Genomic DNA, 72,089 nt, shown 5'->3' with positions numbered 1-72,089 from the left:
CAACTGAACTCCTGCAATACAAATTTTCTTCCTCTTCATCCCCATGGGTCAGACTTATTTCAGATTGTGAGTCCACAGCATAGTGGTTTTCCAGCCATCAATATCTCCAGACACATAGTAACAGGTGTCTGGGCAGCTCTTCAGTGCTCTTCAGTTGCCAACTTTGTGATATTTAAAAACCGGACACTCCAGCAGGAGTGCTGGAACCTCCCTTGTCCCACCTCTTCCCCCCACTCAAGGCTCCACCCCTGCCCTGACCCTTCGCCCCGATGCCCCACCTGGGCAGCCCCACCTCTTCCCCCAAGGCCCTGCCCCCATTCACTCCTCTTCCCTCTCACCCCCCCCCATCGCTTGCTGCTTTCCCCTCTTCCCCACCCCACTCCCCTCTGCCCGGGTCAGGAGGGACTCGCCTGTGGAGCCGGGACTGGGACTTGCAGGTGCCCAACTCATTCAAAGACAGCATTCAAATCCACTCATTCAAAGACAGCAACAGCTCAAAGTTTGTCAAGTATTCACAGGTTCTAGATTCATCAGCATGACCAGTACATTTCTTCTTAGGCAAAAGTGCTTTTGCCATCTTAAAGCTGCTGCCACCAGATATAATATTTGCTTATAGAATCACAGAAATTTATTATGACACTGCAAGTAGCAACCCAGCACACACAGGCAGGATCAGGATTGAACTTCCTGCTAACCCCTTAGGTCAGATCAACAACATAATAACATACCAGACAACAGCTTAGCACCAGTGGAGGTGCTGTTTACACTAATGATTGCACTATTTATGGTACGGTGAATATTTAGAGGAGTAGAATGGTCTAGGGGATAGCATATGGGACTGGTGGCCAGGGAATCTGGGATCTTTTACAGGCTCTGTGACTGATGTGTTTCATGACCTAGGGCAAGTTACTTAACCTCTCTATACCTCTGGGGTCCTGCTGGTCAACCCGGCCTGGCCAGGGCTGGGGTCTCTCCCGCCGGGCTGGGGTCCTTCCGGCTGGGGTGGGGCCACTGGGGTTAACGGTTAAGGTTAGTTAACCATTAAGCCTAATGCTTACCGGTTAATTGGTTAACCTTTTACATCTTGGTTTAGGTTTAGGTTTCTATGCAGGGCCGGCTCCAGGGTTTTGGCCGCCCCAAGCAGCCAAAAAAAAAAAAAAAAAAAAAAAAAAAAAAGCCGCGATCGCGATCTGCGGTGGTAATTCAGCGGGAGGTCCTTCGCGCCGAGGCGGAGTGAGGGACTGTCCGCCGAATTGCCGCTGAATACCTGGACGTGCCGCCTCTCTCCGGAGCGGCCGCCCCAAGCACCTGCTTGACAAGCTGGTGCCTGGAGCCGGCCCTGTTTCTATGTGCTACTATTATATATGTAATCCTTCTGCCAACAGCGTCGGCAGCAACAAGGGTCTTAGGGCTAGTTTACACTGGCAACCGTAGGCGCCGACTCTGTGCATCTTCAGTTGCGACTTCCGAGCATCCACAGGGAAAAATTAGTGGGTGCTTAGCACCCACTGGCAGCCAAGCTCCCCCTGACCCCTCCTTGTCTGAGCGTGCTGCGTCCCCGCTCCTCCCCATCCCTCCCAGCACTTCCTACTGCCTAACAGCTGTTTGGTGGCACTTTGGACTTTCTGGGAGGGAGAGGGAGGAGGGGGATGCGGCATGCTCAGGGGAGGAGGCGGAGAAGAGGCAGGGGAAGGTGGTGGAATGGGGGCGGGGACTTTGGGGAAGGGGTGGAATGGGGGCAGGGTGAGTGTGGGGAAGGGGCAGGGGCAGGGGTGGTGGTGGTGGGTCGAACACCCACCAGGCAAAGGGGAAGTCGGCGCCTATGCTGGCAACACTAAAGCGCTGCCGCGGTAGAACTTTAACATGGCTTCTGTAGTCACAATCACCTCCACAAGAGGCGTAGCTACCAGCACTGGGAATGGTGGCATTGTTTACACTGGCGCTTTACAGCGCTGAAACTTGCTGCGCTCAGGGGGGGTGTTTTTTCACACCCCTGAGCGAGAAAGTTGCAGCGCCGTAAATTGCCAGTGTAGACAAGCCCTATATTCAGTTTACCTTAATATACTTTGGCTATGGCCTGGTCTACACTAGGAATTTACATCAGTATAGTTATGTGCCACTTTAGTGTTTTAAAGTGTACTAAACCCTGTGTGTACCCTTAAAATGCTAAAGCTGTGCCGCTGTAGTGCTTCAGTGTAGACTCTCACTGTAGTTAATTCACCTCCCTGAGAGATGGAGCTAGGTTGATGAATAATTCTTCCATCGACCTAGCGCTGTCTACACTGGCAATTAGGTCGTCTTAATTACATCGCTCAAGGGTGTGGATTTTTCACACCCCTGAGAAACATAGCTATGCCGATGTAAATTTCCAGTGTAGACCAACCCTTCAGAAATGGCCAAATTAAAACCACTTTAATTCTGAATGAGAAAGCCCACACACAGATTTATGCAGTTTAACTAATTCACTTTAAATTCAGACCATTGATTAATTCAGATTAACTTTACTGAGTGTCCATGTGAAGACAAGCCCAGAGATCTACTCATGGATGTCTGTGAGTAGAAAACGAGGTTCCAGATTTGTGACGTTTATTGAGATTGACAAGTGGCAAATGCTGTTCATATATGTTAAGTATATTTTGTGGAAGGATGAATACTCTGAGGGCCCAATCTATTGAAGACAGTGGAAGGACTGCCATTGCATGGAAGGGTTTTAGATTAGGACTTGAGTGTATTGTGAAGATCTAGTCCTTGGAGGTTTATCAAAGCATGTTAAGCAAGTACTTAACTTTAAGCACATTCTTAAATTCCATTGAAGTTAATGGGACTTAAGCACATACTTTACTGCTTTGCTGAATCAGGGCCTTAAATATGATGGGCAAATTCTGCTCTAAGTTACAGTAGTGTAAAGTGGAGTGAATCCACTTAAGACAATGGAGTTACTCTGGATTTACAGTACCATAATCAGAGCAGGATTTCCCCTATATTTCTTGGAAAAGGGAAATTTTATTTTCATTGGAAATATATTTATTTCCAATGCAACATCTTTCATAATAAAGGTTCATGCCTATCTGTAGGCAGAGAATATTTTTCTACTTCAGTTTGTTTAACAAGATTCTTGGTATTCTATTCATTAGAAGCGGGCGTTTACTTTATCTGCATTCCTGAATTAATGCATTTGATCAATCTACTACAGGTTTATTTTTACATGACCTTCCTTTCTTTTCAGTTGATAGTTTATGGATTTATTTTCTCTGTATGTTAAATGATGTCTCCAGATATGTTTTTTGCCTTAAACTTTGATAGAAGTTTTTGTTTTTTAAACAAATACACTCTGTACTCCAATATACATTTTTTTAGTCAAAAGAGATCTCAAATGTTGATCTCATTGCATGTGCCAGTGAAATCTATTTGAACAAGCAGCTGGCATATCTGATTTAGCCAACAGTACAGAAAGCACATTAAAAAAACCCAAAGAGAATGCAAGAGTAAATTGAGAGGAGCCAAGAACTGCATTTTCCTGCTGCCTTGTGAAGGCAGAATAAGCTCTGAGTGAACACAAACTCATCTTTATCATTGGGACTATGGGCCTTTTCCCCCCATTTGATCATTCAGAGGTAAATTTGCTTTTCACTAGCTCAGATAGACCATGTTCCCCTCAATGGTATACTTATTTATTAGTAACATTATTTGTAAAATGTTAACTTCATTGCTCGCTCTTATGATATTATCTCTATGTGCTCCTGTGAAAATGTAAAGAATGTCAGGAAGAAAAATGATGTAAAAATGATGTGGGCACATAAAATGGGATTGACAAAATATAATAAATCACTCCTGGGCTGAAGAGCAGAGCTGCATATGTAATGAAATACTTTAGCATTACATCACCATTTATGTAACATCTGGCAGTGCCTTGTACTTTAGCACTGCTTTGAATCAAGATACTTCTTTCTGTCTGAAAAAGAGAAAAACAAACCATTACATTGTGCATGCAGAAAATGCAGAAAAAAATAGATTAATGCCTTGAGATACCTGTGAACTGTTCCAAAAAGAGTTCTCCCCTCCCCATCTCTCTGAAAACAATATGAGATCAGAGAGGCCCGCAAAAGAATGTCAATCCAAACATTATTCCTGCAGTTATGTACAGAAAAATCTTACTTCGCCAAAACAACACACCTCCAGGGTGAACATGATGCTGTGGGGATTACACAGGCAGTGTTCCAAAAGAAGAGCTTTGTGACCCTTCTTATTTTCTCCATTACATGGCAAACCAAGATGTGAGTCATGGTGTTCCTGAATATGTTCCACAAAGATCTCTTCCACTGCAAAGTCTACCCAACCGTGTTTCACCTCCTCCACAATCCACCCAACTTTGTTGGACTTCCTCCAAAGTCTTCATCATATCTTCAGTGCTCTCCTGGGTGAATATATCTATGAATGGGTCCTAAACTCATGCTGAGAGGCCAGCATCAGGTAGATAGTGAGAACAAGTTCCTATGAAGAACCAGAGAGTAGTAGTTAATTATTGCTCCACATTATAATCGATGCCTCATTCATAGCCTTTTTCCACCTCCAACAAGTAAATAGAAAGACTCACGGGGTATGTCTACACTGTAATTAAAAACCCATGTCTGGTCATGCCAGCTGACTTGCTCTCATGGGGCTCAGGCTAAGGGTTTTTTTAATTACAGTGTAGATGTTCAGGCTCGGTCTGGAGCCTGGGCTCTAAGACCCTGCAAGATGGCAGCATCCCAGATCTCAGGCTGTAGCCCAAGCCTGAACACCTAAACCACAATTAAACAGCCCCTTAGCCCAACCCCCTTAGCCTGAGTCAGCTGGCGTCTAGTGTAGACATACCCTTATTGACGTCAGTGGGCTTTAGATCATGGTCTCAGTGCATGGGTTGGATGCGGCGCCGATTATAGCTTTGGGACCCACCTACTGAACAGTGAGGATTAAAAGAAATATTGAACAGGTACCTTTTCCACCACACACTGTCCATCCTGTGTACTGCATGAGGCTCAGGTGCTGAGGAAATAATAGTGCGTGATCATGGAATGAAAGGCAGTATCACAATGCATACGTGCAAGGAGTCAGAGATCAGACTGCATACATGAGCAGGTGCACAGCACTTTCTAAAAATCAGACCTGTTTAAAGGGTCTCAAGCTAGGCACCCAGAATTGCTAGACTCTTGTGAAAATCTTCTTCGAACTTTTTTGTAAATCTAGCCTTTTGCACAAGCTGGATGGCGAGCAACAAGAAAGAGGAAGAGCTCCCATGCTGAATTGCTTGTATAGAGTAGCTATATCTTTGTGGAAGGAACTATAGGACACCAGATTACTGGCGGTATGGGCAGTTTCTTACATGATGTGCTAATTAAAGTATGCTTTATTTGCTGCTGTGGTGAATCTAGTCAAAAATGGAAGGCACCTGCTAATAAAGTTTCTGGATGAAATGCTGGCCTCAATGGAAGATTTGCTATTGACTTCAGTGATTTCACTCTCTTGCCTTAAAAGCAGTATTTAACTTGCTAACATTCTCCATTGTACAGTCCTAACAGAATTGGACTTTGAGGCCTTTAATGGAGGTCCCTGGATACCTGGCACCAAGTGTGTTAGGGTGCCTGAGCTCCCTAGGAGGGATGGCAGCAATCGCACAGACAGCTCTTTCATTCTGCAAGGTTTCAGCAGGTGGCAGTTGTTAGCAATACATGAACAGGTAGCTGGAAAACAGTTGTGGTATCTAAAAATAGGGTTTTTGCTTTCTTTTACTGATGCCCTATCTTGCAATGAGGCAACAGCCCAGGTTGCCAAAGAGAAATCGCGGTTTTGTTTAGCTTCATTTTTGTTAATCAAATGTCATGTAGATAAGCCAGTCTTAGCATAATCGCTCTTCTCCCAGGGATTTTCGTTTGGTGTATTTATCCAGTAATATGGTCTGTCTGGTACATAAACAGTTAGTTGTTACAGCTATTATACTCCCCTTCCCATTTTTCACTGGCTGGTACAGAATGTTAGGGTACGTCTATACTTACCTCCGGGTCCGGCAGTAAGCAATCGATCTTCTGGGATCGATTTATCGCGTCTTGTCTAGACGCGTTAAATTGATCCTGGATTGATCCCGGAAGTGCTCGCCGTTGACACCGGTACTCCTGCTCCGCGAGAGGAGTACGCGGAGTCGACGGGGGAGCCTGCCTGCCGCGTGTGGACCCGCGGTAAGTTCGAACTAAGATACTTCGACTTCAGCTACGTTATTCATGTAGCTGAAGTTGCGTATCTTAGTTCGAAGTGGGGGGTTAGTGTGGACCAGCCCTTAGACCTTGATATGCTCTCAAGAAAAGCGTGATTTAAGAGTTCAGTCTGTAAGAAGGGAAATGATAATGGAAAGTAGTGTGGGACTGATAAAACAGTTAGTGTTCTAGACACCTACCTCAGTTTGTATAAGTGTCTTGAACGCTATTGACCTTTCTAAGTGAATGTTACAGTTAGTGGAAGGTTTGTGTGCTTTGTACTTTTAATCTGTGCTAGTTTTTTTTATTGATTTTCATTTCTGAAGAGAACAGTGCTATGCAATGTGAATGTTGCCGTGGGCAGGCTGGAATAAAGTTGGCAAATTCAGAGGAAGGAGACAACGATCTTGTGATTAAAGAACAGGATTGGGAGTCAGGAGATCTGGGTTCTTATTCCTAGTTCTGGCGCGCCCTTCCTGTGTGCCCTGGAAAAAAATCACCGGTAGGGCCACGTTCCAATCTCACACAGCACTGCAGTGACTGTCAGCAGCTCCAGGCGGCAGCAATGGGAGCATGCTAGCTGTGCACCGCTCTGCCTCCAGCCCCTGTGGAACTAACCTTTTTGGGGGTACAAAGCCACTGTATCCTCCCTCCCCCCACGAGCACCATGTTAGCTGAAGCTCCTCCATGGAATTCCCCAGTGGGAGAGGGGAGGATACTCAATGATATTTTTAGTTCTGGACACTGTGAGGTGCTGTGTAGGGCTGGAAGACAGACTGTTGCATGGGGGAGGCCTGGGTGTGGGAGGAGAACTGAGAGGGTTAGGTAATGGAGAAAGAGTAAGCATAGCTAAGGGTTACATTAGGAGAGTGATGGAGCTATCCCTAGGGGCTGGTCTACACTGGGGGGGCCGGAATAGATCTAAGAGACACAACTTCAGCTATGTGAATAGCGTAGCTGAAGTCGAAGTATCTTAGATCTATTTACCTCAGGTTAGGGTGACCAGATCACCCAAGACAAATATCGGGACGCGGGGGGAGGGGGAGCGGGGTGACGCGGGGGGGCGGGGCCAAAAAAAAAAAAAAAAAAAACCTTCCTCCGCAAGCGCTGGAGGGAGGCCCGGGAGACTCAGGGGAAGCGCGGGGCCGGGGTGAGTAACAGTCCGGCCTGGTGCCTTGCAGGCAGGACTCAGTTGGGTGGTAGGGCGAGGAGGGGGGCGGCCCGCGGGGCCAGGCGGCGGCTGTTTTCACCCCCGGCCAGCAGGACTCGGGAGCAGCCGCTGCTGCAGCTCCCACTGCCGCGGGGGCAGGAAGCGGCCATGGCGCTCCGCGGCTGCAGCTCTGGCGCCCCCGAACCCCCCGAGCCGGGGCCTGCTGCGGGGACCCAGCAGCGTGCACGCTGCGCCCAGCCCCTGGCCAGTCGCGTCTGGGCTGCTGCCCAGCTGGTGCTATCCCGCGGCGGCCCCGGAGTGGGGGCAGCAGGCCCCAGCCCCCCTGTCCCGCAGGGGAACGAACGGGGCTGGGCTGCCGATGCCTCCGCCCCGGGGCCGCCGCGGGATAGCACCAGCTGGGCAGCAGCCCAGACGCGACTGGCCAGGGGCTGGGCCCAGTGTACGCGCTGCTGGGTCCCTGCAGCAGGCCCCGGCTCGGGGGGTTCGGAGGCGCCGCAGCCGCGGAGCGCCATGGCCGCTTCCTCCCCCGCGGCAGTGGGAGCTGCAGCAGCGGCTGCTCCCGAGTCCCACTGGCCGGGGGGACAACAACAGCCGCCGCCTGGCCCTGCTGGCCGCCCCCCTCCTCTCCCAACCACCCAACTGAGTCCTGCCTGCTCGGGGCCAGGCCGGACTGTTACTCACCCCGGCCCCGCGCTTCCCCTGAGTCTCCCGGGCCTCCCTCCAGCGCTTGTGGAGGGAGGGGGAATGGTGAGCCTGGGGAAGAGGCGGGGATTCGGGGAGGGAGCCAATCGGGGGAGGAGGGGGTGGAGTCGGGGCGGGGGGGGGGGGCGAGCACTTCCGGGCTCTAGGCTCCGGGGCATTTCCTTGTTTGTCCAGTGTCCCGACCGCATGTCGGTCGGGACGCGGGACAAACAAGGAAATATCGGGACAGTCCCGATAAAATCGGGACGTCTGGTCACCCTACCTCAGGTCCTCACGGCACGGGATCGATGGCTGCGGCTCCCCCGTCTACTCCGCTACTGCCTCTCACTCTGGTGGAGTTCCGGAGTCAACGGGGAACACGTTCGGGGATCGATTTATCGCGTCTTATCTAGACGCGATAAATCGATCCCTGATAGAGCGATTACTGCCTGCCGATCCGGTGGGTAGTGAAGACATACCCTAGGAGTCCAGAGACTAAGCCTGTGTTTGTGGAGCAGTCAGCAGGCAGCATCTGTTATGGGAGTATTATGTATAGGGTGACCAGACAGCAAATGCGAAAAATCAGGACGGGGATGGGGGGGAGGGGGAGGAGGTAATAGGAGCCTATATAAGAAAAAGACCCCAAAATTGGGACTGTCCCTATAAAACTGGGACATCTGGTCACCCTAGTTATATAAGGGTCATAGCTGTGTATCTGTAGATAGATGGTTACTATAAAGGGGGCTATTTACCGGCACAGAAGAATATACAGCACTGTTCATAAGTTAAAAGGGTCAATAAAGTTGTTGTGCAATGCAAATCGCTTCCTGAGTCCAGCTCCAGGAAGAGTACAAGAGGAGCACAACACACCTGCTGAAACAGCAACATGGGCCTATACTTTCATGGTGTAATCTGGCCCAAGAAAGGTTCCCTTCAGCCAGGGCCGTCCTTAGGATTTATGGGGCCCTATGCAGTATTATTACACTGGTGACCTTATGCCCGATGGCAGCCTGGGCTCACATGTGTATTTTAGATAAGGGTGGTCTTTTGAAGGATTTATTTAAAAAATGATATGTCTGAAGATCCAAGCATTTAAGATGAGTAGTCAGATTGTGCATCTAAAAATCTATGCAAGGATTTTTTAGAGATGTGATTTTATAATCTTCAGCAACACACTAATTAAATATTTTTAAAGAAAATTTTAAACTAAGGTCCTGTAGACTAACATGTTCTGAGTAAATATTACAGTAATGCACAACTGTATTTGTCAGTAAATTCAAAAACTGACTGTATATACCTGGGGGTTGGCAAATGCTTGTCAAATGGCTTCATTACCACTTGAATGGCTCTTTAATAGTTTCAGTGTTGTACTAATAGGTCTGGCAGGCTGGAAGTACTTTTTCACTTTTAAGTACTAGATCCCCTCTGGAGGAAGACTCACCAGGCTGCAGCAGCCAGCTGTGATGGGAGCCTGCAGGAAGGATCAGAACAGGGATAGGAAGAGGCGGAAGGGTGGACACTAAGACCCCGGGGTGCCCCAAATTTTTGGGTGCCCTATGCAGCCACATATGCTGCGTATGCCTAAGGATGGCCCTGCCTCCAGCTATCTTGTCATAGTTCCTTTTTCCTGCTGCTCCCTTTTCTGCCCCCTCGACAAGTAAGATACACTTGTTTTGCACGCTCATTGAATGCCACCTTGATGCATATTACACTACATCACCACCTACATCTATTTTCTGATGTCTGTCTTCTTGGACAACACACCAGGGATAGAAGCAGGGACATCCAGAGCTGCTACAGGGTTGAGTTTACAAGCCTATTCTTTTGGTTTGGGGCTATAATAGACTCAGACTCTTGGGAGATCAGACATTGATGGGTATTTGCAACACCCCTTCATCAGTGGGTTACACCAGTGTGTAACTCATACCCCGTTTATATCACTGTGGAATTTTAGCCAAGACATTGTGAGGCTCTTTTAGTTCCTTGGGTACAATCAAACACATATTATTAGCTGATATTGTAAATGTGGGTGGGGAATGGATTGGTGAGCATTGATTGGGCAGAGGAGAGGGAGAGGAAGGAAAGAGCTATCTTTGTTTTCTCATTATTTCACTTGCCAGAGTACTGGCTCCCCTACGGAGAACATGTGAATGGACTAGAACCACTGGGCTGACCTAGGCTCAGGTTTGAGGATGTTTTCAAGAGGGACTTGAAAACTTCCAACTTTGTCATTGCAAGTTGGGAAGATGCAGCTAGCCAACAGGCTACACTGGAGGGCGGTGCTGTGCCAGGGAGTCAGAGGCTGAAGAGAGGGAGTCGAGGCAGGGGAGAGCAAACAGGAAAGCACAGCAGGCCTCAAGCGCTAGGATTATGCTGGTTTCATCTTCTGGCCCTGCACTTTATGCCTGCATAATCTATGCAGGGACTGTTGCTCAAGAATTGGGTTGTTTTGCCCCTGGCAATGCTGCAGCTGGACACACAGTAACTGAACTGCTTTGAAGTTTCCACCATCATCTTTTGAAATCAGATGGTTGCCATCCTACTCTGTTTGACAGTAATCTATAGGAAGCTGGCTATTGAACAGTCAGTGAGTGAAGCTTTAAATAACACTAACTAACTAAAAATGCTTTTCTGTGCTAGTGGAGTGGATTTCACTGGCTTCACCAAAAGTATATGACAATGTCAATTCAGATTTCACTTCTTGACAGCTGTTTAGCATTATATGGCCAGCTGTATTGATAATTTTTGCTAATCATTTTTGTTGCAAGAAGCTATAATTATTTCACAGATCTATTCAGTTTAGCTGAATAGCATTTAGTTGCATGTTTAAAAAGAAGTTTGGTGACAAATATTAAAATGAATAGCTATTAATGTCATTTACAGACTAAAGATTGTGACTGGAGCACATATTCATTGAACATGCTCTTGCCTTAACTTGGGGAACTGTGTGTGATCTCGCTCTAATGCCAGATCTATGCTAAATACTCTAACGGTTTTTAAGAATTTTTGGTAGCTAGCATTCCCATATTCTTTTTCTCTCTATTGGTTATTGATTGTGATCCATACTAAAGTTATTGGGCCCGATTCTGATTCCTCTGACACTAATTTTACACTGGTGTAGCTCAGCTCACACTAACTGAGTTAGTCCTGATTTACACCAGAATCAGATCCATTATTTTAAAAAGATAATGCTAGGAAAATATGGTGTTAGTGTTTATGGTCCTTTGCTATCTTGTACTGGAGGGTTCTCTTCCAGTGTTCCTTCCTGGTGAATTCCAATAAAGGTTTCTAGCCTTACAAAAACCCAAGGATAAATTTCTGATATGGACATTTTCTTCCTTGAAAAAAGCTCCCCTTTTGGGAAAACTGATAGTTTATGTGTATGTATTTCTTATTTGCATTTGCTTGGAGGAGTTTGGAACCCAGAGACAAGATTTACACCAAACAATTCCTCTCCCTCTTATCCAATTTAGTTATTTTAAGCTAATACAATCATTTTCTAAATCAAGCTGATGGAGCAGTTCCTAAAGGCATTACACAGACTGTAGATCTGGAATCATATTCGCCTTCTTTTATTGCATTAGCACCATACTTGAACTTTTCAATTTGCATTGTGTGTTGCAGAAGTTCCCAGGATATTTGAAACCATTTACAGCTGGACTCTGGTAAGTTGGATGAATTATATGACAAAGTTTGCATGGAGATGAGTTCTTAGTAACATAGAAGAACTAGAAGCCAAAATAATGAAGGAAGAAGAGATAGTATGATCTTTCTTTCACCGTCCAAGTGCTTATGGTGAGATCAATTGGATGCCTTCTTATAGGACAGATTTTGTTGCCTTTATGTAATACCTCACTCTCTGAAAAGTTTCACTGACTCAGTGGGACTTCTCTTGGAGTAAAGTACTGCTCGATGTAATTAAGGGTATCAGAATGCAGTGTATAGTAATTGCTGCTTATGGAAAACTAGCCTGGGGTGCATGAGAGCAACCTCTGTGATAGGATGTGGCAAGAAATTCTGCAAAGGCTTTTTGCAAACATTTCTCAGGTTGCTTGAACATTATATTTCTTTTTTTATACACACAGTTGGGCTCTAGCAATCATGCATTCTTCATAGGCCAGAGGATAGATATGGGTAAAACATTAATGGGGGAAATTTTCCAAGGCAACATTGGGAAGCTAATTCTCATCTGTTCCTACAAAAATCTTCCCCCATTGTTCTTAGAAGTCTTTATGATATTTTAATGATAAAAAATAAAAAACTCATAGGCTGCTGGCAGCTAAATGGCTCATGAAACTGTCAATAGTGGATGAAACCTTTCACTTATAGGTCCCTGATGCCTGTCTCATCTAGTTTGGTAGTTATTACCACCTGTCTACAGCACAGCCTGACTGTCGCAATTGGAACAAATAAGCACCCCTACTGTTGGGCTCAGGCCTGGTCTCCATCTAACCCATAGGTCCACCTAGCAATGTCACTCAGGGATGTGAAAAATTGAAAGGAGAATTGGCGTTCTTGTTTGCCATCAGTGCTCTACTGCACAAAACTGCTGGGGTGAAATCCTGGCCCTACTAAAGTCAAGGGGGAATTTTGCCTGCTCGGTTGAGGGTCCTGTGGTTTGATAGGCAGGGATCATTAAGGACCTGGCTGCTGGAAATACTGCTAATGATCCTGCTGGTACACTTTGGATAAAATGACCTGGTAATACGCCAGCTTCTGTTGTAGGAGCAGATTTTTGATAGCCTGAAGTCTAGTAACATGCTTAAACCACTGCCAGGAGCTGGAATACCAATTGTTATGTTTATTGCCGAAAGCAGCTAAAAGGAGGCCTTTCTGAATCCTTAGCACAACTAACAGACCAGGAGAGGAGGGGGAAGAGATGAGTAAACATGACCCTATGCCCTCTTGACTTGAGCGTTTTGCAAGATGGAAAGTCTGGCAATAGTTAGCTATTACAATGGGAAATACTGCTGGTTAACTAATGGAAAACGACAGACTGGAAAATTCCACACTTAACTTAGCTTCTGCTCAGCAGTTTTTTTTGATGAACAAACTGTAATACTAACAAATTGGGCATAAAAAGAGGAAGAAATCTGAGCTCTGTGGACACTTGAACATGTCTCAAGTTCCCCTGCAGATGGAAGGCTGGCCACTGGACATCTACAATTACCCACTCAACACCTCCTCAAGATCCTGGGTAAATATGAATCTGGGGGTAATTTGGGGTGCTCTACTAACCTGTTGCAGATGTGTATAACTGGTGGAGACTAAATAAAGTAGAAGCTTTGAGTGAAAGTACTTTTGTTTCCCTGCTTGCATCACTATCTATGGCCAGACGACCATGTCCTCTTTGATTTTTTTCCTTGCCACTGCCTCACAAAGAGTAAAGTTACCAAGAGATTTGGGTTCAGCAAACCCCCAGGTAACACTCTTGAAAAGCAGGAGGTAATTTGGCCCATTACCACAATTATTTCTTTGCACTAGATCGGTGTGGTCTGCACTTTTTCCCAGTTGTGGAGACAGTTGTAGGCTAGCTGGTGATGACTGAGAAGTTGCCAGAGGAAAGTAACCATTTGGTCACCTTTTGTGGTGACTCTCCATAATGCCCCCTTTCTGTATAATTGTCTGCCTTGTTTTGATGAGGAGCATGCTGCTGTGTGCCATTTCCCTGGACATTTCTAATTTGGACCCCCAGGAGATTTTGGAGGTCTATGAGCAGTCATTCAGAATGCGTGAAGAGAGGAAATGATTGTCAGGCCAAGGCAAAGCTGGCCTTACTCTCGCAATGGGATAGGGTGGTCAGGTGTCTGGGTTTTCAACCAGGAAGTCCGATTGAAAGGGAACCTGTACAGTGTCCGGTCAGATGTACTGACCGGACACCAAAAGTCCAGTTACCTGGCGTGGGGAGTGGGAGAGAGGAATGCTCCAGATCATCAATCCTGCAAGGTGCTGACAACTTTTTGTGAGGCATTAAGTGCTCTCAAGACCCATTGCTTTCAGTGGGAGTCAGAGGTGCTCAGCGCTCAGAGAGGGGTTGCTCAGCACATTGGCCAATGACCAGGAGATTGATGTAGTCTAACTAATATGCAAACTTCCTGCATTCTATGCAGAGGCGAATTATGGTTTTGTGGGGCCCTGGGGCAGGCCAGCGCAAGTGGGAGCCCCGCCCCACCCCTTCCGCCTGCAGTCCCCCCATCTCTCTTCAGTGCTCCTGCCAGTGAAATGGGGTCGGGTGCGGGGACTTTCCCCACTCCCTGGCAGGAGCGCTGGGTGGGCAGAGTGGGTTGGGGCACAGGGGTGCCTATTTTTCTGGGGCCTCCCAGTTGGCTGGGGCCCTTGGGCACAGGCCCTGTTGACCCAGTGGCTAATCTGCCACGGATTCTATGCACACAAAAAATTAATGGAGAGATAGGGACTTACAACAAATGCTATTAAATATATACTCAATACAATATGCTTTGCAAAAATGAGAAGTTTGCTGCATTTTGAAGGTGCATGATATGAAGGAGCAGATTCCAGTTGACAGTGCACTAAATCTGGCTAAACTGAATGCTGAAACATGCCAGTTAAAGATGTTAATTGTTATTAAGAGTCTTTAAAACAGCCTTTTAGTGGGTGCCATTGACTGCTCACATGAACAATTTTACTTACAGTCCAATCTTTCTTTACTATCGATTATAGCAGGAAAGAGATGAAAAATATGAAACCGGTGTTGCGGAGAATAGATCAGTTTATTAATGCTCCCTCTTCAAATTGGCTATTGTAAAATGCAATAGAAGAACATAAAAAGCTGGTCTAAGGAAAAAGCTTTGATACAGTAAGTTCCAAAGGTAGGTTCCCTCTGCTTTTTATTACAATGCTTTCCATGGAGCCCATGAAGCTGGCGCATGCTTGACCTCTTGCCAGGTGATTATGAATATAATTTTACCTTAGAGAATCACATTTTTGCTGATATTTTGTATTGAAACAAGTTGCAATTTACTTTCTACATACATTCCACTTGCCATGTAGCTTATCATAACTAGCATTTATCTATATGCTAATAAGCAGCTTTTAGATCAATACCGTAATGCACTAAGCTCTGTATTAATGTAACTTACAAGTTTAACAAAAACAACGAGGCGTCCTTGTGGAACCTTAGAGACTAACAGATTTATTTGGGCATAAGCTTTCGTGGGCTGTCAGATGCATGGAGTGGAAAAGACAGTAGCAGGTATATATACATGGTAAGGCAACTTCTATCTTTTCATGTACTAAGTGGGGGGTCAGTCTAACGAGACAATTCAATTAACAGTAGAATACCAAGGGAGGAAAAATCACTTTTGTAGTAGTAATGAGGGTGGCCCATTTCAAACAGTTGACAAGAAGGTGTGAGTAACAGTGGGGGGAAATTAGTATGGGGGAAATTAGTTTTTGTAATGACCTAACCACTCCCAGTCTTTATTCAGGCCTAATTTGATGGTGTCCAGTTTGCAAATTAATTCCTGTTCTGCAGTTTCATGTTGGATTCTGTTTTTGAAGTTTTTTTGTTGAAAAATTGCCACTTTTAACTCTGTTATTGAATGACCAGGGAGGATGAAGTGTTCTCCTACTAGTTTTTGAATGTTATAATTCCTGATGTCAGATTTGTGTCCATTTATCCTTTTATGTAGAGACTGTCTGGTTTGGCCAATGTACATGGCAGAGGGGCATTGCTGGCACATGATGGCATATATCACATTGGTAGATGTGCAGGTGAACGAGTCCCTGATGGTCTGGCTGATGAGGTTAGGTCCTATGATGGTGTCCCTTGAATAGATATGTGGACAGAGTTGGCACCGGGGTTTGTTGCAGGGTTTGGTTCCTCGGTTAGTGTTTCTGTGGTGTGGTGTGTAGTTGCTGGTGAGTATTTGCTTCAGGTTGGGGGGCTGTCTGTAAGTGAGGAATGGCCTGCCTCCCATCTTTTCATATACTATGTATATATACCTGCTACTGTATTTTCCACTCCATGCATCTGATGAAGTGGGTTCTAGCACACGGAAGCTTATGTCCAAATAAATTTGTTAGTCTCTAAGGTGCTACAAGGACTCCTTGTTGTTTTTGCTGATACAGACTAACACGGCTACCACTCTGAAACCTGTCCCTTTACAAGTTTAAGTACTGTAATTGCTGGCCTAGCCACGGACTTGAGGAATCCCTTCCTTTTTAGCAAGAGCCTAAAATGTACACTGCATTGCTCAGTTCTATGTGGCAAAAATAGCAAGGAGCATGAGACTCCAAAACCATTAATGCTGATCATGCTGTCAACAATGGCTTTGTATGTATCACAGAATCATAGCAGGTAGGGGAAAAGACTTATTATGTCATCTAGGAGGCACCACTCTGCCAATATGAGATTATTGTCTGTTTACTTCTCCTTATCCACTCCACTTGTAAATGTCTCAAATGAATGGGCTTCCATCACTTCTCTTGGGAAAAGGCTTAATTTTGTATGGTGCTTAGAAACCAAGATGGTAGGCGCCTTAGACATACCTAAAGCAAACAGTTCTGCAGCTTAATATATCTCATTCGCTGTAAGTTTTTTCCTGATATTTGACCTATTTCCCCCCTTTCTTTATTGAATCTCATTTGACTACCTTAAATAATTCCTCTCCCTGTTTGATGTTTGTACCCTTGAAATATGTGTAGTCTTTATTCTGCCCCCAGCCCTCTCCTCAGGCATCATTTAGCTCAGATAAACAATTATTATAATTGTTATGGTAATGCCTAGGAACCCATTCAAGGATCAAAGCCCCATTGTGCTAAGCACTGTATGACGAAGACTAAAGTCTCTGCCCCAGAGAGCTCGAAATCTACATGACAGACAGGTGGGCAAAACAGACCAAGAGGCTGATGAGGTAATAATGCATTTTTCCCTAGGAATTTTTTCCCCATAGAAAGTCAGTCCCTTCCGCTCCCTAATAATGTTCTCTGAACTCCCCCGATTGGTTAGTATGTTTTTGGTAATAAAGGTATCCAGAACTGAATACAGTATGCCATGCGCAGTTGCAACACAGCTGTAAAGAAAAGGGATTGCTATCTTATTGCTCTGACATGATTCCTCTCCATATACAGCCCACAACTGTACTGACCATTTTTAATGCCATACAACATTGCAAAATTGTGTCTAATTTGCTGTCTGCTATTCCTTATGTTTTTTTGGCTAGGTGTTAGATTATTTCCCTCCAAGATATGCTGATTTGCATGTATAAAGGTTTTGCTATGATAATATTGTACTAAAGGAACCCATATATCAGCAACTCCACCCTAATGTTGTTAGAATTTTGAAATGCAGAGATTAGTAATATAAAATGCATATACAATGCTTGTAAACGAGTTGATATAGCACAGATACTGGGTCAAATTAATGCCTTGTTATTCCATCCTACTGTTTAGAGAGTGTACTTGATGGCATTAATTAAATACGAAATGGTCCAGGACGTGATTTTTAAAAAAATATTCCTTTTCTCTGTGTTCTCCAAGTTGTAGCGCATATAAGGATTTTACCTGCAGTTCCTCCATTTCAGGAGCTTCATTTCACACAATAGGCCATATCCTGTGCTGATTTATGTCACGTGCATTCCCACTGACTTCAGCTCACGGCAGTGGGATTGCCTGGGGTGTCAATCCGCACAGAATCGGGCCCAGTATAGCAGTAGTTGAACTGCCTTCACTTGATTTCCCTCACCTGGGTCACTTACCACCAGCTTCCTGGCACAGCAGCACTTAACCTTTTGGAAATCCTTGTTGCTTTAATGCCGTTATGAAACAAAGCCATGTTGTATAATCTTCCAGATTTGTTGACAGTGTAGAGAAGAAACCCAAACACAAGCTGAAGTTTGTCATTTCTTTCCTAATCAGATATTAGTTCACCAGCAGGGGTCACTCTTTTTTTCTTCACAAGGTTATTAAAAGGTTTAAAGAAATTATCTATATGAATGATTTTGTCCACATTTCCCAGTGTTTAGTGAATAGGTGGGATTTGGGGCTGAATAAACAGGGCTCTGCTCTGGCATCATATGGCTGGCAAGGGGACAGGGCAGGAAACCCTGCATGCATTCCAATTTATCAGCCATGCCCAGTTCTGAGATGCACAATGTGTGGTGAATGACAATCAATAATGACTGTTTTTTTCCTAACAGTCTATGTAGTTAATTCATTGTGTCAAGACAATAATGCTTGGAGACTAGATAGCTCATGTTATTCGAATAGAGGTGTAGCATGGGATTTTCAAAAGCACCCAAGGACTCTCTAAAGACCTGGATTCAAACAGTGGCCTAAAGTCTATGGGTGGGTTTTCAAAAGTGCCTAGTTAGAAGCCCAAGTCCCATTGGAAGGCAACTGCGTATGACTGAAAACTCCTACCATCTGACAGCTACTCAGCTGCTTAAGTGAAATGCAAGAGACAAAGTGGATGAGGTAGTATCTTTTATTGGACCAGCTTCTATCGGTGAGAGAGGTGCTCGAAAGCTGGTGTCCCCCACCAACAGAAGTTAGTCCAATAAAAGAAATTACCTCGCCCACCTTCTCTCCTAGGACCGACATGGCTACAACACCACTGCATATGAGTGAAGTGAATCTGGCCTGACTGACTGGACTCTGTCCAATTTCTAGTAGACAAATGTCCATGTCACAAAAACTATCACCACAATTGAGTCTAATGAGCAACTTTGTGGACAGCACCAGCACAGAGATCAAGGACAGAATGGGTATTGAGTATATCAGCCCAGCAGCCATTCTCTCACTCTCTTTCGGGATGGACCATCCAAGCCAAAGGGGAAGGGTGTGAAGAGCAATGTAAGGAAGTTTATGCTGCTGAACCTGTTCCGGGGATAATCAGAGAGATGCTGGAACTCCTCACCCGGTGTAAATTGGTGTGGTTCCATATTGGCTGCTACATACCTATATGTACATTATCAGAGGGGTAGCCGTGTTAGTCTGGATCTGTAAAAAGCAACAGAGAGTCCTGTGGCACCTTTAAGACTAACAGATGTATTGGAGCATAAGCTTTCGTGGGTGAATGCATCCGATGAAGTGGGCATTCACCCACAAAAGCTAATGCTCCAATACATCTGTTAGTCTTAAAGGTGCCACAGGACTCTCTGTTGCTTTCTATATGTACATTGTGGCGCTAGACCAATTTACACTAGCTGAGTATCTGGCCCAGTATCTCTGACTGTCCTTGTAAAGAATGATTGACCTCAATGGAACTCTTCTGATTTACACCAGCTGAAGATCTGATCTTCATGGCCCAGGAACTGATCCTCAGCTTCCTTCAGCTTTCAACAGCACTCAGTTCATCCCAAATTTATCCTCCCTATGTAAGACAAGTAGGAGAATTCCATGACCACCTGGACTCTGTGAGCTCATGAATACCAGCACCTTGTATGCTGGGTAGCCCACTGGACTTTGCAACTATCTGTTGTCCTTAGTGGGCCATTATTATAATTGTTCACTGTGGGTGAGATTCACCCTTGTGCAGTGGGCCAGCACAATGCCTAAGCACCATTTCAGCCCCACATAAACTCTGTTCTGAGGGGTTAAATGAATTTTAGGTGCTGCATAGACCTGGTCCTGGCCCTCTGAATTTCATCCCGGGTGACCAGGGTCTTATACTTTACTCCTTTGTATGGAATTCTGTAAACAATGCCACTGTACTCTGTTAGTCACTATTAACAAATTGTAATAAACAGGGGTTAAGCTATTATAAACTTTTATTTTTGATTGAGTTATATATTTATCTTTGCTGTTTCTCTGCTGGCTATGCGGCATGCTTTTTTCTTGCCTTCTCCCCTTTCTGATCATTATTCATTTTCTGAGTTATATTTTTACCACATCTTGTCTGCATAAAGTATGGTAAATTATTATGCTGTAATGCAACTATCTGTAAAAATCCAATGATGTAGTGGCCACTGGGAGTCATATTGTGACCAATAGTTGCTTTAAGGGTTTTGATTTTCTAATAAACTTTATGATGATAATAAATAAATGGACATGATTCTGAGTCACTAGTGGGGTGTGTTTGAAAATAATCCCTATGAGCTTCCTATATAAACAGGAAATCTGTTTTATGTCTCATGAAATACAGTAATTTTCTTCAGTGGCATAAGGTGGGCGGTTACCGAAATTACTTGTTTAAAAAGACAAAGTAGAAATAAAATTAAGAGGAAAAGTAAATTTTCAGAGGCTTTGTGTGTGTCGCGCAGTTATTTCATTATTTTCACACTTATATTATGGAGAATCTTACCCTTTTATTTCTTTTTTAATTCCCTTTGTGCATGTAGAAACACATTTTGAGTGGAACAGAATTATAAGAATTTAGAGTACCCCTTAAACTAGTTGTTTTAGAGGAAAGAGTGCTCTTTACGTTTATTTAAAAATGGGAAAAATAATAAAATCTGGGCCGTTAGTTTTAAAGTTTAACTTGCTAAATGTACGGCAGAGTTTTGTTTTACAATCTTGACTCTACAACTGCATGTAAAAGCTCCTCTCACTAAGTAACTAGGCCTAGTGTTCTAGACTTTCAGGTGTAGTTGTCACTCACTGGCATAATGATAACAAACACAACAGCCCACCACTGTAGTATCTGAGCACCTCATAATCATTTTACCCTTTCAATATACCTGAGAGATAGGGCGGTATTAGCTCTATTTTTATCTATAGAGAATTGAGTCAGAGGATAGATAAAGTGACTTGCCTAAGGTCAAATAGTAGCTTTTTGTCTGAGCTAGGAATTGACCATAGAACTTCTGAATGACCAAACAGTGCCCTGTCTAGTAGACCATTCTTCCTGCTATCAAATAGCACTTATTGAAAATATTAAACCCCAATAACCTATATCATAACCCCTACTTCACATTGCTGTTTGTGGCACTGCATTGCAATGAGCCTTATGACCTAATTAGAGTCCTGTCACCTTAAAATTCCTCCATCCTTAAATGGCATTTCCTGTCCGAGAGGGTGAATTCTGTAGAATAAACACTGAGTTCCTGTGATAAAGGCACTTCCTTCCTGCAAGGCATGAGGAATTTTAAGGTGATAGTGCTGTGCAAACACATTCCTGCCACCTTAGAACAGACACAACCGATTCCTATTTGTCAGGGGAAAAGTGTCTTATTTTGAGTCAAGTTGTTTTTCTTTGATGCCCTCCTCTGTTACCTAAAGAAGCTGAATAATATTTGCATTGGGCTTCTGCAAAAGGGTGAACTACACTCTTTGTGAGCAGTTACCCAAAGCAAACATTATACAAGTGAGCAGCTGACTCAGCCAGATAGCCAATCTTATCCTGTTGCTGTGTGGAAACCCACTAACAATGAGATCATCAGGTTTACTGAAAAGTAAGCAAGGTTAAATTAAAAGCACTTTGGCCAAATTCATCCTTAGTGGACCTCCACTGAAACCAGCACAGTTCCACCACGGTTGCATTTAGCATGTTCCATTGAATGGTTTACAATGCACTTGAGTTTTTAAAGACACACTATAATTCATATTATTAAAATCACTGGAGACCCAGTAGGCACATTTAGCTTATGTCTCTGAATGCTTTCATTACATGAAAAATTCCTCATCTTATCAGATCCTCAGTTACATTTAATGCCCTGTTTCAATTGGGTAACTGACAAATGTACAGTAAAACTATCCTTGGTACTTCGTTGCCTGTTCCATTTCAAGATATTTCCCTGTCTCTGCTATCTCTTTAAAACTAGAAGGAGATTTTGAAGGGAGAACACAGAGCTGATTATCTAACCTGTGGAGCATAATTAAATGTAGACAAATCTAGGTGATGCATGGAGAGAAAAATGCATAATATGTTAAAATATAATCAATTTAATTTTCTCTAGTTTCTTTTTTAGCAAATCTCACTTCTATTCTCCAGACTCCCTTTTTAATGGCCCTGAACCAAAATGTTGGTTCTGAATGTTACCTACCCACTATCTTGGTTACATGAATACCCCCACGTTTTTGAAGGACTTTGGATAAAGATCTGATATTTGTGACTGGCCTCTCTCCACATAATGAGCCTGTGACAGAGTGTATGGATCCCACCCATAGGCTGGCAGAGAATGTGTTAACCCTTACCTTTATAGGATTAGTGGCCTGCCTTGAGCTCAGGGAGTTGTAAGTCTGGACATTTTCTGGGGAACTGTTTTCCGCCAGGCCCTGTCAAAGCGACATGTGGTAGGGAGTTGGGAGCTGAGTCTGTATGTGAGAGTTAAGGGGAAAGACCCATGGAAGGTAGGGCAAGAATGAGAAAAGAACCAGGGCTTTCTCTCTTCCTGTCCGCTTTGCCAGAGGCAAACCACAATTTTTTATGCTGATTCTGTGACTTTGGCAGAGGAAAGCCTGGTTCTACTGATGTTTAACTCTTAAAGGAGCAGATATTATCAATCAGTGTCTTAACTTAGGCAAAATACTGGATCTCAGGAGTGCAGGGTAAAAGTCATCAAGCGGAGGAGAACGAATAGGTGTGTGTTAGGAGATATGGACCCCCATGCTACCAAGAGCTTCTTCTTTGGTTTTATACATGCACTGCTCTATAGCCTCACTGGAAAATTGTGTCTGTTCTCACTGGTTCCTATTGTGATGTTGCACTCCATATGTTTATGGAAATATGCTTATAAGTGTGAATATAATGTACTGGAATATGCTTTATGCAAAAGGTCTCTTGTAAGGTATCATTACAAAGCTTATAATCTACTGAGAGTGTTCAACCTATTTGTATGAATGTATCATTCTTGTATCTGAAGCTAGAAATATGAAGTATTACTCTGAAGTCCTATTGTAATTATGCAAAGTGTGGGCCATTAATGGTGGCTTGGAATCTTGATGGCTCCCATTGACTAGGACAATTGGTTGTGAATGGCTCTGTTTACTTGCAAATCTTCCTGGGGACGTGCAGGCCAGCCCTGGAAGAATGAAGGCTGGGGTCTCACAGGACATGTGACCATGTAACATGATACTTGAATTCATCTTAAACCTGGTGCTTTTCCATTTAGAAAGAGGGGTAGGAACCCAGAGAGACAAAAAATTCCTGCCTTGTGCCAAAGATATAAAAGGGGGTGGAACAGAACAAAGGGGGCTAGCAATCATGAGAACACCTCTGCTTTCCACCTAAGATACCTGCTGGAACTAACAAGGACTGTGCCAGGGGAAAGGATTGGGCCTAGGCTAGGAAGGAGTCTAGTCTGTGAAAGAAGCTTATTGGAACATCTCTGAGGGTGAGATTTACCTGTATTCAGTTTCTTAATGTATTAGGCTTAGACTTGCATGTTTTGTTTTATTTTGCTTGGTAACTTACTTTGTTCTGTCTGTTATTACTTGAAACCACTTAAATCCTACTTTTTATACTTAAAAATCACTTTTGTTTATTAATGAACCCAGAGTAAGTGATTAATACCTGGGGGGGCAAACAGCTGTGCATCTCTCTCTATGAGTGTTATAGAGGGTGGAAAATTCATGAGTTTACCCTGTATAAGCTTTATACAGAGTAAAATGGATTTATTTGGGGTTTGGATCCCATTGGGAACTGGGTTTCTGGATGCTGGAGATAGGTGACCTGCTGAGCAGTTTTTGGTTGAAGTCTGCAGCTCTGGGGGCGTGGACCAGGCCTAGGTCTATGTTGCATCATGATAGTGTGTCTGACTCAACAAGGCAGGGTTCTGGAGTCCTAAACTACCAGGGAAAACAGGCTCAGAGGTAGTTTCAGCACATCAGGTGATAGTCCCAAAGGGGTCTCTGTGACCGAACCTATCTTCAGTGATCATTTGTACAAAACTCTTGGAGCATGAAAACAGTTGAAGTACAAGAACAGTATGAAATACACAGCTATATTTAAAAAAAAAATCCTTTTCTTAACAACCCTTCCTTCAGAAATCATACTGCAGGTTACACTTGGCCCCACGCCATTTTAAATCTCAGTTGCACCATCAGTTTATACACTTACATAGAAAGAACAGGAGTATTTGTGGCACCTTAGAGACTAACAAATTTATTTCAGGATAAGCTTACATGGGCTACAGCTCACTTCTTCAGATGCATAGAGTGGAACACACAGACAGAAGATATTTATACATACAGAGAACATGAAAAGATGGAAGTACGCATACCAATTGTAAGAGGCCAATCAATTGAGATGAGCTATCTGCTGCTACTGAGGAGGCCTGGAATTACTTCAAGTCAAAGTTGCAGAAACTATCAGAAGCCTGCATCCCAAAAAAGGAGGAAAAATTCATAGGCAGGAATTGTAGACCAAGCTGGATGAGCAAGCATCTCAGAGAGGTGATTAAGAAAAAGCAGAAAGCCTACAAGGAGTGGAAGATGGGTGGGATCAGCAAGAAAAGCTACCTTATTGAGGTCAGAACATGTAGGGATAAAGTGAGACAGGCCAAAAGCCATGTAGAGTTGGACCTTGCAAAGGGAATTAAAACCAATAGTAAAAGGTTCTATAGCCATATAAATAAGAAGAAAACAAAGAAAGAAGAAGTGGGACTGCTAAACACTGCAGTGGAGGTTAAGGATAATCTAGACATGTCCCAATATCTAAACAAATACTTTGCCTCAGTCTTTAATGAGGCTAATGAGGAGCTTAGGGATAATGGTGGGATGACAAATGGGAATGAGGATATGGAGGTAGATATTACCACATCCGAGGTAGAAGCCAAACTCGAACAGCTTAATGGGACTAAATCTGGTGGCCCAGATAATCTTCATCCAAGAATATTAAAGGAACTGACACATGACATTGCAAGCCCATTAGCAAGAATTTTTAATGAATCAGTGAACTCTGGGGTTGTACTGTATGACTGGAGAATTGCTAACATAGTTCCTATTTTTAAGAAAGGAAAAAAAAGTGATCCGGGTAACTACAGGCCTGTTAGTTTGACATCTGTAGTATGCAAGGTCTTGGAAAATTTTTTGAAGGAGAAAGTAGTTAAAGACATTGAGGTCAATGGTAATTGGGACAAAGTACAACATGGTTTTACAAAAGGTAGATCGTGCCAAACAAACTTGATCTCCTTCTTTGAGAAGGTAACAGATTTCTTAGACAAAGGAAACACAGCGGATCTAATTTACCTCGATTTCAGTAAGGCATTTGATACCGTTCCACATGGGGAATTATTAGCTAAATTGGAAAAGATGGGGATCAATATGAAAATTGAAAGATGGATTAGGAACTGGTTAAAGGGGAGACTACAATGGGTCATACTGAAAGGTGAACTGTCAGGCTGGAGGGAGGTTACTAGTGAAGTTCCTCAGGGATCGGTTTTGGGACCAATCTTATTTAATCTTTTTGTTACTGACCTTGGCACAAAAAGGTGGGAATGTGCTAATAAAGTTTGCAGATGACACAAAGCTGGGAGGTATTGCCAATACAAAGAAGGACCGGGATATCATACAGGAAGATCTGGACGACCTTGTAAACTGGAGTAATAGGATGAAATTTAATAGTAAAAAGTGCAAGGCCATGCATTTAGGGATTAATAACAAGAATTTTTGTTGTAAGCTGGGGATGCATCAGTTGGAAGTAACAGAGGAGGAGAAGGACCTCGGAGTATTGGTTGATCACAGGATGACTATGAGCCGCTAATGTGATATGGCCGTGAAAAAAGCTAATGCAGTCTTGGGATGCATCAGGGGAGGTATTTCCAGTAGAGATAAGGAGGTGTTAGTACCGTTTTACGAGGCACTGGTTAGACCTCATCTGGAATACTGTGTGCAGTTCTGGTCTCCCGTGTTTAAGAAGGATGAATTCAAACTGGAACAGATACAGAGAAGGGCTACTAGGATGATCCGAGGAATGGAAAACCTGTCTTATGAAAGGAGACTCAAAGTGCTTGGCTTGTTTAGCCTAACCAAAAGAAGGCTAACGGCAGATATGATTGCTCTCTATAAATATATCAGAGGGATAAATACCAGGGAGAGAGAGGAATTATTTAAGCTCAGTACCAATGTGGACACAAGAACAAATGGATATAAACTGGCCATCAGGAAGTTTAGACTTGAAATTAGAGGACGGTTTCTAACCATCAGAGGAGTGAAGTTCTGGAACAGCCTTCCAAGGGGAGCAGTGGGGAAAAAAGACATATCTGACTTCAAGACTAAGCTTGATAAGTTTATGGAGGGGATGGTATGATGGGATAGCCTAATTTTGGCAATTAATTGATCTTTGACTATTAGTGGTAAATATGCCCAATAGCTTGTGATGGGATGTTAGATGGGGTGGGATCTGAGTTACTACAGAGAATTCTTTCCTGGGTATCTGGCTGGTGAGTCTTACCCACATGCTCAGGGTTTAGCTGATCGCCATATTTGGGGTTGGGAAGGAATTTTCCTCCAGAGCAGATTGGCAGAGACCCTGGGGTTTTTTCGCTTTCTTCTGCAGCGTGGGACACGGGTCACTTGCTGGGAGATTCTCTGCATCTTGAAGTCTTTAAACCACAATATGAGGACTTCAATAACTCAAACATAGGTTAGGGGTTTGATACAGGAGTGGATGGGTGAGATTCTGTGGCCTGCGTTGTGCAGGAGGTCAGACTAGATGATCATAATGGTCCCTTCTGACCTTAAAGTCTATGAGTCTATGATTCTATAATGCTGAGCCCGGCTGGGGCAAATCACTAAGGCATAAAATCAGCTGGGCATAGTTCTTGAGTGACTTGGCATATTCCTAACCTGCCAGAACACACATGAGAACAAAGGCTGCAACAGAGGGAGATAACGATGATGTGGGATTCATGTCTTTAGCAACATCAGACCTACATTTAATCTTTATTACATAATATTATCTATATCCTCAGTTTCATGATTCAATCTGCGAGATTGTTACAGCTGCATTAAGTCAGGATGGGTACATTTAAGTCAATGCGATATGCTCATTTAAATGAAACCAGCTGAGCATTTGGTGCAACATCTCTGCTATCACTAATAAAGAGAAAGGAGCCTGGGTTTGTGTGGAACTGACTCATTCAGTTCTAAGAATAAGGGACAGTTGCCAGGTTGGGAAGTAGTCCAGTTTCTCTCTTCTTCTCAGCTTTGGTCTTGGAGATGTCAATACTAACACCTAAGCTCTTCAACAAAATTTAGGATCAATACATGTAAGCTTGTTGATGTGAATGCAGCTTAGATGTCAGTTTAATCTCCCTGGGGCACATCTACTGCCTATTATATATTGGATTTATAAACTACTGCATGTTGTCATGTATACCATTCCAATTGGAAAAAGAACAAGTCTACCTGAGCAACACCAATCTTAATCAAATTGTAAGAAATGGACAGACAGTTGAAATTCACAGATTGTCAGTATAGAAGTCATTGATTAAAAGTCACCTAAAACCATAGTGCTATATACAACTCAGTAGCTGTCATTCTTGCCACAGCCCCGTGTTAGGAGTTTTTTTCCTGGTTAAAGATGGATGTTTGGGATTTTTTAGTTACTATTGGCATTGTTGCTGCATTTTCTATTGTCTTAAAGAATGGTTTTTCAAAATGTTAGTCTAACAAAACCAGTGAACTTGGCTTCAGAGAAACGAACATTGTACTTATAAAGCCAAAACCCCACCCACCAAAAAAAAAGAAAAGAAAAAAGAAACCCATCCAAATCAAATAACAAGACAGGCAAGCAAATAAAACTAAAAATCCCAGTTAAACTCACTCATTTCTGCAGGCAGCAAGTTTGATGAACTGAGATGCAAAGTCTTCCACATTGATTTTAATAGGAAAAGTCATTTGAACACTTTCAATGTATATTTACTTTTTTATCCAAGAGGAAGAATGTTATTTTGTTTTCCTTGTGGCTCCTATTAACTTTAATGTCAGCTGTGTGGGTAAGTCCCCTGCATCAAGCTCTAAATTTACTAGTAAATGTCAATATGGTGAAGGCTGATACAAAACTCAGATTTTCATCAATCAGTTGCTTAAAGGATCAGGACATAATACCACATTTATTAAGTCAAAAATCTCTCTCTCACACACACAGAGTTGACTATTCTAGGGAAGGGAGAGAGTGTAAATACTTTAATACATTTTAGACATTAATATATCCTATTAATTGAAAATATTCTTATAATTCTAGCAAATCAACATTTGCCCTTGTATTGCCTGAATAGAGAGCATTAGTACTTTATGATATCAAGGTCATAGGCCCAAATTTAAGACTTTATTTAAACTCTAGGAAGAATTACCTCCAGAATAACTCACTCGGTATACTATATAACCACCAACTCCTAGAAGTCTAGGAGAGAGTCACATCTAATAGCTTATTCAGAATGCTCAAATGATATACAATGGAATTCTATCAGAGTTGATTTGGGCAACAGTCTTATTCTTGAATCAGAATCTTCACTGCATCTGGAGATCAATGGAACTGTGAACTTGCCAAATTAGACATGTATAGTAGTAAAACACACATCTCAAAGAGAGCAAAAAACCCAGTGTCTTCTCTAAAAGTCTAAGAACAATCTAGATGTTCACACATCCAAGTTTTTGCTTACACATAGAGATCAATTAATTTACATCTCTATTCAGTTTATGCACTCAAATCTCAGTTTTTGAATGAGCAGAAATGCAGAAAAAGGGCCAATTAAAAAAACAAGTTTAAATTGTAAAAAAGAAGCCCAGGGTTCATGTGAAATCAAGCAACTGCATTATTGCAACTATGCATGCAAAATGGGTGACTATAAGCTCAAAGGGTTAATTTGGCACGTGCAAATGTAAGAATTGATTTCAATGGGCTTAGCCTGGATAAAAACTACAGGGTCAGGTCCTATATTATCTGATTCATACAAGTGCAGGTTTTCCACAAAAATGCCCAACCTTCTTAAATTGTTAAGTGTGTTTGTCTCAAAGATTACTTTGAGGAGAGACTGCTAATAATAACTAAAAGCTAATAATTTACACTATCAGTTTGTGGACATTAACCCCCTCAGTCACAAATATAAACAAGGAAACTATCAGAAAGTCAGTCTAGAAAGATGTCTGTATGAAGAAATTATGGGCCTTATTCTCATTTACATTAAGGCCCCTTTATCCCAGAGTCCAGTGGATGATGGGACTTAAAGGGGAAATAAATTATATTTAAGAACACTTTAACAGGTAATCATCAAGCGATCCATTCCCTGTTGCTCATTTCCAGCTTCTAGCAAATAGAGGCTAGGGACACCATCCCTGCCCATCCTGGCTAATAGCCATTGATGGACTTATCCTCCATGAATTTATCTAGTTCTTTTTTGAACCCTGTTATAGTCTTGACCTTCACAACATCCTCTGGCAAACAGTTCCCACGTCGACTGTGCGTTGTTTGAAGAAATATTTCCTTTTGTTTGTTTTAAACCAGATGCCTATTAATTTCATTTGGTGACCCCCTAGTTCTTGTGTTATGAGAAGGAGTAAATAACACATCCTTATTTACTTTCTCCACACCAATCATGATCTTATAGATCTCAATCATATCCCCCCTTAGTCATCTCTTTTCCAAGCTGAAAAGTCTTATTAATCTCTCCTCACATGGAAGCTGTTCCATACCCCTAATAATTTTTGTTGCCCTTTTCTGAACCTTTTCCAAATCCAATATAACTTTTTTGAAATGGGGCGACCACATCTGCACGCAGTATTCAAGATGTGGGCATACCATGGATTTATATAGCAGTAATATGATATTTTCTGTCTTATTATCTATCCCTTTCTTGATGATTCCCAACATTCTGTTCGCTTTTTTGACTGCAGCTGCACATTGAGTGGATGTTTTCAGGGAACTATCCAAAATGACTCCAAGATCTTTCTTGAGTGGTAACAACTCATTTAAACCACATCATTTTATATGTATAGTTGGGATTATGTTTTCCAATGTGCATTACTTTGCTTTTATCAACATTGTATTTCATTTGCTATTTTCTTGCCAGTCACCCAGTTTTGAGAGATCCTTTTGTAGCTCTTTGCAGTCTGCCTGGGACTTAACTATATTGAGGAGTATCATCTGCAAATTTTTCCACCTCACTGTTTACCCCTTTTTCCAGATCATTTATGAATATGTTGAATAGGACCAGTCCCAGTACAGACCCCTGGGGAACACCACTATTTACCTCTCTCCATTTTTTCTGAAAATCTAAATACACTATATCCACTGGATCCCTTGTTGACCCCCCTCAAAGAATTCTAGTAGATTGGTGAGACATGATTTCCCTTTACAAAAACCATGTGTACTCTTCCCCAATAAATTATGTTCATCTATGTGTCTGACAATTTTGTTCTTGATGATAGTTTCAACCAGTTTGCCCAGTACTGAAGTCAGGCTTACCAGCCTGTAATTCGCGGGATCACCTCTGGAGCCCTTTAAAAAAATTGGTGTCACATTAGCTATCCTCCAGGCATTCGGTAGAACAAGACATTTCCCCCCTTCAAAGAAAGCATCCAGGGAATTATTTCAAAGAGAAATTGGAGAAATTGGCAAGACTGGTGAGTATATTTTTCAAGTATACTTTACTACTTTGAAAATGTTTCTCTTTTTTCAGAAAACTAAAGGAAAAAACGCTACCTGAATTACATTGGTTTTCCAAGAGAATGGCAATTATGCTTTCTTCAGTGTGCTGAGTATAACTAGTTGGGAATTTTGGACAACCCCCTTTTTTTTTTTTGGTCAGAAACTGCCAATTTGTCAAAGTTGAAGCTTTTCAGGGAAACATATTGGCTTTGACAAAACGTCAATCGTGAAGGATTCTCAGGTCCAGGATGGAATTTCTTAAGGGGGTGGACACACAGATGGACATGAACATTCTCTTTCTTTCTCTGGTGGTTAGGGCACTTTCCTAGGATGTGGGAGACCTCGCTTTGAGTCCCTACTTCCAATCAGGCAGATCTCCCACATCCCAGCTAATTGTTCTAATTACTGGGTTATTGGCTATTGTGCGGTGAGTCTTTTTTTGTGTGAAAAATTTCAAAAGGTTTCACTTTTTCCTGCATTGGAACAAAAACAAATGTCAAAAACTAATTATTTTTTTTTGCAAAATGGAATTCTTGTTTTCCAGCCAAAAGTGCTGAGTCCTATTCAAACTCCTTAGTTAAATTAGTTTCTTTCTGGGTCCTAAAATTATTTTTTTATCATTACCCTTTTAAAAAAAAATCTCATATGTTCTAGGGATATTTTATCCATTTCCCTGAGCTTTCACAAGACCTTTTTTAGGGTTTCATGACCCTTTGCTACTTTTTATCCTGGTTCGGGTCTTTGTTCATCTGATCTCACTCTCCTCTGACTCCAGACTCTCCTATTCTTGAGTTCCTTTACCTTTAGGTACCACAAACTGACACAAGGTATCATTGTTCAAGAACATTACTCTTGTCACCACCCATGAACAAGCAGCTATTTATATAGTTTTACTGTCAATATTACATTGTATTAAGGTCAGTGATAAGGGCATAATAATGCTATGCTCTAAAGGTTAGGACTACATCAGCTGCAAGGGGATGGCCATGTACAGCAATGTCATTATTAGGGATCACAATAACTTGCTTCAGATGAAATAAGAAATGACCTAAACTTTTGCCCAAAACATGAATCATATCCAAACCAAACCTCCAGGGTTTGAGTCAAGTCTGGATAATCCTCTGCCCCATTAATTTTCATTTTGGTACTCATTTGAACTTCCTGATTCTGGATGGAATGTAGATATGTCGGTTCCTAAAGATGCAGAAAAATGCCTAACAGGATTTTCAAGAGCTCCTAAGCAGGTTAGGTTTCCCCCCAGGCATCTATCTGCATCTTTAGGAGCCTACATATCTTTGAAAAATCTGCCCAGGAGCATTCTCCATTTTATGAGACATTTTTGTGGTATTCTCATCCCAATCAGAACCAGGAAGTGTGGAAAATCTTCTGAGAGCCTGTTTCAAAAGTTTTAGATCCAAGAGACTGGATAAGGTTTGGGCAGGTATCCAGACTTCTGAGTGCTGAACCCAATTCCAAACCTTCTAAGGTTTTTGACCACAGGTCTTTATATAAGATTAGTTCTGCCACTGACAGCTACCCATAAGGCATGGGCTTCAGAGGGTTTTCTCTGGTTTATGCATGATTTGCCACAAACAACTTTTAGGTTTTGTTATAGCTTTTTATTGTCAAGTGGAGTTCTGGTACAAGCTTTTGAATTGATTGACTAGCGGTTATTGTTCTTCTGGATAAGGGATGGTGCAGGTGTGTTTGTAACTATCCTCTCATGGTTCAAGTTGTACGTAGAAAAAGGGGAAGTGGTCATAGAAATGGGCAATTGTGTGTTACCCATGAGGGATATGAAATATAGTATCCCTCATGGTCTAGCCTATTTCCCATGTTATTCAGTGTATTTATGGAGTCTTTCCTATCTATGGTACTTCTATGCCCCGCATCGCTGTAGTATCTGAGTGCCTGAGAATAAATACACCAAAGATTGTGAGAACTGCTGCTATCCTCATTTAATGGATGGGGAACTGAGGCACGGAAAAGCTAAGGGACTTGCTCCAGGTCACAGAGGACATGGTAGAGCAGGGATCTGAACCCAGTTATTCCAAGTCTTAGGTTAGCATCCTGACCACTGGATCATCTTTTCTCCACGAGAGAATTTAAAGAGATGATTTCCAGACAAGGTAGGATCAGGTTCTCAAACTGGGGGTCATGACCCCCTCAGGAGGTCACCAGCTGTCAGCCCCATCCATGCCGAGCTCAGGCTGTCAGCCCTGCATCATTCACAAGGCTGACAGCCCAAGCCCTTCCAGCCCCACCTGCACCCCCTGTTCTGCCTCCAGCAGTTAAAATAGTGGTAAATATTAAAACGTGTTTTAGTTTATAAGGGGGATTGCACTCAGAGGCTTGCTGTGTGAAAGGGGTCACCAATACAAAAAGTTTGAGAACCACTGACAATATCACCGCTAGACTAATAATATATAAGTATATTTGCATCATGGATCCTGCAAAGTTTGATGTCTGATTTGGTGGAATGCTTGAGCAGTGTTGCTAGCTGGATGTGTTAGAGCGCTCTTGTCCTCATGGGAAAGACACAGTCTGTGCAAGGAGGTTGGTACCTCCTTAATGTTCCTGTTTATTGAGGGAACTTGTTCAGAGGGAGTGTGTCAGGGTAAGAATCTTGGTGTTCTTTGGACCAGCTCTTTCCATGGTGCCATCTGAAAAGCTTTTTATAGCTGCATAATATGCATTAGAGGGACTTTTATTTGTGTTGCGATGACGTTGCAATAGCAACACATGCCCTTGGGAGCACAAAACTTGATTGTTCACCCCCTTCATCACAGGGCTTTTGAGAGGACAGTCCCATCTCTTGCAGCTTTTTCACAGCACAGTTATATTATGTCCAGAAGATTAGAAGAGTGCTAATGTTGTACCAATATTCAAAAAGGGCAAGTGAGATGACCCAGTTAACTGTAGGCTGGTTAGCCTGACAGCCATTCCAGGCAAAATAATGGAAATGCTGATATGGGATTCAGTTGCTAAAGTAGTAAATAGTAAAAATATAATTAATGCCAGCCATCATGGTTTTATGGAAAATAGAACTTGTCAAATCAAAAACAAACCTGATTTCATTCTTTGATAAGATTACAAGTTTGGTTGATAAAAGTAATTGCACAGATGTAATATATTTAGGCATTTTATTTAGTACTGCATGATATTCTGATTAAAAATTTGCACTACACAATATCAATAAAGCACACATTAAATGGATTAAGAATTGGGTAACTGACAGATCTCAAAAAAGTAGTTGTCAACTGGGAATTTGTACTAGCCCCAATACTAATCAACATTTTCATCAGTTATCTGAAAGTAAATATAAAAAGGTGGCTGATAAAATTTGCAGATGATATAAAGATTGTGAAGCGGTAAACAATGAGGAGTACAAAGGAGTCATACAGAGCAATTTGGATCTCTTGGTAAGGTGGGTCCATTCAAACACAATATGTTTTAATATAGCTAAATGCAAAGTTACACATCTATGAATAAAGAATGCAGGCCACATCTACAAAAGGGGGCACTGCATTCTGGAAAGCAGTGATTCTGAAAAAGATTTGGGGTCATAGCAGACAAGCAACTGAACATGAGCTCTCAGTGAGATGCTGTGGCAAAAATGGCGAATGTGATTGTGACACTGCACCCCATATTCATCATAGTAATATTATTATGATATGATTATGGCATAATTATGATGCATTTTGTACAAGATAAGTCATGTGATGTGTCATTGAAAAAGTTATGATTTGCTGAATATGATTATCCTATTTGTATGCATGAATCATTTTTTTATCTGAAGTTATGAATATTGACTATGTATCTGTATTTCACATGTAGTTCCATCTGGGTGATGCCCACTAGACAAGATGTTTTCAGTCTAGATAGTGGATGGGGAAGAACTGTTTCATGGCAATGAGCCATTAGGGAAAACAATAGCTTAGGAGAAGCTTATCCCCCACTTGGTGAGCCTTCCTGAGAACACTCCAGACAACCTGTAAGTAATGGCTGCTATGACTCTACAAGAACATATGACCAGGCCACATAATTCTGGACTCCATCTTGGGATGTCAGTATTTTTTCACAAACCAGTCTGGGAACCAAGTTTTGAAACAAAGGGTTCCTGCCCTATGCTAAAGCTATATAATGCAGGGAGTGACATCATGTGTGGTTCTTTACTCCCCACACAAGAAGACTCCTGGAAATACCTGAGGAAAACAGACTGGGGAAAGTGCTGGACCCAGGCTAAAAGGATTTCTAGCCTGTGTATGAAGACCTGAGAAACCCAAACTGTAAAGCTAATGCAGCTTGTGCCTTAAGAATCTACAAGTCTGCCTGTACCGTCAGTTAGGGTGAGAATCTGCTATTCATATCCAATCTATCTAGTATATTAAACTTAGGTTGTGCTTTTGTTTATTTGCTAGGTAATCTGCTTTCATCTATTTGCTATCACTTATAATCTTAAAATCTATCTTTTATAGTTAATACATTTATTGTATGTTTTAATCTAAACCAGTGAGTTTGGAGTGAAGTGTGTGGGAATCTTAGCTCAGAGAGGCCATTGCATATTCTCTCCACATTGAGGAGGAGGCGAACTGGATAATACATTCATACTGGTTGGGGTTTGGACCAGGGCAGGATGGTACAGCTCTGGAGCCTGCATGTAACTGCAGCCGGGTGGTGTCCCTACCTGTGTGAATGCTGGTGGAAGTGTAAGACCGGGAGCATGCCTGCAGCTTGTCATAGCAGCACAGTGTGAGAGGGAGCACAGGTTGGTGGGTCAGAGGTCTCAGTGGTACCCCAGTTCCAGGTGGAACCTTGGGGGGAACCCATCCCAGTGATACTTGGATGTATAAATAAGGGGAACAGTGGAATAGTAGGAGGGAGGTGATTTTACCTCTGTATACAGCATTGGTGAGACTGATACTGGAATAATGTGTACAGTTCTTGCGTCCATGTTTAAAAAAAGGATTTAGAAAAACTGCAGAGAGTTCAGAAAAGAGACACAAATATGATTAGAGGGCTGAAGAAAATGCCTTACAGTGAGAGACTTAAAGAGCTCAATATGTTTAACTTATAAAAAAAAAAAAAAAAAAAAGGAAGGTACTTACACACTGTAATCAAGTCACCTCTGACAAGTAGAAAATACTGAGTACTTTAATTTATCAGAGAAAGGTATAATAAGAACCAATGACTATAAGCTGAAACCAGGCAGGTTTAAATTAGGCAAACATTTTTAACCATTGGAACAAACCACCCAGGGAAGTGGTAGATTCTCCATCTTTTAATATTTTCAGATCAAGCCTGGATGCCTTTCTGGAAAATAGGCTGTAGTCAAACAAGTTATTGAGCTCAATACAAGGGTAAGTGGGGGAAATTTAATGGCCTGTGATATATAGAGACTATATGATCTAATGGTCCCTTTAGGCCTTAAATGTTATGAATCATATCTGCCCAGTATCTTTTAAAGAAGAAATTTAAGTGATGGGTTGACTTGAAATTGACACTACTGTTTTCTGAAAATGTTGTTGACCCTGGCTCCATTCCATACCTGCTCCTTTAGCTTGTGGTGAGGGCATGTATATTATTTAAAGATCTCCCCACCATATGTGAAATCAGCAGGTGACTGTGCTTTTGCTATGGTGGGTTCTCTAGGGTGAAACTTGCCCTAGTAAGTTTCATTTTGTTCCTCTCTGCTGTTTAAAAGTGCCTGGGAGCTTCCCCCTCATAGAGGGGTTTTAGGGCTACTCATGACCCTATATTATCACCTTCCCTTCAAATCTCTTAATTTTCCTTTTTAAAAATTGACTCTATTTACGTTTATGTGTTTGAAGGTTAGGAGGTTGGTGTTGCATTTTATCTTATTGAATTTGTTTTTACTGTGTTGTACAGCCCCCCTGCACTTTGAAGGGCAACCCCTATATCAATAAAATGACTCTTTATTAATAAATTACCCATCTTGTGCCTCTGATTTTAATGTAGTCCCCCATCTTGAGGGTAGACCAGATTAGGATACTTTATCTACAAGAAACACTTCCAGAGGGTAACAAAATAAGTGTATTAAATATTACAAAAGACTAGAAAACATGGCATTTACAAGAAACGCAGAAAGCATCATCAGAAGGGCGATGCACAGAAAATGTACAGAAGAATAAATAGCTAATCACAGAGAAACTATCTTAAGTATTCTCTAGCACTTACACAAAGAGACCAGTGAAATGTAATGAGCCTGTGCCAGAGAACATTATATTGACTAGTTGATAATGAAACTCACAGCCATTCTAAAAGTTTCCTAGAAGAGAATACACGGTTGGAAGCATTGATAGGTTCTTTGGTCAGAGGGGAAGCAAAGCGATAGGACTGTGTAGTGTGTGAACTGCATTGCTGAATATGTAGAGTTTAAAAGGCTCATTTGTGCCTCCAAAGGAAAGAATAGTAGCTCAAGCTGTGAGACTGACTGCTGAAACTAACGTGGGGAAAACATCTCCATTTGAGGGCCTATTGTTGAGGCAGGGATTGGAGATAAGAAAACCCCGTGGCTCAATATAATTTCAGTTTGGTATTTACTTAAGTAATTTACTTTTAGTAATTATTTATAGTGGTGCTATTCTTTCAAGCCAGCAAGGCTTTTATGCAGAACAGCATCAAGGTTTGGGATACCTGTGCAGAACTATCCTTCGAATCTGATGTCCATGCATCAATGCACAGCAGCCTTTAATACTGAACACATTGAGCCCATGGATTCTGAGGTAAGTAGTATTTCCTGAAGCCTCCAAATGAGACTCCGAGTTATAGGCCATTCTGGAGGACTCTGAAAGGCTCAGAAGGGCCGGAGATTTCAATTTCACAATTTTTAAAAAAACACAAGGCATCTTATAATGTAAAAAACAAATGAATCCAGTAGAATTGACAGAAAGAGTGTAGAGACATATTGGCATGGCAATACATTCAACACTGACAGGAGTTCATTCAGTTACTATTATGAATGGAATAAGACTGGGATTGACATGGAAGAGATTTACTAAGTTGCAGGATGTAATGGTATGTAGCCTTTCCATGGTAGCACAGTTCCCTTAGGGCAAGTGAGGACGGTTCCACTTGCTGGTTTGTGTAGGATTTGAGCTGCCTGTTAGATTATTCTATTGGAGGATATTCCTATTTGAAACCATTTTTTTTTGGAGATAAGTTTCTTGCTTATTATTTATTAACCTGGCCCTTTCGCAGCAGCTTTTATGGTGTCTGATAAGTCAATTCTTCCAGACTACTTTGCCAGTTCTGAACCAATGTTTGAATTTGTGCTTGTGCAATAGAATACATTTCCACTTTGTTTGTCTTACAGTCCAAACCCTATATTGTCCTCACCTTTAGGAGGACCATACAGCCCTGCCACTGGTTATTATCTGTTCAATATTTCCCTCACTTCTCCTACCAACTGGTGCAGATGGACTTTTAAGAAGTCTTTCCCATTCTCCAGGGTATATGAAACTGCCTCAGATGGTTTCTTTGTTCTTCCATGATGTGAGAATATATGGTTTGCAGAGGTTATGCTTGTCTTTAGTCTCAGAGTCCAGTCAATGTGGTATCTTTAGAGAAGGGATAATTACATAAAGTTGGAAATGGGGAGGATAGTAATTTTCAGTGATTTCCCCCGTGGTCTTGCCCTATCATAGAATTTTTTTGGACCATATATTATGATTACATTTCGAATTTGGGGAGCTCTGTTTCCCTCTCAATGAGTAAGTGAAATGGAATGCTCAGGGCACCGAGATGCTGGCATTTGGTTCCGAAGGGTACAGTACTTCCAAGGCATTCATCCTTAGCTGTGTTCTTTATAGAGTCTTCCAATCTCTTAAGAAGTGAGGCCTTGCACAGGGGCAAGCGGGAGCTCCCATATCTGGTCTGAAATTGCTTTAGGATGCTGCCAAATCTAAGGATGAGAGTCTCACCCCTACTCTGGCCCCGACATGCCAGGTGATAGGGTCGGAGTGGCATAAAGCAGCCCTAAAAGGCTTGGTTCTGGATGGAGAGAGGATTTTATCAGTGCAGGTACAGCAGAAGACAGCCAAAAGACTACCTTCTGCAGACCCTCTTGCAAGCCCTGGTGTAAGGGGCATGAAGGGATAGGGGGAGGGGCCAGGGATGGGGCTGACGGAGAGCCACATTATGCAGTACTGAAATTACTGTAACTTCGGTAGGCCCCCAGGGCTGTCAGAGTTAAGCCAGGACCTCTCTAGGCCCAAGATTGGGAAAGCATAAAGATGACTAAGCCCACCTTTCCCCATGGTCTGTGAGTTCTGTGCTGAGCCTTTTAGACAGTACAGAATCCTACCCTAAAAGTTTCCTTTGAAATAAAGCTGATCAATCATTTTACAGTGAAATTTTCCAATCTGCATAAAGCAAGGAGTGATATGTACTCTTACTGATGCCTTTAGTTTGTATATAGACTAGAACAAAGTTTGGTTGTATATAGCTCCTTTCACACTTATCTCTGCCAAAGCACTTTACAAAGCAGTTAAGTTAGAATATAATGCAGGTAAAGCAGTGACTGCAGGCAATTGTAGGTTGAACTACACAATATATCCACAACCCTTTGATACAGTGAACACTGCACTTGATTTTTTAATAGCTCTTCCTCGTCTGACCTTGATTCTCTCACTAAGTGAATCTGTACTATTAGATCTGTACCTTTTTTTTTTAGATCTTATTTTTGTAGCAAATTTAGTTGCCAGATTAAGCTAGGTTTGTAGGACTCCCAGATACAAGGCTTTTCTAAGAATAACATGGGGGGCATTTGAGGCTTCAAAAGGCTTGGATAAGCTTGGATAAGCTTCCAATCAGCATCCAAGCTTTTCTGAGGTCCATCCATCAATAGGGCTTTTCTGGGAAAGCCAGATTGATTGCCCTGACTTTTCTTGTAAGAGGCATTATTTCAGAGGCACAAAGAAATTGGCTTTTTCCTCATACAATATAACTAGGAAAAATACACGACAAACATTAAGGGATGGGGGAGGGGCAGACTGCTTTATTTATCTGCAAAACAGAAAGATTCCCGCACATCTCAGAGCCTTCTAGGTATATCTTATTCTGTTGTGCTGTTTGTGCTTTCGAGAGGCTCTGGAATGACCTACAATGAACACTGAATCACCTCTAATTTCCCCCAGACACAGCAATCTCTCCGGGGTAATGTTGACACTGACAGCACAGAAGTATGGGGCAGCTCACAGTTTACTGTAGCTGGATGCACCATGCCCATCCTGCAGATACATAAATTTCAGTGTAGCCCAAAATTGTAACCCCTTCCATGCTGCAGATGACTAGGAAGCACTTCAAAATTGCCACCCACCCACAAGCCTAGGTGAATTATTTAGTGTTGAGAGGCATATTAAATTTGTTTTCAATAGAAAAAGCATAATCTTATGAGAATATTAATAGCCAAAAGCATCTTGGGCTTCACTGTTCCATACTGCAGCTCCATCTCTGTTGAGTTATTTTTAGTGGCAGTGTTATTACCTTTAGAGATGAGCAATAAATAACTGTTTCTTTTGCTTTCAAATAAGTTTTTCACAACTTTAGAGATAATTGGCCAAATAACACTCTCCTTTACACTCAGACATCTTTACTGATATCAGCTGGGAAGAAAACACCATTGAAGTGTCAGTAAAAGCAGTATTTGACCCAAAGCATGTACTATATTAAGAATTTTTCTGCAACATTCGTAAAGAACATTGGATGACAGTGGATGGATCACTTGATAATTGTCCTGTCCTTCATTCTCTCTGAAGTATCTGACACGAGCCATGTCAGAAGACAGGATATTGGGCTAGATGGATCATTGGTCTGATCCAGTATGGCCATTCTTATGTTCTTATTAGTGTTCTGTGACTTCTTTTTTTGGTTTTTTACTTTTTCTGCAGAAAAAGTATTGTTTTATTATATCTTTACTTGCATATCACATTTACCTACTTACTGATGCTCTGTCCTGTAGGGAGAGTAATATATTGGAGTTGAATGGCTGATTCTGATCTCATTTACACTACTTTTACACCACTAGAACTTAGCTCAGTTAAAGGAAATTACTTCTGATTTGTACTGATATGAGCTCAGTCCGAGGCCAAGATCTGCCACAGTCATATAGATCAGCTAGAATACTTTTGCTCCTATTGAGATTAGAGTGGATTGTAATTGACTAATATTTAATGTGGCTTTTTTACTTCAGATAATGATGATGAGTTTGTGACTGGACAGATTAAAATAAGAGGACAAATTTCTGCTCTCAGTTCACCACAGTGATTCCAGTTTCAGGGCAGCAGCCGTGTTAGTCTGTATCCTCAAAAAGAACAGGAGTACTTGTGGCACCTTAGAGACTAACAAATTTATTAGAGCATAATAATAATGCATCCGAAGAAGTGGGTTGTAGCCCACGAAAGCTTATGCTCTAATAAATTTGTTAGTCTCTAAGGTGCCACAAGTACTCCTGTTCTTTTTTAGTGATTCCAGTGTAGTTCCACTGGTTCAAATGACAGCATCCTTTAGCCCGGTATCTTTAGCACCAAGGCAAGGTGACCAATACAGACATCCCTCCTCCAAAATTCTCTTTGCTACAGGAAGTGCCTGTGTCAGTATCTGTGTGGATGAAAAAGAAACCCCCCAGTGTCAATTGGTATAAAAAGAAGAAATCTTTCTTCTAATCTTCACGTTAAAAACAAGCAGATCAGGGGAAAGGATGATTTATGACTTATTGTCCCTCCAGTGACAAACTTAAGTATATAGGAAAATTGGCTTTCAATATATTCAGCAGCTGCTTACATAGCATGATTAAAGAAAGACCCCATGACTATGAAAGATCCCAGATGAATGGGGCCTGAAATAGAAAGCCTCCATTCTTTCAGCACACTGGGCTGTATGGCACGAATGTGCATTGCCTGTAATTTGCCAACATTTACATCAGATCTTTGGCTAGCAGGAACATTGATTTAGTAGGCCATAAAGACCCTTTCTTTACCTGTCACCTGAACCTATACAAGTTATTATATTCCAGTGGTCTCTTTGTCAAGATGTCAAGTTGGAAGGCCATTATCCAGGGTGTGCAGAGAAACTATAGTGTAAGCCCAATATGAGGTTCTGCATCACTTCCTACATCTGAGATGAAAAGCAGAAGAAACTATAATGCATGTCTCTTAGCTGCAAGAGAACGATTTCATTATAGTGAAGCAGAGTGTGTTCTAAATCATTTATGAATGGGAGAATATTAGATAACTGAAGAGAGCTGGTATTGTAAATGTAGCCAATTTATAGAGAAGCAAGTCCTGTTTTCAACACTGTAGTAGTAGATTCACTGACCCATTCCCTATGGCCCCTGCATGGCTCCACCTCAGCCCTCATAGTGGTGCTGGTCAGGGCGCCCTCTGGAGCACAGAACCATGGGGTGCAGGTACTTGGAATCCTACCCCCATGTGCAGAAGAACTTTGCAACAGTTTCTTTGCTCGCTCCACCCTTGTGTGTGTGATGGAGGAACAAGATTTGGCCCATCAGGCTCACATATTCTTTTGCACCATCTAAGCTTTTAACAAGATGTGCAGTTTAATTTCGTTTTCATATTAAAATTCCTTGGAACTCTATCTGTTTCTTAGATCACTAGTTAATGAAATGGCCAAGTACAATAATCTGGCAGTAGAATTGTACTTCAGCAACACAAACAAAAAGAGCCTAATGTACATTTGTGCCAAACAAATACAAACAAAAAGAGCCTAATGTACATTTGTGCCAATACCATTAATGTAAATTGGTTATTAGCTATTTATGCTAAAAAGCAGTAATAGGAAACATAAAGGTAGTTTTATTAACTACATTTTGCCCTGTGAAATCCATGCTAGAAGGCACAGTTTGCAATCAGTGCTTCCCCCCCCCCCCCAAGGCAGTATGGCATTTGCTCCACCTAATTAACATATTTATAAACAAATTACTGCCCCCTCTTCTGCACTTTGCATTTTATAACACATCACCACTATGAAGTTAATGGGACAGCTGTGTGCAATGCTTTTGTAATTCAATTGCAATGTTGTATCATATTTTTGCTCCAGTTACTCCCATGTATATGTAGAAAGGGGTAATTAAAGAAAAAAATGGCATTCAAAAGCAATTATAATGTAGGAATAACAAGGACTAAAATGGCTTTCAATCATTGCTTTTTAATAGTGATTTGGGAAAGCTTGCGGTATGGGGGGAGATGAGCCACTCTAATAGTCTGCCTGCTTGCTCCAGTTACCTGCTCATGAATCTGGGAAACGTGTCTGATGACAGGGTGGATCAGATTTTCCATTAGGTGGTCTGCATTCACTCCCACACCTCCCTTGCACTCCACTCAACAGGATTCACTGTGCTGGCAGTTTCATCTTGAGGAGGCAGGTTTAAAATCTAGTTGGGCTCCAGTGGAGCCCTGTTGGCTGGTGTTGCCCCAGAGAGGCACTGAATCAGGGCACTTTCTAGCCCTTCCCTCCTGGACTGGCTATACCCACTTTTGGAACTGTGCCAGCCAGCCCTGCGTCACCTGGCAGAGCAGGGGTTGCAGATGATTTGACCCTGCACCACTGCTACAGGCAGACCTACCACCTTCAGGGAGCAACAAGACAGGGAATGAATCTGGCCCCAGATTATTTAACTCTGCATTGCATGCCAGGGAATGGAAATGGCTCAGGGTGACCACCACTTTCAAAAAGAAAAACTCAGATGTATTGATTTATAAGTCAGAACTGCCTAAGCCCCCAAGCTTTGATATTCACTGTATTTACCCCTGCATGTATCTTCTACAACTCCCAACTGAGTCCTTTTGCTGTACTTTTCACCCTGGCCTTCACTCCTGTTTTATCCTTTGCCTCTCTCTGACCTTCTCTTGTGTTTTCTGCTCTTTGGGAATGTCTGGCTTGTGGCTTTCCTCTTTAGTCTGGTATTTATTTGTCACTTTTCTCTCCAGTCCTCCGCTTTCTCTTTCTCTTTTTTTTAGCCTGGAAATTGCTCAGACTGAAGTTGGGAAACAAAGGCCTTGTCTACACTAGGCTTTTTATAAAATGTGGTATTGTTGATAAGGCCAGTGCAGTTCCTCCAGTATTAGCAGTATCCATAGTGCTTGCGTAGATGGGGCACTGGCAGCTACTGTCATTTAAACACTGTTGTAGAACTGCTTCCAGGTGTTGCAACCAACCACTACATTAAAGTGGCTGGGATAGTTGTTGTTCACGGACCCCAAGCATTGTATAAGGGTAGCAAATCCAAGGCACTCCAACCAGTGGGTGCACTCCATGTTTGGGCCTGTTTCTACTCCACAAATAGCAACAATTGGCATCCTTGTAAGACAGTATCAGGAGAGAGACCAAGGAGTGAAACTTCATGGTGACTGAACCCCTCAGGACTCTCTGAGGTTAAAAATCAGGCTCTGGTACATCGGCAAGGTGTGAGGAAGTCATCTGATAGCAACTGCTTTGAATTTAGGTGGCAAGCCTACAAAGACAGCGAGTTCAGCCCTTTTAGAGGATAGAACATCTCACTCATTGCAGCCGACGTCTGGCTACTGCTCAGAGTAGCACCAACAGGTCTGTAGTCTTTTGTCTAGACTGGGAGCATTGACACGCCATGGAGCCTTTGGAGAGGTTGGTTGGAAATAAAGTGGGCAAAATGAGGGGTGGGGGGTGTAACCTGGGAAAATCCCTAAAAAAATGAACACCAGTGATAGAGAAAAAACACATTGTCATCTTGTCTTAGCTGTATTGCAGTGCAAATATCAAAGTGCCAAAGCTGGCATACAGCGCAGTACCTGATGTTCATTTTGCCCCACAAACTGTCATCAGCAGGTGGTTACAGAATTTTAAAAATAAGATGGGGATTGGAGAATTTTTGATTTGGGACTTTGGGTTCAAGTAAATAGAGAAATGGAGAAAGTAAATAGGGAAGTGTTATTTACTCCTTCGCATAACACACGAACTAGGGGTCACCAAATGAAATTAATAGGCAGCTGGTTTAAAACAAACAAAAGGAAGTATTTCTTCACACAATGCACAGTCAACCTGTGGAACTGCTTGCCAGAGGATGTTGTGAAGGCCAAGACTATAACAAGGTTCAAAAAAGAACTAGATAAATTAATGGAGGATAGGTCTATCAATGGTTATTAGCCAGGATGGGCAGGGATGGTGTCCCTAGTGTCTGTTTGCGAGAAGCTGGGAATGGGCAACACGAGACAGATCACTTGAGGATTACCTGTTTTGTTCATTCCCTCTGGGGCACCTGGCATTGGCCACTGTCGGAAGACAGGATACTGGGCAAGATGGACCTTTGGTCTGACCCAGTATGGCTGTTCTTATTCCTCTGCTATGTGCAATGGAGACTAGGCGCAGTGGAGGCCAGTAGCTGGTTGTGGGTCCTTGATCCTGGGCCAATTGTGGGGGGCAGTTTGGACCTTAGACTAGTTTAGAGCAGCCTCAGGGCTTCTTAAAATTACACCCTAACTGCAATGGCCCCCAAGGGACCATCGGACAGACAGGGGTTGCCAGAATGCATCATGTTCCTGCCATACCCTCTCCCATGCACAACACTCCCCCAAAACACCCCCTATATTGAGGAATGATATAGGGCCCACTGCTCCAGCTTTATTCCCCTACACTAAGAAAATCCTAGCTGGCTGTTTCAGCCAGCTCGATGGCCTCTTTTTGCTGACACAGCAGAACTCAGGATCGAGCCCGTTGAGTGCCCTGAGAGAGAGGTAGGAATGAGTAAGATGCATGTTTCTATTAGAAATTAAAAGCTTTAATATCCCTAATAGCAATTGTGAATTTGGAGGTCATTTATACTATTTCTAATTTCTCTAAAGAACACAGCTTTCTTCTGAAGAATGAAAATTACTCCATTTTAATGAATTCACAAAATCATGGGGAATTTCAATCTTTCATTTTCGTATTAGAGGTTAGTGTTAAATTATAGTCTTAAATTATAGTGTCATCTACCCCAGTTATGTCTGATCTCTAACAGGCTGAGGTTAGTTATTTTAAGGCAACTTAGCTAGTTTGGAATGAAGGGAGGTAAATATATTTTTTATGCAAAGAGATTTATAAAGTTGTCGCTTAATATTAGTTTGTAATTATCTTTTGTGTATATGAATATTTTAACCCATAGAACACTTGGATTTTCCACACTGTCAGCTAAAGGAATGCATGGGATCATGGGTGTGTGCTCCATGTAAAAAGCTATGTTGATGCTAAGCTAAGTTTACCTAGTCTGCCTTTCAAGTGAAGAAATTAGAAAGGTAAGTCTGAAAATGCAGCCTAAGATTTGGCCCCATATACATTAAATACAATCTTTAATTATGAGATCACAAACTATTTCATATACAAGTGTACAGTATAATACAGTTGTAGTCAGAAACCATTGTAAATTCTTGAGTGCTTTGGTGAGGATCCATGAAAAATGGCATATCCTGGCAAATGACCAGAAAACAGAGGGTCTGTTGGTATTCTTGGCCTTAAAACAGCCTCACAAAATCCTGCTCTCCTAGGGTGAGTAAACAGGCCATCCATTTCGGCAGAATCTAAGCGTTCATTTAAAAGAGGGAAAAAAAGTTTTTAGCCCTTATGGTGAAAGAGAAAATCTTAAAAATGCATCTGTTGGGCCATGTGAGAGCAGTTCCTGCTGTTACTCTGTTGGGCCTACAGAGGGTGCTCCAGTCATTCGGCCTCACTTCAGAAGCAGAGTGAATAGAGAAGCTGCAACTGGCACTTCTGAGTCCATAGGTAGGGGGAGTGATGATCAGTGGCTCCTCTACCCTGGGCCAGGTCTGTTCCTTCTTCACTATTGTCCTGCTGAGACCAGTCCCAGAGCAATCCTGCTCAGCTGCTCTGTGACATTCTCTTTTGGCTGGCCCCAGCCTTGTCCTCCTACCCATCTCCAGCCATTCCCTCCCCAAAGTAGGAACAGAGAGGGACCAAAGATCCTAGCAGATCCAGCAACCTCCTCCCTTAATGTGGGACATCAGAACCCCAGCCCATCTTGGGGACTGGGGAAGTGACGCTGCAAGTGAAGCAACCAGGATCAGAGATGAAGTGCCTCTCAGGAGGAGAAGACTTGAGGTCATTAAAGTAGTGAGACAAACACAGAACTGAGGAGAAAATAAGTGAGTGAGAGGAGTAACAGTAGAGGGAACCAAAAATTCTGGCTGAGGGTCTGCTGGGGTGCCGGACTGAGGAGAAACAGCACACAAATTCTATATTGATGTTGGAGGGTGGAGAATTTCGATGTCCTTATATACGTGCTACCCAAATAATCTTTTAAGAAATCAGTAATTGGCTCTGTGCTGTGGCAACATGTGACAGTGCTGAGCAGATGACCTGGGCTTTAGGAATAACCCCAGGACTCTGCTGTCCCCTGGGCTGGAAGAGATGGTGTATATTAGAAAGTTGAGGCAAGTTGGTTTTTGGGGCTTGGTATTGTGGTGTATAGGAAACTGGTTAAAAGTTATAAGCTATCACTAAGTGTGAGGGATTTCCTGATCCTTGTAGCCTAGGGAGCTCTGAGGGAAGCCATGTGATCTGGATCATCTGAGACAGTCAGCAGTCTGGAGAGAGCCAGCTTAAAGCAAGGTGAGGTGAGTTGTGACTAGCTGCCTCAGGGAGCAGCCTGTTTTCTTGTTCTCTGGTTTTGGGTTCTTGTGTGTTATTGTTCTGAATTATAAGAAATAAAGTAGTGATACATTGCAACTTTCCCACAAGAGGATTTATAATTTTATCTAAATTCTCTGTGTTTATCCTGTGAACATAACAGGTATAATCCCCCTACACTCACTGACTGACTCATCCTTGGGAGCTATTGTTGGTAGCCTCAGAGGGAGTGTCATGCTTTCACCCTACAAGCTGAATGGAAATCATAATATTGGCGGCTGTGACTATGGAGGGTAGATAATGAAAAACAAGTTAATAATTGACCGGCACCCTGTGTTTTTCATACTCACTGATACATATATCAAAATGATAACATCTGTTTTTTAAAACTTTTTACAATAAATAGTGTGACTTTTACATCTCGTGTTCAAAACAACAACAAAATTGTAGATCAGGGAATGGTGTTTGCCATCTATTTTTAATGAGCATTCTCTAAAGGAGGTAGTGTCAGATATTATCAGACAAAATCTTGCAGCATTCAGAAAACTTGGCGAATCAACCACAGTAGGGTGAGTCTGCCATTGTTTTGTACAACTTCCCAAGTTCATACAAAGGTTACAGGGCTACCAAGTTGAAAAGTAGTCTCATCTGTGTTTGTGCTGCAGCTTTTTTCATTACTAAAAATGAGTATGGTGATGAATCATGGCTTCTGCTAATCAAACACAAGTGTGGACTTTTCACTGAACATTATATATAAATAGCGAGGAGGATATTGTGTAGGAAAGAGGAGAATAACATCAAGGCACAAGCCAGCTATTTAACATATGTTACCTGTCCCGTTGGCTCTAGTTTCCCAGTCTCCGGTTTATGCTGTTCAACAGATCAGTAGCTAATGAAGTCACCACCATCTCCAATGTAACCGTGGATGAGCCCCCTGACTCTACTCTGAGATCTGATTGGATGATTCACTGGGCCTTGTGTTGATTTAGCTGTCTCCAGCAGTGTACTTCATTTTTTAAAATTAGACCTAAGGTGCAGGAGGTGTCATGTTTTAAGGGATAGATTTGTTGGAACATGTCCATATAGTATGGTATGTGGGTGGTGTACTAGTCAGTTCATTGCAGTACAGGATTCCTGACTGAGCTCTTGTCTGGCCTACTTTTGAAATCATCGAGGCTGATTGTTTTTGATGACTTCTTTGTCCATACGGACGATGAATCTTGTGTGCCTTCACAATAACCATATTCCGTGGTTTCCAGCTCTACTAATGCTCTGGATTTTGGGCCAGATCCTCAGTTGCACCAGCCACCTTGCTTTTTCCTGTTCCTGGATGTTGCTGTGGGTTGAACTGACCCCGGTGTAATTTAGAGCAGCCCTAGGGCATCTCTAAATTATGCTTGACTGCAAGAACCCCTAAGGGGTCATTCCACAGCTGAGGATATAGCGTTCTGGCCAAACCCTCCCCTTCCACCCCCCACTTATGATTACTCTGTGCCTCTAGTAATTCCCCTGTGTTGGGAGAATCCCCAAGCCGCTGTTTAAGCTAGCTTTTCATAGCAGGCAAAAAGCAGGGAGGGGGTAGTATTTTGGTTCATCTTTGGCTTGGGGTGGATATAGGGAGTGTGTGATAATTAGACCTTTGTAACACGCTGACAACCATCTCCGGCAGCCAGAGGTCAGGAAAATGTAGGGCTAGAAGGGAACTCAAGAGCTCATCTAGTCCAGCTCCCTACATTGAGACAGGAATAAGTATACCTAGCCCATCCCTGACAGGTGTTTGTCTAATTTGTTCTTAAAAACCTCCAAGGGCAGAGATTCCGCAACCTCCCTTGGAAGCGTATTCCAGGGCTTTAACTACCCTTATAGTTAGAAAGCTATTCCTAATATCCAACGTAAATCTCCCTTGCAACTAAACTGATTACTTCTTGTCCTATCCTTGGTGGACATAGAGAACAATTGATGACTATTCTCTTTACAACAGCCCTTAACGTATCTGAAGACTATTATTGTGTCCCCCCTCGGTCTTCTCTTCTGAAAAAGAAACATTCCCATTTCCTTCAACCTTTCTACATGTTCTCCAAACCTCTTATTTTTATGGCTTTTCTCTAGTCTCACTCTAATTTGTTCAAATCTTTCTTGAAGTGTAGCACCCAGAAGTGGACAAAGTACTCCAACTGTGGTCTCACCTGTGCTGAGTGGAGCAGAATAATTACCTTCTGTGTTATATGACACACCTGTTGATACATTTTAGAATGATTTTTGCGTTTTTTTTGCAACAGCATCGCACTGTTGACTCATTCAGTTTGTGATTCACTATACTCCCCAGATCCTTTTTTGCAGTACTGCTGCCTAGTCATGTGGTTACATTTTGTATTTGTGCATTTGATTTTTCCTCCCTCAGCGCAGTACATTGCACATGTCTTTATTGAATACCATCTTGTTGATGTCAGACCAATTCTCTAATTTGCCAAGGTCACTTTGAATTCCAATCCTGTCCTCCAAAGTTCTAGCGATCTCCCCAGCTTGGTGTCATCTGCAGATTTTATAAGCATGCTGTCCATTCTATTGTCCAAGTTATTACTGAAAATATCACATAGCACAGGACCAGGAATAACTCCTGTGGAACCCCACTGGATATTTCCTACCAATTTGACAGTGAACTATTGACAATTACTCTTTGGGTACAATCCTTCAACCAAGTGTGCTGATATGAACCTCTCATTCTAAAATAGATTTATAATGAGGAAAAGTATCATCATTCAAAATAAAATAGGGCCCTGTAGGCTGCTGGTCTGTCTCCCCAACTCTAGGATGACCATATTTCCCTATGCTGAATACGGGACACCTGGTAAAATTACTTGTATTCAAGTGAGTTCAATGGCAATCAGAACTATGGAGTACAACGTTCAAATTAACATCAAGTTGACTAGCCCCTGTTAAACAGAAGTACTGTGTAGCTGGATTCTCTTTGTTTACCTTCTTATCTTTAAGGCTTTAGGGTTCACACAAGGAGAGGTGACACACATACACTCCCGTACACCTCTTTCACGTGGGGTGTGTGTTGTGTGTGTGATTGACTGACCCTCCCTGCCCGGCGCTCTCCACCCTCCACGCCTGGCTGGGCCCCCAGGACGGACCTACCTCTCCTGGTACCTGGCTCTGTGTCTTCCCGAGGCAACATGTGAGGGGGGCGGGCACGCAGAGTCACAATACCCCTTGCCCCAGATTTCTGCCAGGGTTCACACAAGAATGTGACCAGCAGCAGCCTTTTGGCACTATGAAGGAGGGAAGGGACGGGAGCTGCTTCCAGCCGCAGTGGGTGTGGCGGAAGGGATGACCCGGTCCATGTTTTTGCAGAACTCATGTCTTCCCCCCCGGCTCCCCTGTGGCTGGAAGCAGTTTGTCCCTTCCTGCCCATACAGTATTGAAAGGCAGCTAACACCTCCAGGCAGCTAACACCACCACTGACATAACCCAACTGCCTCCTGTCCCCTGGCTACAGTGTGTGCAGGAAGGGGTTAATCCCTAAGCATGCATTGTGCACCAGGACCCAGGGAACCTGACTGCAGGGGCTGCAGCCCCGTGCTTCCTGGGGGCAAGACCTAGGGCGGAGGGGGGGAGGGAGGTGTGTGAAGAAGGTGCTATGCCTTGGGGGCTGCTGTGGATCCTGCAGGGTGAGGGTATGAACAGGCTGGAAATTGCTCCTCCCCACTCCAGAGCTTAGCTGAGGGGTGGAGAGGCTTTAGGGTGACCAGACAGCAAATGTGAAAAATCGGGACGGGGGTGGGGGGTAATAGGAGCCTATATAAGAAAAAGACCCAAAAATCGGGACTGTCCCTATAAATCGGGACATCTGGTCACCCTAAGAGGCTTCCCTGTGCCAGTGCTGTGCAGAGCTTTGGCACATGCAGGGCTCAGCTCCTCCTGGCCAGCACCCCGGGCCCGGAGGGTCGTGGGCTTTCCCGCGGCACCACCCAGCCAGACACAATGGGGCAAGGAAGGAGCCCGCTGGCCAGGCTGCTGGTGAGCTGAATACTCTGACCAGGGGCTGGTTCTCCGCACAGCGCTGGGGGCGAGATGCACTCTGCCGGGGGGATATGGAGGAGCAGCTGGGCTGGGAGCGGGGGTGAAGGGGCAAAGCAGGGAAAGGACAATGAAAGGAGGAGCACCTAAAGGGCCAATGGGTGGGCAGTAGGGTTGCCAACTTTCGACTCACAGAAAACTGAACACCCTTGCCCCACCCCCTGCCTCTCCCACCCCTTCTCTGAGGCCCCTCCCCCGCTCATTCCATCCCCCTCCCTCTGTTGCTCACACTCCCCATCCTCACTCACTCGTTTTCACCACGCTGGCTCAGGGTGCTGGGGTATGGGAGGGGCTGAGGGCTCTGGCTGGGGATGCGGGCTCTGGGGTGGGGCTAGAAATGAGGAGTTCAGAGTGCAGGAGGGGGCTCCAGGCTGATGCAGTGGGTTGGGATGTGAGAGGGGGTGAGGGCTGCAGCTGGGGGTGCGGGTTCTGGGGTGGGGCGAGGGATGAGGGGTTTGAAGTATGGGAAAGGGGCTCCAGGCTCAGGCAGGGGGTTACGGTGTGGGAGGAGGTACAGGCTCTGGGCTGGGGGTGCAGGTTAGGAGTGGGGCCAGAAATGAGGGGTTCCTGACCAATGGGAGTGCAGAGCCGGTGCTCGGGGTGGGGACCCCTGTCTAGGAGCCAGACCTACTGGCTGCTTCCGGGGCACAGTGCGGTGTCCCAGGACAGGTAGGGACTACCTCCGCAGCACCACTGACCAGGCTTTTAATGGCCTAGTCGGCAGTGCTGACTGGAGCTGCCAGGATCCCTTTTTGACCGGGTGCTCGAAAACGGGACACCTGGTCACCCTAGTGGGCAGCAGAGGCAACACATAACCGGCCACTGCCTGGCGCCTGTCCACACTTACCAGCCACTGCAGATCACAGCAGACAGCCAGAGCCTGCTGGAAACGGAATGTGGGGGCAGGGCCCTGCTGGCCGAGAGCCGGCACGCAGCGGGGCCTGAACTGATGGATCAGCATGGGGAGTGGCCGGCCCCACCACCAGCCTTGCACACCCACCCCCATCGTCAGTCACTGGACCCCCCCCCCACTCACCATTGGTGGGAGGGCAGCTGGTGAGCAGGGGTCCAGGCAGCAGCAGGACCTGCCAGTACTGATGGGTCTTCGGCGGCATTTCCTTCAGTGCCGCCGAAGACACCCGGAGCGAGTGAGGGCCTGCCGCCGAATTGCTGCTGAAGACCCAGAGCACCGCCAGGTGAGTAAAAATTAAAAAGGCACCAAGATGCTCAGTGAGGGAGCGGCCGCTGCCCCGCTCCCCCCAGCTACTCTCCTGATTAGCGGATGACACTAAGCTGGGGAGAGAGATAGATACCCTGGAGGGTAGGGACAGGGTCCAGAGTGACCTAGACAATTTGGAGGATTGGGCCAAAAGGAATCGGATGAAGTTCAACAAGGACAAGTGCAGAGTCCTGCACTTAGGACGGAAGAATCCCATGCACCGCTACAGGCTGGGGACCTACTGGCTAAGCGGCAGTTCTGCAGAAAAGGACCTGGGGATTACAGTGAACAGGAAGCTGGATAAGAGTCAGCAGTGTGCCCTTGTTGCCAAGAAGGCCAACAGCATACTGGGCTGCATTAGTAGGAGCATTGCCAACAGATCGAGGGAAGTGATTATTCCCCTCTATTTGGCACTGGTGAGGCCACATCTGGAGTATTGCATCCAGTTTTGGGACCCCCACTACAGAAAGGATGTGGACAAATTGGAGAGAGTCCAGCGGAGGGCAACAAAAATGATTAGGGGGCTGGGACACATGACTTATGAGGAGAGGCTAAGGGAATTGGGCTTATTTAGTCTGCAGAAGAGAAGAATGTGTGTGTGGGGGGATTTGATAGCAGCCTTCAACTACCTGAAGGGGGTTCCAAAGAGTATGGAGCTAGGCTGTTCTCAGTTGTGGCAGATGACAGAACAAGGACCAATGGTCTCAAGTTACAGTGGAGGAGGACTAGGTTGGATATTAGGAAAAACTATTTCAGTAGGAGGGTGGTGAAGCACTGGAATGGGTTACCTAGGGAGGTGGTGGAATCTCCATCCTTAGAGGTTTTAAAGCCAAGCTTGACAAAGCCCTGGCTGGGATGATTTAGTTGGGGTTGGTCCTGTTTTGAGCAGAGGATTGGACTAGATGACCTCCCGAGGTCTCTTCCAACCCTAATCTTCTATGATTCTAAGATGTAGGAAGACTGTAACCCTAGACTGGAAGCTCTTGGGGAAAGGACTGGTTTTTTCATTAGATGTGTGTGAGTGCTTAGTGCAGTGGGTACTTAGTCAGGACCTTTAGGTATTGATGTAATAGAAATAGATAAATAATACCAATTATGGACATCCTTAGTGTTACTGTCCATTTAGCACATCACATGGCTCTATGATTTTAATCATATAAAACATTTGAACACATTGCTGCTAATCATGACCAAACTGTGTATTTCTGCACCAATTACTACTCTTCATTTAACTTTACCAAGAGTACTGAAGCTAAGGTGTCAGATAATTTCCACAGGAACTGGTACAGATTCATTTGCATGTGTGGTATCATCTATTCCTGCACAGGGTACTAAATTTAATGGCTTAATCCACAATGATAAGAAAGCAATAATGTAACAAGGGGTGGGTTAACTGCAAAAGTAGTACACCTTGAGCGCATTGAAGCAGGGCTGGGCCAAACTCTGAATGTTTTTCAGCACTCATCAAGTGACATTATTACAGCAATTCCTTATTTTTAATCTTTGATTCTTTAAATGTCCCATTGATATCTAGCTAAAATCGCTTACATTACCGTTAAGAGCGAATTGCTTCTGCCTATAGTGAGGAAACCAGGAAGTGAATATCAGGTAATTCCCCTGGGGACTGTGGCATATTTCTACCGGTTCACAGACTCCATCTCAGTTTGCATTCTGTATTTAATCTTTGGGAAAGTTCCTAGAACAAAAGGTAAATTTTATTGCACCCAGTACATGATCCTTGAAGTCACTTTGCATGGCAAGTGGCCTTTGCCTGCTTGTGGGTTTTTATTTTAGTTTGATTATGTTATCTTCCTGGAAACAATTGATGGGCAAACCTCAATACATTTGAGGATCAGGTTCTATTCTTACAAGTATCCAAATGTTTGAAGGTGAAATCATGGCCCCATTGAAGTCAGTGGCAAAACTCCCACTGATTTCAATAGGGCCAGAATTTTCCTAGGAATGGTTATTTAAAGTTTATCTGAAGTTTATCCAGATTAACCAGCTGAGATTTTCAAAAAGGTCTAAAGTACATATACAAATATGCCAGCAGAAAAGAACAATAAAATAAGATTTGCATTTTATCTCAATATTGGTAATGTTTTATATGCTTTCTTATTAATCATCATGTCTACTTACTTATCTGGAATTTTCCGTCTCTCAACATCATTGTTCCTTTCTTCCTAAATTACTCACACTGCTGTTAAACAAAGAGTTTTGTTTAAAAGAACAAAGGTGAAATATATATATATATATACTGTGAGCCATGAATTCTTGTATTTGACCTTGGTTGATATGGCTAAGGTTAATGAGCCAATTAATTTTATACAAGATACCTGGCATATACACTGTTTCACTTTACTGTGTATACAGTGTTACCGGTAACACTCTATTGCTCTTTGTACCCTTAAATTAGTTCAAAACATTATGAATCAGAATTCACTGCGAGCTTGAGCTGTTACATTTTGAAGTAACATTCTCAGACTAGAAAAAAATGAATTAGTTTGTCATGTATGTAATAGTCTCCCCTTTGGGCACTTTTTCCACGCACACGTGCACACACCTTTGTTAATGAAGTGTTAAAATTGAGATTTTAATCCCACAGATCAGTTAGTTTCCATAGGAACTGTAACTCAGTCTGCTTTGCATGTAGTATTCTTTATTTTAGCGTATAGTGCTAAATGTACCAGCTTAAGTTGTAACTGTATGTTAATTTATTATGTAGAAGGTTCTAGAGTTACAGTTGCTGAGGAAACCCTGGCAAACAGAGGCTCACATAGGTTGCAAAAAAAAAAAGTGTTAACAGGTAATTGTGCTCTGTCCAGCACAGGCCCCTCATGATGGTGCTCAAGCAAATGAAATAATATATTTATTTATTACAAAACCCCCAACAATTAAGTAAATTCTCTCCTCTGAATCCACTAGTGCACCTCATCACTTCGGTGCCTCTTTGAGGCCCTGTTCCCACAATGTGATGTGTGGAGTGGGGACTCTGTGCACGCACAGAGGTCTACATCACATTGCAGGACTGGGCATTTTTGTTGTAAATACTCTGGGCACAACACCCCTTTTATTTGTATCATGCTTAATTGTTTGTAGGTGTGCATGCCATTTTATGGACTGATAAAAGTCGTAGGTCCCTACCCCAAGAAGTTTACAAGCTAAATTAGACATAATTCAAAACTATAAACAAAGAGTTGAGAGACGGGGTCTTTGGAAAGAGATATCATTAGATGTGCTTATTGTTATATCGACATCTTGTTATGGATGCTTTAGAGGTTTTGTGTGTGATTTAATATATTAAAATTTGAGGACAGGGAAGGAATGGGATGGAAACCAACACACGAGAGTTATCAAAAGGAAGCAAATTTACCTCATGTTTCATTTGACTCTAATGTACCATGCACACTTATGGTTTCACATAAATAATAATAATAAACATTAATCTGTCTTTTCATACCTGTGACCTTCTGCCTGTTGCTTGAAAGTTATAAGGTAGAGGGATTTGGATTTAACCACTGATTCACTGCTTGCCCTGAGCAATTTATACAGAGAAAGCAGACATTTGGTGGTGTTGTAAACAAATTAAAAACGACTCTTTCCGGAGTCTGGACCAAAAATGCTTGGTATCATCTAGAAAGAGCCATGAAGTATTGAACAAGTCCATGGGGGTATAGCTTGTAAAAGCAAGATGAAGGCAGGCATGCTCCAATCCGTAAAGCTAGACTGCTCTTTCTGGCACCTGGCCACAGGGTCTTCAAGAGGAGCTTAATATTGACTCTTTCTGTTCTTGCCAGGTTCCAGCAATACCCTTGCACTATCTTGAGTTTTCTCTACCATTAGCTTGAATATTTTGCAAACCCTGCACTTCTGAGAAGTTGACCAGAAAGAAGGGTTATTGTCAAAGCACAAGGATGCTGAGCAGGGCTCACTTTTCAGAGTGCTCCACATGTGATTGTTAAATGATACATAGAAGGTCAGTTTTAATCTCGCCAGGCGTACAGAAATACTTAGATCAGTAGGGAAAGTAAGGGGCCAGATGCTCTTGATCATTCCTGCCCCTTTGTGTCACTCTGGCAGTGAAAGGGGTCAGGAGCTTGCTGGATCTGCCCACATGACAATTCCCCCACTGCATGGGAGCCTCCAGTGAAGCTAATGCCAGGGAGTCTCCAGTGAAGCTAATGCTAAAGCCTATGCTAAGCTGTCCTGCCGCTCTTGGTGCAGGAGGCATGCTGGGGACAATGGGAGTGTGGCAAGAGTGCAACTCCCTTTTTTAGACAGTAATTCTTGCACGTGCTTTAGAGCAGTCTGTAGGTTGTTCTAAATTATGCTGGAATAGAGGATAGAGTAAAATCAGAATCTAGGAGCTGCAACTTTCTCCTCTGCAGCCCCATCCCCATACCACTGTGCCCAGTGGACACTGGGGCAATAAAGGACATGGCCTAAGCCTTATATGTTTAAGTCATATAGGAAGCAATGAAAGTAAAATATGGTTATGGTGAGTGTCACTGCATAGCACCGTTACCCTAGCCATACAGGTTCTTTTTCTTAGCACGCAAGCTGTGTCCAGTCTTTGAAGAAATGCTGTATTGTTAGTTTTGCGATTCAGACCCTTTTTGGGGAAGCTTTTGCCCTCTGTTCAGGAATCTTTATCCAGACATATCTCCTAGTATGGGGAATGTTGAGAAGTAGTCAAAGAACAGAGGAAGAAAGAACAGGTAGAGGAGGAAGAACGAGGACAAATGGTAGGATAGAGTGTGCATCTTCTGTCCAGATTTTCTTCTTTCAAATTCAAGCAAAGGAGGGGTGGGGGGAAAAGAAAAGCATAAAACCAGTTTCTTCATGTTAGAACCATTTCTGCAGAAGGGGACACTCCAGGTGTCTCTGCCACATTATGTCCAAGTTTTTTCAGGATACAGGAAGGCAGGACACTCCTCTTCACTTTCTTCAGTTGCATTAATGTTTTCTCCCTTTGGTGGGCCCAGCAGCATGTTCACTTTTCCCTATTGCAAATCACAGTTTGGCCTATGTTCTGAAGAGTCAAGCCATGACCCCTTACTGTGGGGATGAATTGTTTGTTATCTCAATTATTGTTGTGTTCTTGATCTTTTATGTGTTTATTCATTATTGGTGGCAGTGTAGGCTCAGACTGGCTGACAGTACCCCAGTTAGTGAGGCACAATAGTCTGACCCTTTGTTTTGTCAGTTTGGCAGTAGGATGCACCTAGATGTTGTTTTCAAATGCAGGAGATTACCTCATTGCTGTTTGCCAGAGCTGCAAGTGTAGCAGCATCCTGAAATGATGTCATTGCTAAAGCTTTGCTTTTAAAAAAGCAGAGGTTTCATTTCACAGAGGTTCATGCAAACATTTTTCTATATTTAAACTTGTGCAATTTCATCCCCACTACTTAATGCTTGGAAGTCTAGGATCAAAGAGGCCCCAAACTCAGGGCCCAGAGTCATTCAAACTGCTTGGTTTTATACTGAAATAATCTGAAATGGAGTTTTGCATGGTATTAATGGGAAAACCTATATAATCTCAGGCTCACTCATAACTCAGCTCAGTTGGCTTGAAAGGTTTGTCAAACTTAGTGAATGTTTCAGTGAGCCAGGGATTAGACATGAGTTTGTAATGAAACCTGAAACCAGGTAGTTTAAGGCCGTGATCCTGCCAACACGAGTCATGTACTTAACTTTAACCATTGCATTCAGTGGCTCTGTTCAAGTGCTTAAAGTTAAGCATTTGCTGGATTGGGTCCTCATAGTTTTACATTTCACACAGCTCAGATAATTCATAGAATCATGGGACTGGAAGGGACCTTGAGAGGTCATCTAGTCCAGTCCCCTGCACTCATGGCAGGACTAAATATTATCTAGACCATCCCTGACAGGTGTTTGTCCAACCTGCTTTTAAAAATCTCCAATGATGGAGATTCCACAACTTCCCTAGGCAATTTATTCCAGTGATTAACCACCCTGACAGTTATGAAGGTTTTCCTAATGTCCAATCTAAACCTCCCTTGCTGCAATTTAAGCCCATTGCTTCTTGTCCTATCCTCAGTGGTTAAGAAGAATAATTCTTCTCCGTTCTCCTTGTAATAACCTTTTATATACTTGAAAATTGTGATCATGTCCCCTCTCAGTCTTCTCTTTTCCAGACTAAACAAACCCAATTTATTTCAATCTTCCCTCATAGGTCATGTTTTCTAGACCTTTAATCATTTTTGTTGCTCTTCTCTGGACTTTCTCCAATGTGTCCACATCTTTCCTGAAATGTGGCACCCAGAACTGGACACAATACTCCAGCTGAGGCCTAATCAGCGCGGAGTAGAGCGGAAGAATTACTTTTCATGTTTTGCTTACAATACTCCTCTTAATACATCCCAGAATGACGTTTGCTTTTTTTGCAACAGTGTTACACTGTTGACTCATATTTAGCTTGTGGTCCAGTATGACCCCCAGGTCTCTTTCCACAGTACTCCTTCCTAGGCAGTCATTTCCCATTTTATATGTGTGCAACTGATTGTTCCTTCCTAAGTGGAGTACTTTGCATTTTGTCCTTATTGAATTTCATCCTATTTACTTCAGAGCATTTCTCCAGTTTGTTCAGATCATTTTGAATTATAATCCTATCCTCCAAAGCACTTGCAACCCCTTGCAGCTTGGTATCATCCGCAAACTTTATAAGTGTACTCTCTATGCCATTATCTAAATTATTTCAGATTAACATTTGTATGTGTCAACATGAAAATATACATTGTAGTTTCTTTAATTCCAAGGGGATTGTTTATGGCCAAATGGTCACATCTGTGAATTTACTGTCACCCCCATGGCATCTTAATGAAAATTAAGAGATACACATTTTCTGTGCCAGAATCACCACTGGCATCTATTAACAATTGAACTCAAAACCAATCATAAATGAAAATAATGAAAACACGAATTCACCTTGACTTGATACTCTCTCTAGTTAATGGTCTTATTAGTGATGCCACTGTTTGAAAGGATGGTAGAATGATTCAGTATGAGCACTCATGCAAGACACTGATAGATTATTAATTATCCACACACAGGGCCAAATTCATTCCTTGTGTAATTTCAGTGAAGTCCAATCATACCAGAAATGAAATTGTCCCACACTATTTTAGACATGATTGTAATTACTATTAACTGAAAATCCTGCAAAGGCCCATAATATCCTGACTGATGTTACATGGTTTCAGAAAAAAATATGAAATGAATAGTAAAATTTTCTCAACCCTGCAGCCTCCATAAGCCACTGCAAACACAGGTGTAGAGCCACTGACAATCATTCAGGGACAGTATGTGACTCCAATTTTTTATCTGATATATTCATTAGTTTAGTTATTACTAAGAGACTCTAAGTGAAAACAAAAGCAGATTTTCAAGCATTATTCAATGTATAATGTGATTGTTATGATGCTAATGTGCTCTGCTCCCATTCACAGGTTTGGCCTGTCCCCTAACATGTAGTTAGGAGGATATGTGCTGGGGCCAGGGGTGGTTCTGGCGAGTAGGGGTATGGAGGAATGATCTCTCGCACTGTGGTAGATGACATCATGAGGAAATCTAGCCTATAAAAATAAACCATATCCCACTGAAGAGGAAGATGCAAGTCTGATTTTATCAGAATTCCATACTTGGAATAAATTCATTTTCTCCCTATCCATTAGGGGACTACTACTGTGGAGCTTTAATGATATCTCTGCACAAATCAATGTTTTACACAGGATTGCTTTGACTTGCACAAATATCTGGAGAGTGCTTAACTGATTGTCAGACTCCTTAAGTAGCATTGATTCTACCACTGCAATATTCAGATGATGAGATAATTGTATCTTCTCAGCATATTGGAAAAAGTCTTGTTAAGGAGTCAATGGCCATGGATTCCTCTCGCTTCTTTGGTTTTTTTTTTGTTTGGTTGCCTTTGGCTTTGCTATGTCTGAGTTTTGTGAAATGTGGTGTAGGCAATTAAAAAAGTAGACAATTTGCCAATAGACATGATAAAGTTACCTCATTTTTTCCTATTCTCTGTATGAGAGAACACCATTTGGTAGCTGTTGACAAATGCTGGCTTTTTAATGGTGACCACTGTACCAAGAAGAGATGGGCTGACCAGAAGGAACCATGGGCATGAGGGTCCGGAGGCCCATTTGGTGGTGGTTACATTCGTACATGAGATATGAGGCCATGCCATTGTAAAAGTACAGTTGTGGGAGCTCCAGGAAGGACACTGCAGTGTCAGAACATGAATTGCCTGGTACCATGACACAGTTCTATCTTTTGGTGGTGGTGCTGGCAGGAGTGCTCTGAAACATGCAATTGCTCTAACTGATTCAGGATGCTCACAGGCATTTCATGGTGTCCTGAGTCCTGTGTGCAGTCAGCAAGAACCTTGCCTTAATGTGAATAATGCTGTGTCTTCTTGAGAACCTGTGCTAGCCCCGTGCATTTCTGAATTGCTCAGGCCACCACCTATCGATCACCAGCTGCCAGAAGCTTTAATCTGATTAGAGACAGTAAAACTGGTTTCTATCTCTGGCGCCTGACTCAGGTTTCAGAGCAAGGGAAAAAGTATGACATCACCCCTGCTTGCATCTGTGTTGGGTAGCTAATGAAATTATACGATGGGTTTGAAGACCATTACAGTCAATGTTGATCCTGATTATTATTAAGAGCACTTTCAAATTTACTGCACCACAGGGCAGGCTTGAAAGCATCATTTTTCAAAGGTGTACGCGTTGCATTGGATTGCAGTGAAGAGCTCTGCTGGCTAGAGAGCATGCCGGCAGGACACGGAATGAATTCTGAAATTCATTGGATACAAGTACATGTAGTCCTTGTACTGTCGAGATGCATGCATCCCATCATTTTGTGATAATTGGCCATGAGGGTGACCTTGGGATAAAAGCTTCCCAGGTGTGGCTGGCTCCTAGTTAGGGCAGACAAGTTACAATGCATGCACACAAGTATGTGGTTCGTACTGGATTTCCCAAAGCAGTCTGCTTGGGGGTGTGGCAGCAGTACTGGTCTAGGGCATTCTCCCATCTTCAGTGCTGGCACATTCTGTCCTGCATGTGGGTTGGAGGACCCATTGCCTGTCCTGTGTGGGTGAGTCTTGCCCATCATGGAGAGTTCTCTCTGTTGTGAGGTTTGGGATTTTTTTTTTTCAGAGCTGTCATTGTTCTTTTAGGAAAGAATCTGGGATCTTTTTGTTTAATCTCAATGAAAGTCCATACAAACCTGTTATTCCTACCCAGATTGATGTCCCAGACCAGCTGAGCTGTGGTTACTATTGCACTACAGGCTGCACTATGTCCAAGGGAAATTCGCAGGAGGTTATGGCTCTGATTGATTGTGGAGGCCTTTCAGTATTTGTCTTATTCTTCTGCCAGGTGCTAAACTGGAAAAAAAGAAGTCATTGACACCTGGTATAAACATCTGCAAAGCCACTTCATTGTTCCCCTTCAGATTTGTTCTTAAAACTCTCCTTTGCTGAGATGCCCTCAAAAAACTTGACAATGATTAGCCTGCTGGTGTGCTGAGACCACAATTTATCATACCGACCAATATCATCTCATTGTTTCCCTGTACTCCCCCATCTATCTGTCTATCCATCTGCTGTCTTTGGTCTTAGACTTAGATTGTCAGCTCTTTGGGGCAGGGACTGTGTTCTGTTTGTACAATGCTTAGCACATTGGGGTCCTGGTCCTTGACTGGGCTTCTAGGTGCTACGGTAATACAAGCAAATAAATAAATAATCCTCAGTTTTGATAGCCACTGGGAAGAGTGTGGGTGAAATGGCCTTGCCTCTTGTGATTCTAGCCTTACACAGTTGGTTAGATTTCTGTTAGTCTGGGTGATGGGTAGCCCAAGTGGATACGTGACCTCAGAAGGTGCTGCTGATATCGCTTCACAGAGACTGGGTGCTCCACACACTCTACCTACCTGAGCTTCCCCAGCTGGGGTATGAGAGCACCAGCGTGAGACTTGAACCCTGATTTCGCCGATAAATAGCAATACTGCTAGACATCAGGACACTTTATAGCTGGAAACTCTGTTTTGCAAAACTGTTAAAAACACCAAAATAAAAAAGGTACAACTTAATTCCTTAGATATCTGTGTATATGAATGTGTATCCCCTACTAGCAGCTGTAGCTTCTCATGTTGTTGTAGAAATTTAAAGAAATGTCATTAGTAAATACACGTGAAAACAGGAATATCTTATGTTGGCAGCAGCAGCAGCAGCATGGGGCTCAAGTGTCTCACAGGCTTTGCTAGGAGACAGGTCAGGTTCAGATATGAATATTTCTGTATGTCATATGGACTACTGACAAAATTTAATAACAAAATGTAAGACCAATTACATGACACCCATGCTTTAAAATCAACCCCACAACGGGGACTTAACACTGTCTTTAGACATTCTCTTAGCCTAGAGAAATCATCAGCTGGCTTAGGGCTGGCTATAACAGCTGTTCCTGGCCCCTTTCCCCAGTACAGCGGCTGTTCCAGAGTGGGCTGGTGGTATGTCTGGTGCACACTGGGGATCCTAGCTGTTGGAACAACTCTTTGGGAATTGTCATCTGCCAGTGCATGACAGAGCAGCCCTGAGGATGCTCTAACTTGAGGTTGCGGGGGGTGGAGGAGCAGTTTGGCCCCTAGTAGCCCCAGAGATCAGGGGGTGGAAAGGTGGCAGAAAGCCTCCTATGCTCCTGCCCACTTGCATGCACCGTGAGCTTCTCTGGAGCACCTGGCTCACGATATATAACCTGTAACACAGAAACTTTAAACTGCTCTAGAAGTCTGGATCTAGCTGTCTAGAACTGGTGATTTTTCTTCTGAGGATTGTATTCCCAGACAGCTACCTCATAGACAGTAACCACTAAGGTTGTCTGGCTCCCAAACTGACCTACTGAGACATGTTCAGGAATGACTATCTCACAGCCACCAGCTCACCAGCAGTATTCAAGGGCACATGAATGTGCGGTATTTATAGCTGAAACTATATTTGGCAAATCCTACTTCTTATTGGGGGAGCTGAAACTCCTACGCCTGGAATTCCCCATTCTGCCTCTGTAACACATTCCTAAGGGTTTTTTCAAATTAACAGCTTGGCCACCCCGGAGGAATCTTCTCATTTTATCCTGTGCTAGGAGTCATGTTTATTTCTGCATTCTGGTGTTATTCTGCACTTCCAAAGCTGGCTACAAAGCCATTGTTTTAGTTGTATAATAGATAAGAAATAGTTGATGGCACGGCATATTTCCTAGTGTGGGTAACATCACTCAGTTTTCCAAAGAGAGAGGACAACATGATGAGAATGGAAGTGTGTCATTCTAACCCATTTTAAACTTTCTGTGTATCAAATCATAACTCTATTTCAAAGACATACAGGGCCAGCCTCAACCTGGCAGAGAAATGTTAATTAATACCATGGATACAGAATTATTTAAGGCAACAATGAAGACAGAGAACACCTAAGTGAAAATGGTGAGTTTTCAGTCAACAGGTGATTCTTAGTCGTTACCAACAATTCCATTTCTCACAATGTAAAGTGTCTTTCCTGAGAACATCTTAAATCACTTTACAATCATTAAAGTCAAACAAAAGGAAAAATATTGAAAGAACATAGAAAGAAGGCAAATTGCCCCTCAAAACCTTTTGTGGTTATAGAATTTCTACAGATACTTTAAAAATGTTGGAATTGAGTGTGTGCTCGTTTATTTTAAAATTTGTCACCAGTTATTTGACACCTCAGTGCCTGGGAGCTCAGTCCCCGACACAGCTAGACACAGGTCCTAAAATAGGCAGACAGGTCAAAATTAGTGAGCCATGCATTCCTGGCTATGAGCCATAGAATATTTTTTTTTTAATGCTGGAATTCCACTATAGGGACATTAAACACTATGACGGCAGTAATATTAGAACCAATGTCCTGAAAATGAGAAATTCCAGTGAAATGATGTACTATACAACATATTTTCCAGACCTCTGCACCAGCAGTGAAGCTTTGCATATATTTTGCTCCTTCATTTTCATATAGATTATATTGCCCATCAGCGTGCTGCAGCATGTTGTAGAACAGTGAGATCTGGTGACACAGTACTTTGCAATGGAGATCAATCCACGAATGGTTCCTCTAGCAGTTAGCCAGAACTAGTGGCTTTGAAAATACTGAAAAATTGACAAATACGTCCTTTACTATTTTTACCCATGTGGTGAGATCTGCTATCATGTACAGCAGCAGTGAAACAGGACATGTAATTCCTAGAATGGGTTGAGAGGTTTGGGGATTGGGTGAAGAAACTGGCCCCAAACCACTGAAAGTAATAAGGTGGTCACTTGGGGAGAGTTTTTAAGTTGTCTGAATACAAATGCAAGAAACAGGAACGTTAAAATAAGGCAATTCCAAAGACAGCAGAGACTGGGTTAAAGCGTAACCAAGTTGTAGTAAGTTTTTTTTGCCTTTCAGACATCATATTTCTTAACAGAGTCATTTAACAGGGCTTTGTCATTTATGTTAAATCAGTTTTGATTTAGTACACAGAAAATAGTCCTGATTCTGATCTCACTTACACTTATGCAAATCAGGAGTAATTCCCATTGAAGTCAGGATGTTCGAAACTGCTCTGAGGTCAGCACCAGGCCCAGAAAGTTAATCTAGTTTTTACAGTACATCTCTTAATGTGCTGATGACGTGTTGTTTTAGCTAGTTTAAAAAAGCTTCACTGTATTTCTGCATACAGGATCTTTTGGTTTGAGTCACAAACAAGTATATTTTTGGTGGCCCTATTCCTTTAATAGAGCTGTGCTTAAGTTGACTGTTATATGTCACAGGCCAGATTGTGGTCCATGGCTATGTCCTCTTTGATTCTCTTTGTTAGTGCATAGGGGATGGAGGACTGCCTTAGCCAGGCTTCTGGGAGTTCTCCTAAAGTAACAGAGTCCCTGAATGTCATCCACTCATTCACATATAGGGGGCATCCCTGGCCATCCTACAGGTGTGAAGGGGGAGGAGTGTGTGTGAAGGTAAAGTTCAGTGATTCCTGGATGGTGGAGCAGTGCTTAGTGGGCAATTCTAGCCAATGCAATTTAGAGCAGCCCTAGAGGCCATGGCTTAGAGCAGGGGTGGGCAAACTATGGCCTGTGAGCTGCATCCAGGCCATCAGATGTTTTAATCTGGTTCTCGAGGTCCCGGCAGGGAGCAGGGTCTGGGGTTTTTCCCACTCCGGTGCTCCAGCTGGGGAGCGGGGTCAGAGGCTTGCTCCGCTCTGCATGTGCCATGGCTCCGCACAGCTCCTGGAAGCAGCAGCATGTCCCCACTCTGGCTCCTATGCGTAGGTGCAGCAGGGGGCTCCACACGCTGCATCCACCCCAAGCACCACTCCCATTGACTGGGAACGGTAGCCAATGGAAGCTGCAGGGGCAGCACCAGCGGATGGGACAGCGCACAGAGCTACCTGGCTGTGCCTCCGCATAGGAGCTGGATTGGGGACATGCCACTGCTTCTGGGAGCTGCTTGAGGTAAGCGCCGCCCGGAGCCTGCACCTCTGACCCCCTCATCCTCAGCCCCACCCCAGAGCCCGCACTCCCAGCCGAAGCCCTCACCCCCCACTGCATCCCTACCCCTTGCCCCAGCCCAGGGCCCCCTCCCTCACCCTAAACTCCTCATTTCTGGCCCCACCCCAGAGCCTGCACCCCCAGCTGGAACCCTCATCCACTCTCACATCCCAACCCCAATTTCATGAGCGTTCATGGCCCGCCATACAATTTCCATACCCAGATGTGGCCCTTGGGCCAAAAAGTTTGCCCACCCCAGCTTAGAGCCATCTTACCCTACCCACCCTAGGCCCTGCACCAAGTGAACCAGATAAAGGGATCTGGCACTACAAATGCTAGATTTTAGGGTAACAGGCTTAATTATACCCCTACTGGACTCATGAGAAACTGTTAGGGCTAAATCTTGTGGGTTAGAGATTATTTTAGAGTATAGAAGAGAAAATGGCTGAGAAATTAATAAATGTGTAAAAGAAAATTGGGAAGTATCTAGAGAGACGACTGCCTGAAGGCTGCTCTAATTTACACCAGCTTTCCATGGCTTTCAGGAGTTGCCAAGACATAAGGACACCATAGCCTGTCCCACGTGCCGGGAGCTGTTAAGCTGGCTGTATGCCACCTGGGAATCTCTTCTGACTCAGGGAATTCCCAAGTAGTTGGTTAAGCCAGTATTCTTGCTGCTTTGCACTGAAGGGGAGGCAAAAAGCATCCAAAGTGAGGTCCAGAATGTCTATTTCAGATATTCGCTTTCCAGAATTGAAGAAGTCCCCCCCCACATGTATTGCTCCATTTGTTTAAATGAAATTAAATTCACAAAAGTAAAACCATGAAGCAGACAGGTGAATTCAGAAAACTCCATCGGTGAACTGAAAAATACAGTAGGCGTTATATTTCTCTTGTTTGCACGTCAGTGCTGAGGAGCGAGATTCACTGCGTTTCACGTTCATTGGTCCTGCAGTCTAAAGAACTACACTTCAATTAGAGTCTAAATACACAGTTTTGTCAGAAGATGCACCAAACAGCTAATCCATGATCATTTTCACTAGCCTAACACATTTCAATATTTCCTTTACAATCATTAACTGGCTGTGTATTGGATGTTCTAGCTATACAATACCATAATGCAACCTGTTAGCTGAGGGGGAAGGAGGGCAGGGAGAGGGAAAGCACTCTAATTTCTCATCAGGGCAACAAAAGATAAGAAAAAATATTAAGACAGAGAATAATAGGCTTCTGAACTGAGGAGGTGTGAATCTGCAATATGACAGTCTCGGGTCCTGATTCTGACCTCAGTTAAATCAGGAGTATGTGCACTGAAGTCAGTGTAAAACAGTTGAAAGATCAGAATTAGGACCTAGGTTCTGGGGTGACGATTTGTTTAAGCAAGGGTTTTATAGGGGCTAGATTCTGCTTTCATTTCTATGAGAATGACTCTGGAGTAACTTAATCAAAGTCAGAGGTATTACTCTGGATTTATACCAGTGTAACTGAGATCAGAATATGGCTCATGGAATGCAATTCCTATGTAGATTTTATGTCCTAAAATTCTTTGGGGGACATAGATTTAAAATAAAGGTCATCTTCCATTCCAAATATTCTTAAATTAAATTGTTGTAGGTTTAGACGTCTCTGCTTTTTCCTAGATGCTAGAACGTGATCACCAAGAGATGAACATATCTGAAGATTGCTCAGGAAACTGGATGAGCAAGACAAGGATTCCTAGCAAGTATTATACATGTCAGACCTCATAGGCAGGAAAGCTTAGCACTGAGACAATTAACTACCCACATTGATTAGATCACAAGTAAGTATGCTGGGCCTACGTCATCTCTTACTTCTCTCAGTTTTATATTGATGTAACTGGATTGATTTCAGCCATGTTACTGCTGATTCAAATCAGTGAAAAAAGAATGAAGCCCATCATTTAAAAAAGGTGATTATTGACACTGCAACATGGATAGACATGGTCAGATTATGAAGGATCATTGTCTGAAGTGACTGTCCATGAAATGGCAGCTGCATTGCTATCTTTGTTTCATGTTTTTTTTTTCATAGATGACCTGATTTTCAGAAGGCCTTGAACACCCCAAAGTCCCACTGACTTCAGTAGGAATAGTGAGTGTTCAGCACCTTGGAAAATCAGGCCAACAGAGGCTACTGTACTGGAACTCCATTGTCCGAGTGTGATGCAGACCCCGTGGTGTGCGTGTAGAAGACAAATACCTCGATAACAGTTTGTGCCTACAGTGCCAAGTTCATTAAGAGAAACTCTTCCATCAGAGAAATCAAATTTCCTGGATGAAACATTTATGTTGAAAAGAAATACACTTCTGCTATTAATTTATATGGTGCCCAGAGGGTACCTCTGTTTGTGTTATATAGAGTGGCTCATAAAGAGTTCTGATTTGGGATGCAGGACTCAAAAACAATGCTGCTTTCCCAGATGAATGGTGAATGAGGCACCTTATAAAACAAACAACGAAGTAACCTCAGGGTACCATGCAGGTTTATTATAAAATACTGAAATGGGGAATGACAAAAAATGAGAAATATGACAAATAACAAAATACTGCTTATTTTAATAACCTTCGCTGGAGTTTCTTTCCCTTGATGTAACTTTAAAATGAACAGTCCCTACAATTAAAGTGGAACAAGCAGTTCATTTCAACAGCATGAAGCTTCCTCTGCCTTCAGTTGCAGGGATAGGAATATTTAGAAATAGGAATATTTACAAGAGAGGATTTCCAGCCATCATAGGTTGTAATTATGATTAGAAAAGGGTTGTAATGAGGGTTCTGAATTGTAAGTCTTTTCCATTGCTGAGTTTTAGGAGACTCTTAGATTCCTTGCTCCCTCCCTCACCAGGGCTGGATTGTTCCATTAATTTATTGCACTTGGAAAACTTGTTAAAAGAGAGATTTTTCACAATACAGAGAACCCTCTGCATGGTTGGTAATTAGGATTGGGAACGGAGCAGCAGAGGAAGGCCAACAGGTGATCTGTGTGTGGGGGTAGAGGGACCCACATAATTCTCCCCAAACTCCAGTAGATATGATGGGGGGGAAATTAATGCAGCATGATGCTGGATTAATTAGTCTGTAGTGCTCTGTATTGAAGATATCCCCTTGAAGGCTCCTGGGGGCAGCTGCTTCTGTGGATGAAAGGCAGGGGAGGAGCTCAAGGGAGTTTCCTCAGAACTCAGGAGGCTGTGGGAGAGAGGTGGAGGTGCAGGACTGGCTTTATGCCATTCTAGGTTTCTCTTTAAACAAGGAGGATCCTCAATTGGCTACTTAGGCCAATTTAAGGTCTACTATACCGAGCTGGAGCAATGCAAAGCAGTGTTAGTGGCTCTGAGACTGAGCCTGGAATTCATACTCCTGCTACCTTGTTTACACTGCACAAGTAAGCACAAGATTGGTGCTACCATAGTACGAATAATAAATAAAAATAATAGTGGTGTGTGGATGGGGAACAAATAGGAGCAGAGGGAAAATCATTCCAGGCAGTGTTTTGTCAAGCCAGGCCTTAAAAACCTCTAAGAATGAAGATCCCACCACCTCCCTAGGTAACCCATTCCAGAGCTTCACCACCCTCCTAGTGAAATAGTTTTTCCTAATATCCAACCTAGACCTCCCCCACTGCAACTTGAAACCATTGCTCCTTGTTCTGTCATCTGCCACCAGATGAGAACAGCCTAGCTCCATCCTCTTTGGAACCCCCTCTCAGATAGTTGAAGGCTACTATCAAATCCCCCCCCCCTTCTTTTTTGCAGACTAAATAAGCCCAGTTCCCTCAGCCTCTCCTCATAAGTCATGTGCCCTAGCCCCCTAATCATTTTCATTACCTTCCACTGGACTCTTCAATTTGGCCACATCCTTTCTGTAGTGGGGGCCCCAAAACTGGACTCATTACTCCAGATGTGGCCTCAGCAGTGCTGAATAGAGGGGAATAATCACTTCCCTTGATATGCTGGCAATGCTCCTACTAATGCAGTCCAATATGCTGTTGGCCTTCTTGGCAACAAGGGCACACTGCTGACTCATATCCAGCTTCTCGGCCACTGTAATTCCCAGGTCCTTTTCTGCAGAACTACCGCTTAGCCAGTCGAGTCCCCAGCCTGTAGCAGTGCATGGAATTCTTCTGTCATAAGTGCAGGACTCTGCACTTGTCCTTGTGAACCTCATCAGATTTCTTTTGGCCCAATTTGTCTAGGTCACTCTTGACCCTATCCCTACCCTCTAGTGTATCTACTTCTTCCCCCCAGCTTAGTGTCATCCACTAAATTGCTGACCCCTGGGGCACTTTGCTTGATACCAGCTGCCAACTATACATTGAGCTGTTGATCACTACCCATTGAGCCCAAAGATCTAGCCATCTTTCTATTCACCTTATACTCCATTTATCCAGTCCATACTTTTTTAAACTTGTTGGCAAGAATACTGTGGGAGACCGTATCAAAAGCTTTGCTAAAGTCAAGGTATATCACATCCACCACTTTCCCCATATCCACAGAGCCAGTTATCTCATCATAGAAAGCAATCAGATTGGTCAGGCATGAAAGACTGATGATGGATTTGATGGAATGGAGGGGACAGCTGAATGAGAGAACTCAAAAAGGGAAGAGTAAAGGGGAGAAGACTGAAGTTTTGCAGGAGACAATTGTTCAATTAAACTGTGATTTGGGGGTATGCTGGATCTCAGGCGCTGGAGGGTTTCATGTGCACTCTGCTGAGTTTTAATATTCATACAGCACTTTAAAACATTCACTCTTTAACTGCTACTACCCCTTTGTGAGATAGGTGCACAGTTATCCCTAATTCACAGATGCGGGAACTGAGGCCCAGATAGATTAAGCCCAACATGTTCAAACATGGCCTTATAAATGTAAGCCCCTAAAACCTCACCTCACAGATAGGTGCCTCAGCTGAGCCTACTGGGTGTGAATTTGTGGCCCATGTGACTTGACAAAGGCTGGGATTAGTCACTTGCTCTGAGTCCCTTGCTTAGTCTACTAGACTGTGCTGCCTTTTTAGCATGAAAGTTGAGATTCTCCTTTACATCCTTTATCAACTAAATGAGGGGTGTCCAGAGCTGAAGGCTTTGTGGGATGGCAAAGGGTAGCTCTGTGTTCCTGCCTGGCATTGTGATTGCTGAGAGAGGTTGGAGCCTCTCCTATGCTAAGGTAGGTTTTCTTAACTACACTATTCTACCTCATTGTAGCCAGATCAGGCAGCAGCAAGCTATGTCTGATCACTAGCTTAGCAGAAACGAGGTCATGAAAATGACTGACTTATACACCACACACCACTGTTCACATGTTTGCTTCTTCAGAACACTTGTCACACAGCTTGTGGTTATGTTGGCTCAGTCTTCGAATAAGAGATGAGCGTATGACAGGTGTAAAAAGTCTAGACAGAGAAGTATCCTTGTTCTCTTAGGAGCATGCTGCTTCTTTTTTAAAAGAGTCCTCCCCCCAAATACTCTCCCCGCAGCATTAGGCAGTTCTTTGTTTTGCAGCAGTTTGAAATCCCTGACACTTTTCCTCTTTGAATTCAAAGAGCCTTGTCTGAAGCGTAAAATCATTGGTTAGCTAAGCCAATTATCTAGAGAAAGAGGATTATTTTCCTTTTGATTATGGGAATGACCTTATGCAGAATGTTTGAAAGGTTAACTTTTTGCCTGCCTGCAACCATACTCTCAAAATGCAATCAGGGTTTATCTGGTTAGACACAAGATGTATTTTTTTTTTTTTACTTGCTAGCTAAGAAAATGCCTGGGAAGGATTTTAGGCCTTGGTTCTCCTTTGGTCTGGTATGAAAGCATTCCATAGAAATTTGGTGGATTGTACTGAAATGTCTGTTTTGTTTAGCATGGACAAGGAGGAAGATATTAATGGCAAGGTGCCACTATGCCAGAAAGAAAGGGCAAGCGATGTCCTTGTGTGCTGCAGTGTCCTGTGTGTGGAAACTGAGCTAATTTCTTATTTCATTTATTCCAGAC

The sequence above is a fragment of the Chrysemys picta genome, chromosome 6 (assembly GCF_011386835.1).
Source record: "Chrysemys picta bellii isolate R12L10 chromosome 6, ASM1138683v2, whole genome shotgun sequence".
Taxonomy (NCBI): Eukaryota; Metazoa; Chordata; order Testudines; family Emydidae; genus Chrysemys; species Chrysemys picta.
Note: the sequence above shows the minus strand (reverse complement) of the source record.